We start from the raw sequence: 72,089 nt of genomic DNA, 5'->3' as shown, positions 1-72,089 counted from the left end.
AATATGTTGCACCAATGGATATATGATGCTTGGTCACCAGACTGTGAAATATACTTATGCCCCAAAGGATTCTTTATAGTCTGATTCAAACAATACAAGAAAGGGAAAATATCCTTAACAAGGGACCATGGTTCTCGGGCAATGCAGGACTTTTTATGACCCCTTGGTTTCCAGATTTCGACGCCAACACAATGGTGGTATCAAAGATGCCAGTTTGGGTCAGGTTGCACAACCTCCCGCTACATTTCTAGCACCACAATGTTTTAATCGCCATAGGAAATACATTGGGAAAATTCTTTAAAATCAACAAGGATAGACTTACAAGAGGAATATTTACTTTTGCTAGGATATGTATTGAGGTAGATCTCAGTGAAGGATTGCTCGCAAGCATAACATTGAACTTTAATAATACACAGTGGACACAACAACTAGACTACAAAAATATAGCCTTCTGATGCTGTGGGTGTTTACAAACAGGACACCTCCACAGTGCATGTCTGAAAGCCAAACAAACACCCAGATGGAACAAGAAGCAACAGAAACAGCCGAAAGGATGGCAATACACAACCCCCCTGGAGGAAGAAGAAGAACAAGCAAAAACACCAGAATACAAAGCAGAAATGGAGGAGAAAAAGAACAACACACCTAAGGAGGAGAAAGACCCCAGCAACCCATTGCAGCACCAAGAAACTCAACCAACAGGAATGGAAATAATCGGCATCAAGCGAACTCATGGATCAGAAGGATCTGAATCTGACAAAGGCTCTCCCAACCATACAAGTGAAAATCAGCTTTCCATTGTATCCACTCCCAACACCGGAGGTTGGCGAAAAGTGGAAGAAAAGAAAGGGAGAAAAGAGTAATATTAATTTTATTTTTTTTTTCTTTTTTTCTTTTTATCTCTCAAGGGTAGCGCTACTACTCCGTGTGCCTCATGCACACGAGTCCTGCTACTCTGTGTGCTTCATGCACACGAGTCCTTCGGGACAACTCTGGAATGCTTCATTGCATATACTACAATGTAACTCTCTATTTTAATTAATAGAAAGTTGCTGCTTTTTTATTTGGAAAAAAATAAATAAATAAATAAATAAAATCTAGTCTTTGTTTTTACTCAGTTTTCCGAGGGACATCACATCAGACTTCTGTGATCCATATCGTTATCAAAATGTATTTCATAATAATCATATAGTTTCCATATCGTTATCAAAATGTATTTCATAATAATCACATAGTTGTTTTTGAGTCAAATTTTTGAACCATCTATTGTGGTTCATCCTCGGGACAAGGGGGACAACGATGAAAAACGAGATATGTAATTAGGTATAAATGGCACAGATGCCCGAGGTGCGAGAAGTAAACGTTAGAAATTTAGTTTAGAAAATAAACAAATTCAGTTTCTTATAACTGAATTTATTTAATTTTTAAAAACATTTACTTCTCGCACCTCACGCATTTATACCTAATTACAAATGTGGTTTTTCATCCTTGTCCTGAGGATGAACCACAATAGATGGTTCGAAAAATTGACTCAAAAACAATGATGTGATTGATGTGATTATTCGTAAATACATTTTGATAATAATAAGATTAATATTTATATTAATATTAATAACATTAATATTAGTAATTATAATAAAGTTGAATTAATACGTTATATTAATATAAATGTTATTAATAACATTATTAGTAATATTTAATATATTGTGATATTAAATGTTGTGATATTAAAAATAGAATAACAGAACAATGTTATTATTATTAGCGAAATCATTAAAGCTTTTAATTTTAATAATTAGAAATTTTGACTTTATGGTGTAAATTGAAAGATGACCATGTATTTTAGTAATCTCCATTAAATCAATAGATAGAATAAATAGACTCAACTTTTTTGTACATCTAAATTAAATATTTAAACTTTGTATAAAATATTTTTTTAAGAAATCATGATTAAAAATTTATTATGTATTTTGTTCTTAACCCCTTATGAGTATTAGAGAAAAATAAAAACACCTATACGATTAGAAAAAAATATAATTAAAAATGAAAATATATTGAAACTTGTCCCTCTTAAAATAATTGGCGGTTTACAATTCAAATTTTGAGATACCCATTAACGTAAATTGTGCGTTACAATTCAAATCCTGAGATACCCATTAAAACGTATCCATCACAGTTAGCACCATGCCCATGAGGTGTGGCGATTGGGGTATGCGGCCATAATTGCAACGAGCCATAAATAATTGTAAAGTTTAACTTATAATGTATTATGATACAATTTTCATGTAATATAATATAATGTATATATATTTACACGGAACGTATTATTTTTCCATTATTATAGATCTATAGTAAAACGATTGTCTAGTGTAACCCTGCATAAATAATTTTTAGTCTTAACATTTTAATATAATACAATATGACAATGTTCTATAATTAAGGTTTCTCCAATTATATATCAATATAACAATTATATAAAGCTTCCATTAATAATTTGTACGTTTAAAATTTAATGTAAGTACAATATGAATTTTTTAATTTAATATAATATAACTATGATTGTTTTAATTTAATATAATATAATATGTTAAATAATAATAATAATAATAATAATATCTATTTTTAAGATCATAATCAAGTTAGACACCAAATTGTTGTATGAGATCCTCTTGTTTGTGGGACAATGGACCCACTTCCGACTTGATTGCTAAGTCTACGAAGGCATACATACTCTACCCCTCTCTGGTTTTGAACCAGAAACCTCTTAGGAGGAAACACATTCTCTTAACCATTAGGCCCACTCAAACTGTGTATATGTTAATATATAATAATATAAATTATGCTAAATCCTAATGGTTTGATATTCATTAAAATTTATATTTTATGACATGTTTTAATTTAATAATATTTTTTAGATTTTTGTTGTTTTAATATGTAATTTTATAAGATTTTTAGATGTTTTATTATTAAATTTTAATGTAATTTAACAATTTTTATTATTTTTAAATTTAAAAGTTTTTAGATTTGAATTTAATCTAATAGAATAAGTTTTATTATTATTAGATTTATTATTAAATTTAGACTTAGGTTCCTTATTAGGTTTAAATTTTTAGTTTATTATTATTATATTTAAGTTTATTATTTTATTGTTATTGTAAATTTAATAATAATTATTAGGTTTTAATTGAGTTTATAATATAATAATAATATTAAGTTTTATGGTTAGATTTTATAGTAAGAATATTAGGTTTTACTAGATTTATAATAATATCATATTTTGTTATTATTGCGTTTAATAATATTAATATTAAAATTTATCCCTTTTTGGTTTGATGAAAAAGTTATTTTTATAGTTGATTTAGTTGTGTATTAAAGTAATGTTTTATAATATTATTATTTATCTTAGCAATAATATAATAATATTAAATATTAATTTTTTTATATTGATAGTAATGGTAAGTTCTTTAGTAATTTTAAATTATAATAAAATGGTTAATAACATTATTATTGATTATTATTAATAATATATTAACCATTAATATCATTTATATTAATTTTAATACTTACAGAACATTAAAAACAAGTATATAAGGCTTAGTATAATTTTTAGAAGAAATAGACTTTTCACACTAATCTACCGAATCAATTTCAAGAAAAAATGTGATTTTTTATTTTTGTTTAAATGCATTTTTGAATGCATAAATGAATTCAACACCCTGGAAATCGGAGAGGCACTCAAATTTTACATATTAAATGTAACATCCCACCATAACATTTGAATTATTTTTATTTACTTGAAACCTTGGTAAAATACGGCTCATAAAAGCCTAATGAAATTTTGATAAATAATTAAAAAATGAAATGATATTATTTATGTTCCAGAATTCAAAAGGGAAAAAGCAAAACGAATTCCAACCTCCAGACAGTTAGCCATAGTTGAGACAATTATACCTCTCTTTCTTGAGATAAAAGGAAGTCTCTAAAGATAGAGAGGGGTTCAGTCTTGGTTCTGAGAAACAGACAATAAAAGTTTGTGAAGTTACAGAATGCTTTGAAGAGGGAATATCTTGAGCTGGACTTGGGCCAGTGGATAACCTCAATCACCAAGGAATCAGTGAAGCAATAAACTAGACTGTTGTAGTGAGGTTTATTGTTTGATTCGACGAAGGAACATAAAATGATCTCCTACTGTTGTGAAGAGGAAGCTCGGGCGGAGAAGAGGATGCCATTTCCCTTCTCGATGTTGGGTGGAGAAGGTTACCCTATTGAATTCGTGGAATTAGCGTAAAACAGATAAGTACATGATTAGAATCTGTAAATTGTGTGCATGGATGAATTGTTTACAAATTACCGTTAACGGTATAGAATATAGTTTCTCTCATTGTGCATTATGTTGAAATGGAAAATTGTAGTAGTTAATTCCAATTGGAGCAACCTGTGTAAAGGTATATAAATAAACCTGTAATGGAAAACTAGAAACCCAGTTTTGTACATGAAGGAATAAGCCTGTAATGAAAAACTGAAAAACCCAGTTTTGTTCTTGGAAGAATAAACCTAAAATGTAAAACTGAAGACCCAGTATTGTTTTTTCTAAAAAGGGGTCCTCGTGTGGTTGGCAGACCTTTGAATGCCATAAATGAGATTATCATTTTCTTCGGAAAAGGAGCATGTGAACCGTGAGAAGAGGGTTTGGGTTGTTATGTAGTCTAACTATTGAGACTTAGAGTTTATTAAAAAAATGAATTGTTTATTAAACCATTTAAATATCCTTAAAGAATGTGCATTATTATTAAAACTGGGTGTTTAGGAATGGTTTAGCCAGAAGGGATTTAACAATCTAACTACAGGCCACGGGGTTAGGACTAGTTTCCTTATGTAAAAGCAACCTTGTCTAGTCCCCGAGGAAGTCCTTTGGTGATTGAAACCTCTGGAAAAATAGAAGTGTAACAGTTGTTCTGTTGCAGTAAAACAAAAAATAGAGTAAGAATGTAAACGTTAAAACAGAGAAATACTCCTAAACTTTATTTCGGTGCAGCATGAGAAGATGTAAACTATTCTGAGATGTATCCTCATGCAATTAAATTATGCAAATATAGGAGGTAGTCATATTATCAATTCCATAAAACATACGAAGTCTACATCAGTACCAAATCTCGAAATTAACTGTCAATTACTGCAAACCCCAAACGACATTGTAGCGAATACAAAATTGCAGCTTTAAATTGCACATCATGCCTCCCTTATATAGGAAGGTGACCAGTCAAAGGAGGCGTTGCTCTGTGAACAACTGAATTATTTACAAGCATACCCAAATACAATTGAAAAAACCAAAAGTTCCACAACAGTTTCATTAGAACTTAACCGGTCAAGCTCAGTCAAAACTTATGAAACCTATGAGGATTCTGCACGCTAAAATCTCTTAAACATGACCAAATACGGGTTATTTTAGCAAAACAAGAACCCTTGTCTAGAAACCCTAACCGCCAACAGATACGACGCCAATTAAAAGAGGCACCTCGAGAGTCAAGGATATCAATGATAGGAGTTGCCAGACTCCTGTATCCTGGTAGACGCAGCCTGAGAAGAAAATTGGGTGCAGTAAGAAGTTTGGGACACTTGAGGACATGAACTATAATGAATAAGAAAAAACATAGCAACTTACCTGTCGTGTGAAGATGGGTTCTCTGAGATGACGCCGCGGAAGATGCTCCCTGCATCCGAGATGGCACAACGTGCAAATAATCGCAACAGTGTTATAAACCCTATTAATAACCAGGAAAATTGTATGCAAAACAAACGAGCAGATGAATAATCATCTTGCCTATGAAGATGAGCCTCTCTCGAAACACCTTCAAACACTGACAGACGTTGTATACAACACAATGTAGCAAGGGTTCGATGGAGGTGCAGAAATCACGAGTCATTAAGCTAAACGTTGAAGGTAAGGACCCTCTTTCAGGAGGAAACACAGTGCCTCCACATACTTGCAGAGCTTGATTCATAAGGGTCTCGGCAGGAAAATGAGACATCGAAAAGGCATTGGGTCTAAATTTTGTTACCCTAACAGAGTGGAGAAGCTCAAGAATAGTTTGATCAGCTGCCAGAAAAGCTACGGTGAGGATGCACCCATCTGTCTCTGAAGTTGCGTGATAGCTGTGAGGCATATCTCCTTGTCGAAGTTTCTAAGTTCCCATCTACCGCAGGTTAACGTGGTGGTGGATTAACCCAAACAATTAATGTGTTCATAATACTTACCCTATAGCATATACCAATTATGAATCCATAAATCAAGATGGAAATTTAATATAATCGTTGGGTTGAATAATTATGAAAAGTTTGAACCTTTATGTTTTATATCAACCATGTTTTACCTTCCCTTAAGCCATGATCATGTGGATAATTTTATTTTATTTTTTATTTTATTTTTTTGTCATTGGTAATGATATATGGTACATGTTACATGTGGTATGAGAGCCACATGTTCCATCTTTGTGGCCTTGGGAAATAAAATTGTCAATAACCAATTTTTTAAATGCATAGAGAGGAGCAAAGGAACAATATGAGAAGGGGACGAGAGACTAAGGTTAGAGCAGGAGAGAATCCTGAAAAGTCTATCGGATCGAAAGAATATGAGGGATCCAAATCCTAGTATAGACAATGGACACAGAGAGGAGACAAGGCAGCAGCACAGAGGTCCTCCGGAAATAGAGAAAACTATGATGAATGATAATGGGGCAGAATTTGCAAATACTTCCACAGGTAGAGGGACTAAGAAGCCAACAATTGAGTTACGGGAAGAATTTGAGAAAATAAAACATCCATATTTGACGGCGAAGCAGAAGAGGCAGCAGAATCTTGGCTGATTAATATGAACCAGTATTTGCAGATATACGAATATGATGATCATTTAATGGCTCGACTAGTTGTTTACCAATTGCGAGGTAAAGCCACCCTTTGGTGGGAAGAGATTAAAACAATTCAAAATGTGGATGAGTAGGGGGTAACTTGGGATACCTTCCAGAAGTATTTCAAGGATAAATACTTGAACAAAAGGTTCTGTGATGATAAATCGAAGAAGTTCCATGACTTGAGGTTAGGACAACAGTCCATGGACGAGTTTATAGCCAAATTTACATATTTGTTGCGTTATGTTCTGTACATGTGAGAGGAGAAAGCAAAAGTGGATAGAATTTGACAATCTAAAAACAATGGATGAAACTATGTGAAAGGCTCATATTTTCTACCAGCACATGCGGCGGAAAGGAGAAGGTGTTAAAATTTGGTTAGGCAAAAAGGGAGAGAAAGGATTTCTAAGTAATTTTAAGGGAAACATATCAAGAGGGATGAAGTCTGTACTGAGAAAACCAAGATGAGGAGCTCCTGGGAAATATCAGCAGTGAAACCAAAATATGCATGAAGCCAAAATTGTGGAAACCTTTAACAAGATGGAATCTAGACAACCACCAAAGGCTCCCCTGCAATGTTGGGGTTGTGGAGAACCCCACAATTACAAGAGCTTCCCTCATCACTCTAGAACTGGGTTAACAACAATTGTGCAAGAAGCTTCCATGGTTGGTGATGTGGCCTAGAATATACCCAAGATTAATGCGGCTCTGGAATACCACCAAGTGGAATACCAACCATCTATGATGGAATTTGAAGGTAAGATAGCTAAACAAACTATATCTACTTTGATTGATCCGAGAGAAAGTCTTAGTTATGTTAGTCCAAAAACAGTTGAATTATGTCACTTAACAAGTATGAAATTTAAAATTTCATGGCTGGTGCAATTAGCCACAGGGGCAAAGTGTAGAGTGACAGCTCGGGTAGAAAGTTGTCCTGTGGTGGTTGCAGGTCAACCTACTAGTGTAAATTTGAATATATTACCCTTAGGATCATATGATGTACTAATTGGAATGGACTGGTTGGAAAAACATTGGTCCCTTGTAAATTGTAAGGAAAAAACCATCAGTTTCCTTACAGAGGAAGGGGTTAGACAAGAAATATAGGGCATCAAAAAGGATATTAAACTAATGTCTATCTCTGCTAATCAGTTAAAATATGCATATAGAAGGGTTTCCAAATCTACGCGATACAGGTTGGTTATGCTAATTCAAAAGACAAGTTGAATATTCTGGAGGATATACGAGTTGTTCAGAAATTTATAGATGTGTTTCCTAATGAAATTTTGGGATTGCCTCCGAAAAGAAGCATTGATTTTACCAATGAACTTATTCCCGGAGATTCCTCGGTGTCAAAAGAACCGTATTGTATGAGTATTCTTGATTTGACTGAACTCGAAATACAACTACATGAACTACTAGACAAAGGTTATATCTGGCCAAGTGTATCCCCTTGGGGCGTGCCCGTACTATTTGTCAAAAAGAAGGATGGGACGCTGAGACTTTGTATTGGTTATAGGCAATTGAAAGGGTTAACCATTAAGAACAAGTATCCCTTACCAAGAACTCATGACTTGTTTGATCAGGTCCAAGGTGCCACCATATTTTCTAAGATCAACCTGTGATTGAGGTATCATCAAATTTGGATTAAGGACGAGGATTTATGTAAGATTGCATTTAGAACGTGCTATGGTCACTATGAGTTTATTATGTTTCCTTTCGGGCTGACAAATGCTTTGACAACCTTTATGATTTTATTGAATGGGATTTTCCATCCCTCTTTGCACAAGTTTTTTCTCATCTTCATTGATGACATATTGATTTACTCGAAAAATGCAGAGGAACATAAGGAGCATTTGAGAATTTTTCTCCACACCTTAAGAGATAATAAGATCTATGCCAAATTCAATAAATGTGATTTTTTTAAAGGACATATATAATATTTGGGGCATTTGATATCATTTGAAGGCATTGCAGTTGACCCCAAAAAGATTAGGACTATCCTAGACTAGCTCGTTCCTAAAAATGTAGTGGATATTCGGTCCTTTATGGGTTTGGTAGGATATTATCGCTGATTTATTGCAAGGTTCTCTAAGATTTCTTACCCCATGACATCTTTGCAAAAGAAAGGGAAGGGTTTTAAGTGGATAGAGGAATGTCAATTCAGTTTCAAGAAATTAAAGCATTTGTTGACATCCGCACCAATATTAAAAGTGGTTGATCCGGAAAAGGACTTCAATGTCTGTATGGATGCTTTCCAGCAAGGAGTGGGGGGTGTTTTGATGCAGGAAGGTAAATTAGTGGCTTACGAATCTTGGAAACTCAAAGAACATGAGAAGAGATATTCAGCTTACTATCTAAAGCTTACCGCAGTGGTGTATGCGTTAAAGGTATGGTGCCATTATTTGTTAGGAAAGAAATTCATGCTTATGATCAACCATAGCAGCCTAACTAATTTATTCATACAACCTAATTTAAATGCAAGACAATCTTGCTAAACAACCTTTTTGATTGAGTTTGACTTTAATATAAGACACCTTAAAGGAAAAGAAAACCGGGTGGTTGATGCGTTAAGCAGGAAGGTCCAAAATGTGTATGAAATTCGGTATCATCATTTGGAATTCAATGTGACTGAACAACTTAAGGATGTTGCCCTTAAAGATCCTGAATATAAATTCTTGTGGTAGAAAGCTAAACAAATGCAGGGTTCTAAGAAATCATCTAAGTATGGTAGAGATGATAGGAATACGTTGACTTATAGGGGAAGAGTGTATGTTCCCAATCAAGCAATTTTTAAGCAAATGTTATTAGATGAATTCCACTGCAGTCCTTATGTCACCCACCTAGGATATCAAAAACTATTTTCTGCGGTTAAGAATGGATATTTCTAGCGTGGTACGAGGAAGGATATCATGACTTATTTGGCTAAGTATTTAAAATGTCAGCAAGTTAAAGTTGGACATCAAAAGCTTGCGGGATTACTTCAAAGACTACCTATACCTGAGTGGAAAGAGGATATGGTCACTTTAGACTTTATAACGGGGCTTCCAAGAACTCGGAAACAACATGATTCCATCATGGTAGTGGTGGATAACTTGAGCAAGGTTACTCATTTTATTCCTTTAAAATCCACTAATAAAATAGTGGAAATTGAAGACATATTCATGAGGGAAATATTTAGACTTCATGATATGCCAAAGATGGTGATCTCAGATAGAGATATAAAATTTACATCAGCATTCTCGAAAGCTCTTTTTACTAGGCTAGGTAGTCAAATTCAATTTAGTACAGCTTATCACCCTCAGACTAATGGCCAAACTGAGTGGGTAAATCAAGTAGTGGAGGATATGTTACGTATGTATGAAATGCAATAGCCAACCAAATGGGAAGACAACATCCATTTGGTTGAATTCGCTTATAGTAACAGCTACTACGAATCACTAAAAATGATCCCCTATGATTTGTTGTATGGGAGGAGGTGCATGACTCCAGCCACCTGGCATAGTCCGGAACACAAGATGATTTTAAGACCTGAGATGCTAGCATAAATGGAGCAAGAGGTAACGAAAGTGCAACATAACTTGAAAGCCACTCAGGATAGACAAAAATCCGATGTGAATAAAAAGAGAATTTTTAAATAATTTTAGGTCAGAGACCATGTGTATGTTCGGATAAGACCCATGAAAAGCACCCTATAGTGGGGAAGTTGCATTAAATTAGCACCCCGTTATTGTGGTCCTTTCCAAGTTCTCGAAAGAATAGGGCGAGTAGCTTATCAAATTGCGCTTCATCATCACATAAATGTACATAATGTATTTCATGTGTCACTGTTATAGAATTATATTTATGATTCCAGGCACATTATTAGCTCGCAAGATGTGCAAGTTTTTGGTAGAACCACTACGTATTCTCGATCAGAGAGAAACAACACTGTAGAAGCGAGTTATCATCCAAGTTAAAGTGCAATGGAATCACTTTAGTCTTGAGGAATCCACTTGGGAAGACTAGAGTCTTATGAAACAAGCTCATCCTACTTTGTTCGAGGGGATACAATAAACATCGGGGACGGTGTTCTACCTAAGGGGGAAAGATGTAACATCCCAGGATAACATTTGAATTATTTTTACCTACTTGAAACCTTGGTAAAATACAGATGATAGAAGCCTAATGGGATTTTGATAAATAATTAAATATTGAAATGATATTATTTATGTTCCAAAATTCAAAAGGGAAAACCCAAAACGAATTCCAACCTCCAAACAGTTAGGGACAATTGAGACAGTTATACCTCTCTTTGGTGAGATAAAATGAAGTCTCTGAGGATAGAGAGGGGTTCAGTCTTGGCTATGAGAAACACATGCAATAAAAGTCTGTGAAATTATAAAATTATGTGAAGAGGGAATACCTTGTGCTGGACTTGGGCCAATGGATAACCTCAATGAGGAAGGAATCAGTGAAGCAATAAACTAGAGTGTTGTCGTGAGGTTTATTGTTTCAAGGAATAGAAAACGATGGCCTATTGTTCTCGAGAGGAAGTCGAGGGGGAGAAGAGGATGTAATTTCCCTTCTCAAGGTTGGGTGGAGAAGGTTAGTGTGTTGAACTCATGGAATTAGAGTAAAATAGATAAGTACATTATTAGAATCTATAAATTGTGTGCATGGATGAATTGTTTACAAATTAGTGTTAACACTATAGAATATAGTTTCTCCCATTGTGCACTCTATTGAAATGGAAAACTGTAGTAGTTAATTCCAATTGGGGCAACCTGTGTAAAGGTATATAAATAAACCTGTAATGGAAAACTAGAAACCCAGTGTTGTACTTGCAGGAATAAGCTTGTAATGAAAAACTGAAAAACCCAGTTTTGTTCTTGGAAGAATAAACCTGAAATGGAAAACTGAAGACCCAGTGTTGTCTTTTTTTTTTAAATGGGTCTGGTGTGGTTGGCGAACCTTCGAATGCTATAGATGAGATTATCATTTTCTTCAGAAAAGAAGAAGAATGTGAACCCTGAGAAGAGGGTTTGGGTTGTTATTTAGTCTAACTATTGAGACTTAGAGTTTATAAAAAAAAGTCAATTGTTTGTTAAACCATTTATATATCCTTAAAGAAGTCGAATCATTATTAAAATTGCGTGTTTCCGAATGGTTTAGCCAGAAAGGATTTAACAATATAACTACAAGCCACGGGGTTAGGACTAGGTCACCTTATGTAAAAACAATCCTGTCGAGTCCCCGAGGAAGTCCTTCTTTGGTGTTTGAAACCTCTGAAAAACCAGAAGTGCAACAGTTGTTATGTTGGAGTAAAATAAAAATTAGACTAAGAATGTTATGTTGGAGTAAAATAAAAATTAGACTAAGAATGGGAACATTATAACAGAGAAATACTCCTAAACTTTATTTCGGTGCAGAATGAGAAAGATGTAAACTATTCTAAGATGTATCATCATGCAATCAAATTATGCAAATACACGAGGTAGTCATAATATCAATTCCATAAAACACACGAAGTCTACAGTAGTACCAAATCTCAGAAATAATTGTCAATTACAAAAAACCCCAAACAACATTGTAACGAATACAAAATTGCAACTTTAAATTACACATAATTCCTCCCTTATACAGAAAAGTGACCAGTCAAAGGAGGCATAGGTCCGTGGATAGCTGAATTATTTACAAGCATACCCAAATACAATTGAAAAACCTGAGAGTTGCAGAACAGTTTCATTAAAACTTAACCGGTTAAGCTTAGTCAAAATTTATGAAACTTGTGAGGATTCTACAGGCTAAAATCTCTTAAACATTACCAAATACTTGTTATTTTAGCAAAATGAGAACCCTTGTCTAGAAACCCTAACAGCCAACGGATAGGAGACCAATTAAGAGAGGGCACCTAGAGAGTCAAGGATATCGATGACAGGAGTTGTTAGACTCCTGAATCGTGGTAGACGCAGCCTGAGAAGAAAAGTGGGTGCAGTAAGAATTCTAGGACAGTTGAAGACATGAACTATAATGAAGAAAAAAATAAAATACCAACTTACCTGTCGTGTGAAGTCAAGCTCTCCAAGATGGCCCTGCTGAGGATGCTCCCTGCCTCCAAGATGGCACAACCTGCAAAGAATCGCAACACTGTTATGAACCCTACTAATAACCATGAAAATTGTATGCAAAACAAACGAGCGGATAAAGAATGAGCTTACCTATGAAGAACAGCCTCTGTGGAACCACCTTCAAATCCTGACAAACGTCGTATACAACACAGTGCATCAAGGGTTCAATGGAGGTGCAGAAATCGCTAGTCATTAAGCTAAATGCTGAAGGTAAGGACCCTATTCCAAGCCTAAACGAAGTGATGCCATAGACTTGCACAGCTCGGTTCCTAAGGGTCTCGGCAGGGAAATGACAGATCCGCAAGTCGTTGTTTCCAAATTTTGTTACCCTAACGGAGTGGAGAAGCTCAAGAACTGTTCGATCAGTTGCAAGAAAAGCTACGGTGAGGATGCACCCATCTGTCTCCGAAGTTGTGTGAGAGCTGTGAGGCAAATCTCCTTCTCGAGGTTTTTGAGCTCCCATTTACATCGGGTTAAGGTGGTGGTGGATTAACCCAAACAAAAAATGTGTTTGTAATACTTACCCTATAGCATATACCAATTATGAATGCATAAATCAAGATGGAAATTTAATATAATCGTTTGGTTGAATAATTATGAAAAGTCTGAACCCTTATGTTTTATATGAACCATGTTTTACATTCGCTTAACCCATGATCGTGTGAATACATTTTTTTTTTTTTTTTTTGTCTTTGGTAATGATGCAGGGCACATGTTACATTAAACAATTTAAACTCGAGTTCTTAAAAAAATTTCTCTTGGCTTTCAATAATAATATTAATATTAATAAATAATATTTTCTACTACACTTGATAACATTCATAATAATATTACTATTAATTATAGTAATTTTACATTACTACATTACATTAACAATATTACATTAATTATGAAATCAACTATATATATATATAGTTTTCTAACTCTTTTCATGACATTTTTGTGGTTAATTTTAATCAAAATTCTAAAAAGATTTTTAAAGACTTGAGTTTAAATTGTAAAATTTGCATAATTCAGGTGTCCCTAGATTTTCTAGAGTGTTGAATCCATTTATGCATTCAAAAATGTATTTTAAACAACAAATAAACTTGAAATTGTATTGTCAGATTTTCGTGAATTCCATTGAAGAGGGCTATTTCATCAATAAGTTAAACTATATATATATATCCTGCTAATAACATCTTTAATAACATTTAAGGTGTTGTGCTATTAAAAATACTATATAATATGTAATATAATATAATATTAATATTACTCTTAACATAAATATTAATAGATATTAAAATTAACAATATTAATATAAATATCATTCATAATAATTATATAAATAATATTAAAATCATATAATGGTCATTTATAAATAATCATGGTCATTAATCAACATTAATAATAATGATAAACTTTAGAATTTTTTTATATTTTATTTATAATAAAATATTTAATATTATTATTATTGAATTTAGGTTTCTCTCATCTATTTTATGAAAAGTAAGAAAACTTTTGGTAAAAATCACATCATTAGAGTTTTGTGGACGTGTTTGTAGTTCATCCTCACGACAAGATGAAGAAATAGATCTAAGCATCAAGTTAAATAGATGAAGATAAAACATTTTGGCCGTTATAATATAATGGTTAGATTTGACTAAATAAATAATATTTCATATAAAGAAAAGGATTACATTTGACTAAATAAAAAATATTTTAATATCAAGAAATAATTATAATTGTTAATATTGAATTAAGGAAAATAATTAATCAATTTTTATTTTTATTTTATGAAATGAATATCTAAAAATAAAAATAAAAATGATATTTAGGTCAAACCTGAATAATCAAAATAATTAATATAATAATATAATAAAATAAAAATAATATTTGGGTCAAACCTAAGTAATCAAAAAAATTAATTCTAAAAACTTAAAAATAAATAAAAATAATAAATGGTGAAACTTAAATAAAAATATTTGCCTCCAACCTAAATAATCAAAACACTAAAAAAAATTATTTGGGTCAAACTTAAATAATCAAAACAATAAAATAAAAATAATATTTAGGCCAAACATAAATAATCGAAACAATTAATTCTAAAAACTTAAAAATAATAAATGGTCAAACTTTAATAATAAAAAATAAAATATAGTAATAATAATAACAATTAATTCATTAATTAATTAACTAAATAAATCAATAATGAAAAAATAATTAATCGTTTATTAGTAGTCAAAATAAAAATACAAATAAATAATAAAAATTAGAAGAAAAAAATATTATATATATATCTATATATATATATATATATATATATATATATATATATATATATATATATATATATATATATATATATATATATATATATATATATAAACTTAAGAAGAAATGATAGGGATCCAACAACTACTAATTTTCCAGCCATCATCTCTATTCAGATTTCTTGGCCTCCTTTCAATATCTATAGCTTCCCTAAACTTATGGTGATGGAAATGATCTATCTTAGAAATGACTTGGGTCTCTTCAATGCAGATGTGGTGTTTTGTATTTTCCGCATGTTCTGCTAATGTTTAGGAGCAGGTCCTCCCATTTTTGATGTCATCCGCATGTTCATGGATCCTTTGATTTATTAAGCGACCAATTTCACCAACATAGGATGTTCCACATGAACAAGGGATTACATAAACACCTTTCATATTCTTAGAGTCCACTGGGTTTTTTAGACATCTTAGGGAACTTTGAATAGTCTTAAGGGGCCTAAAGGTTGAGGGAACCTTGTGCTTTCTTAGGATCCTTGCAATCCTATTAGTGGTCCCTTGTATAAAAGGAAGGAGTACCCCAGAAAATTGATCATTGGGTTGTTTTTTAACCTTGGAACCCTTGTCAGCTTTAAGGAAAGCCCTAAGACATTGGATTTTATTATAACCATTATTTTTTAAAACCTTAAGGAGATGGATTTTCTCATCTTCACGATGAATTTCAGTAGAAACTCTAAACACACGAGTGGCTAAAGTGTTGAGAACACCTAATTTTTGAGAAGGGAAATGATGGGACTTAGCGTGAAGATATTGCTCTGCGTGAGTTTTCTTCTCAGGGACCTGGTGTGATAATGATCCATCGTCCTTATTTGAAATAAGGACGTCAAGAAAAGGTAGGATCCCATTTATTTCACATTCCATAGTAAACTTTATGGAGCTAGACTGATCATTAAGATGATGGAGAAACAAATCGAAATTATCTCGACCATGAGGCTAGATGATGTAGGTGTCATCCACAAATATCTTCCAAAGCTTTGGTTCGTATTGAGCTAAGGACAAATCTTTGGATTCAAATTCCTCCATGAATAGATTAGCTACAACAAGGGAAAGGGGCGAGCCCATGGCAACACCACATGTTTGTTCATAGAATTCCCCTTCAAAGTTGAATAAAGTAGGGGTAAGACAAATCTCAACCAATTTAGCAGTATCATGATCTGTGATATGGTTTATGACCTCAATGGCCTCATTGATGGGGATATTAGTGTAAAGGGAGACGACGTCGAAACTCACAAGAAAATCCAAGGCTCCAACCTTATACCATTTAAAATGTATTCCAAAAAGGATAAATTACTGGATTCCATTCAAAAATATAAAATAGTTAAATAGTTAAAAAATGTATTCCATAAAGGAAAAATTATCGGATTCCATTCAAAAATACAAAATAGTTAAATAGTTAAAAAATATATTCCATAAATGAAAAATTACCAGACTCCAGCTAAAAAATATATTCCGAGTGAAATTGTGGCCTCAATAGACAACATCATTAAAACAAACACCAAAAACAAAGTTAATATTATATATATACAAGTAGCTAAATACAAAATATAAATATAAACAATTAAATTTAAATATAAAAATATATATAGACAATTATTTTAATAAAAGTGTCATAAATTGATGGATTTCGATAAGAGTAAAAATTAGAAATAGTATATTATTTTTTTATTAAATCTCATCCTAATAAATATTGTGGAACATACATAAAAGTAAAGTAATATTAAAAAATTGTCTACGTGGTTGTTTTTTATTAATTTCTTGATTTTTCTTTAGGAGACCACTTTTAGGCTGAAATTTCCTCTAATGTGAAGGCCTAGGTCTTGAAGTCTTCCATGAAAAGGTTCGCAAATGACCAAGGTGAGAGGGGAGCCTATGGCAACTCCACGTGTCTACTTGTAAAAATCACTTTGGAAGTAGAAAAATGTGGATTTCAAGAATAATCCAGCCAATTTGGTTGTGTTGGAATCAATAATGTGATTAATGATCTCAAAAGTCTCATTAATGGGAATCTTGGTGTAAATAGAAACCACATCAAAGCTAATTAAGATATCAAAATGATGTATCTTGATATCTTTAATTTCACTAACAAACAACTAGAAATATTTAATGAAGGAGTTGGTGAGGCCCACTAATGGCTTCAACTTCTAAGCTAAGAACTTAGAAAAAATATAAGTGGGTCCACCAATGGTATTAATGATGGGTCTCAAAGAGGCACCATCCTTATGAATCTTAGGAAGGGAATATATTCTAGGAGTGATAGGATTACTTTCCGCCTGCTTTTTACTAAATTGGCTAGGGGAATTATCATACTTGATAATGTTAGTGACTTCTCTCGATATGTTTTTAAGAGGGTTCTTATTGAGCTTCTTGTAACTTCCACTATTATTAAGCTAGTCCAACATTTTATTTACGTAATCCTCTTTGTTTAAAACCACAACAAATCCACCTTTATATGCTTTAAAAATAACAATGCGAGGGTTATTCTTGAGATCCTTTAGAAGAGAAATTGTTGCTTAGTAATGTTACTCTTAGGAGGCTTGGCTTTCCTAAGAAAAACAACACAGTCTTGTCTAATAATTTCCTTGGTGATATTACGTATATCCTTAAGACCATATTCAATACAACACATGATATCTTCCACATGAATCCTTTTAGGGGAAATGACGAAATTTAAACCCTTTTGTAAAATATTGCAAACATGATAATCTAATATAAAGTTAGAAAGATTAATAAATTTATTATTAGATAAAGAAGAGGGGTTAGTCATAATACTAGAGGAAGAATAATTGTTAGTATAAAAACAATAATTATTAATATTTAATGGAGGGTTAGTGTTATTAACAATGGAAAGAATGTGGGAATTTTTAGTAAAAAACAAAGAGTTAGCTATGTCTGAGTAATGGAGGATTTCGCATCACGAAAAGGGGAAATATTCTTATTAGTAATAATAGAAGAAATATTATAAGCGGGAAGATTATTATTGATAAAGAAAGAATTATAATTACAAAGAGGAGAGGTATTAGGAAGAGGGGAGGTATCAATTAGTAATAAGACAAGTGTTATAATTAATATTATGAGATGTGAGATTAGTATTAATAAAAGGGAGAGAAGGGAGAGATTCGTAGGAAGGGAAGGAGGGGGAATTATGGATGGAGCGCATGAATGAACCTTACATAATTATCGAGGGATGAAAGATTTCAAACAATGGGGAGATAGGTTGGAAACCGAAGTGTTGAGGTTGTAGAGCAGATTAATGGAAACAACATCAGTGACATTGGAAACCAATCAAGAAACGAATCAAGGAGATGAATGGGAATACAGTCTTATGTTAAGGTGGGCAACTAAATGGAAACTAGATGATGAAGGAGAGGATGAATTTGAGGATTCGAAAGAGTAGATGATTCAGTCAACAAGTTGAATAATAGACAAAGAAGAGTAAGATGCCAGAGAGAAATAGATATAGAAGGCGACGAAATGGAGATTAGAGGATTCAAAGTAGATGTCAAGGGCGAAGAGTTATGGTTAATAAGTAAAGTAATATCACTAGAGATAGAAGAGAGAGTATTTACGAGTGAATCTGAAATATTGTGCAGATTCGAATCCCCATGCTGGAATGAGTTTGAAGAGGATGATGAAAATGAGTTAATGAGAGTGGACAAGGAAAAAATTTGGCCATTGTTGATCATACTTATCGAAGAAAAGTTTGTTTGGAGCCAACTGTGATTTGTGAGTGTGAGAAGCCCCCATTAGCTTTGAGAACCTATTCACCTGTTTTTTCTTGAAAATATCAAATAATCGAATAGCCTTAAGAATCAAGCAGGAATCAATCCTATACCATAGAGATGAATTGATGTTGCTAGAAAGCTTAATGTGTAAAGAAAATATTTATGAGAGAGGAAGCACATTGATTTTCTTATTTTGCAGATATCAACACAAATTAAAGAAAGATTGGCTTTGAAAAAAATGTGATCACTTCCAAAATTATTGAGAGGATGGTTAATATGAGAAAATTTAGGAATGATGGATGAATCTCGACACCTTTTCATAAAAGTCAAATCAGATTTCCTCTTTGTAACTTGCAAATGTACCTTGTTCAAAATGATGAACATCTTCTAATGTATCCCTTCCATATAGGGCTATAGTTTCATATCAGAGGCTTTTGTGAGAAGAGTAATTATGTTCAAGAATTTCTAGATTACTCACATGAGACATTTTGATTCTCGACGTTTCGAGCCAGCAAGTGTGTTTGATCATCAATGCATAGATATGAAATTTGATCATGCATTGAGAAAAAATCAGTGAGAGATGCATAGCTAGAAAAGAGGAGAGGCATTGGTTTAGATGAATGGTATGTGGTCAAGATTAAAACTTTAAAAGAATGAATGAAAGTAATGACCAACGAAAAAATGTACAAAAATATATAAATGTAAAAAATAAATATAATTATTAAATAATATAAAATAAACCAAAAGTCAAATTTAATTAAAAAATTTTAATAAAAAAGAAAATATATATATATGTCAATATCTACTGGTCAATGTAATAACAAAATTATTATATTTATGTATTAATATATTAATAATACACACTAATATATTATTATAATTAATCAAGAAATAATAAATAAAAACTACTAATACCAGCACTAATATTACTTATGAAAATTTTAACAATCAAGAAAACCCATTAATGAAAATAATGGAAAATGGAAAAAATAAAAAATAATAAAAAAAAAATTTAATAAAAAATATTAAGAAAGGAAATTATATATATATATGTATACACCCTCAAATATAATAGTAATTTTTTTTATATATATCTATATGTAATAATGGATAACAATACGTGCTAGGTTATGTAGTAATAAAAAATAGTAAATAATATATTAATGTATTATTAATAATACATATAAATATAATACTATAATTAATAAAAACAAAAACTATTAATACTAGTAATAATATAATTTAATATAGGGGATAAGTACATAAAGTTATTAGTATATGCAATAAATATTAATAAATTATGGCTAATTATATGTTAATAATTATAACATATTTAAAACCAAAAGAAAGAAAAGGATAATTATAAAGAAAAATAGAAAGGAAAAGGGGAATGGAGTCAAAAGGGAACCAAACCAAAAGAAAGGGAAAGAATCGAATTTCTATTAATCTTCCAACCATCATCCCTATTAATATTGCCAGAGTTTTTTGAAACTCAATGTTTTCTCTGAAATGCTTGTGATGATAGATGTCAATCTTAGCTAGGGTCCTAAAGTCTTCAATGAAAATATGGTGTTTTATTTTCTGAGCATGCTCAACAAGAGCATAGGAATGAGACCGACAATGTTTAATGTCGACAATGTGTTCTTGAATCCTTTGCTTAATAGACTCACCTATTTCATCAAGATATGGAGCATCACATGAACATGGAATTAAATAGACACCTTTCATATTAGAAACATCAGTAGGATCCTTGATATACTTTATCATACCTCAACTAGTATTCAACGACTTGAAGCATAGTGAAACTAGATTTCTTCTTAAAATGTGAGCAATCATATCAGTGGTTCCTTGAATATAGGGAAGTTGAAATATAGGGATAAAATTCATAAGGTCCCTCCTTGGACAAGGGCCTTAATTAGCTTTATGGAAATTATTGATGCCAAGGCATCCCTTATAACCATTTTTTACAAAAACATTCAACAAATGGGTTTATCATCATTAAGGTGACTCTCATTAGATATCCTTAATGCTCTAGTCACCAAGGTATTTAACACACCTAATTTTTGCGCATGATGATGATGGGACTCGGCATGGAGTTACTTCTCTGTGTCAGTCTTCTTACGGAACACCTGGCGTCAAATTGAACCATCATGAGGATTGAAAGAAGAATTTGTGAAGTTTTGAAAGGTAGGGATCATCATTTAGTATTCAATGAACGATTTTGTTATGATGATGGATGCCACAAATATTTAATGTTGTTATATATTTAGCAAATAATGTCTTCTCAACATGCACATTGGAATGAGGGATACTCTTGCTCCTTCTAGATCTTGACAGATTTTCTCTGTTTTAACTCACACAAGGATATCGAGCTTTAAAAACACTAATTATTATAGGTTTTAGATCACCTATGTGATAACCCTTTTTGCTTATCCATCTTGTAAATATTGCCATGAATTGTAATTTGTGTAAATAATATATGGAAATGTAACAATTTTCTTTGTTTGAATCACATCCTTATTTTTGTTGGCTTACCCTCAACCATTACAATTCAAATGTGGTTAACAATTTGAATGAATTCAAGTGGTTTATTATTTTCAATGAACCATTAATCACACCAAGAGACATTTCTTTAGTCATTGTTGCATATCAATTTTTTACATGATATTACTTTCACTGCTTATTTGATCTTAGTTATATTATTTCATTCTCAAATTTTTCTTCTATTGAATCATATTTCTTAATGCATATAATATGAAGTGAGTAATATGAGAAGTGAGACAAAGAATTACCTATATTTGCATGAATTTGTTGAATTGGATAATCTTCTTGCTCTCTCAATCTTTGTCATCTTTTCCTCATCCTATCTCTAGGTTTTTATCACACTTCCTCTATGCTTGGCACTTTCTCTCCTCTTTGAGATCGAATTCTCCAATTTTCCAAGAATATTATAATTTTTTGTGTAATTTCCACGTTGTGTTATTTTTCCATGAATGAACGTTCTTTGTTATTTTACTATGAATGAACATTCCGCTCTATTTTTTTTGGTTGAAATAGGAGCTTGATCGAGCTCATAGGTTTGTATACTCCTAATCAATGACATCAACATATTTTGATGTTTGGTTAGTGGTTATTTATGGTTGGAAGGGCTTGAACGAGCTATAACTTGATCGAGCCTTTGCTTAACCATGTCAAGTGCTTGAACGAGGGTTTCTTAAACCCTCGATCAAGCTATTAAAATTTTACTTTAAGTGCTCACTCAATCTTTTTAAATGTTTGATCTAGTCCTTGATGGCCTAAAACACAAAGTTTTAGCTCCCCTTGTGGATATTTCTCTACAACACCATTTTGTAGCGTGGCGGACTTAAGGCAATATTTTTCCTTAAGTGGCAGAGTTGATCGTGTTGGATTCGTGAAGGAATCCTCTATCTAATGACATATGAATTTGACATTTTTGAATTCATATGATATTTTTCATCTAATTTCTTTCAAATGTTATGCTTTAAATATTTTTGGACAATTTCAAAGGGGCTGAATGAAAAATCGAGAACATAAAATATACCACTAGTAGAAAATGATGAAATTAGTGACTATGTGACTAAAAACGTTAATCATCACAATTATTTCAGGTGAATTACTACTAAATTGGAGCAATTTTAAGTGACCGAACTAAAAATTACTAACTTAAATGAATAATTTAGTCTAGGGATAAAATATATTACTAGATAATAAATGACTAAACTAAAACGACTAACTTAAATGACTAATTTAGTTTATGATTAAAATATATGACTAGATAATAATGACAAAAGTAATAATGATTAACGTAAATGACTATTATAGTCAAAGAATTAAAATACGACCAAATAAAAAGTACAACAAATATATGAATTAGTCATTTATGTTAGTAATTTTTAATTGTGTCACTCTAGAAATGGAAAATTCCAATTTTGATACCGAAAAGTTACATTTCACTACAAGGGTCTTTGAATCCATCTGCAATGCATATATATATGATTAAAAAATATCCCATCCCTAGTTATTATTTAATGGTATATGAACCTTTGTTAATGATTTAAATGTTTCTAATAGTGGATATATAGCTCATAAAGTAAGTGATGAAATGAAACTCATTTCAAGAAAATCAAATTGTTAATTTTTTAATGGTGTATTAACCTTTATTAATGATTTGATTTTGTTAATATTTTAATGGTATATGAACCTTTGTTAATGATTAATTAATTGTTCTCCCATGGGGGTGATCATTTTGGAGGCCATTTGGCAATGAAATATTATTGGATCGAGGAGCGAGAGGGGCCTCCACGTGCCACACGAACATAATGAAGAGTCACCAGAACCCATACCCCACTCCTTGCAAGTAGTGTTTAATACTACACAGGGAATGCATGCAGGAGATCATTCACATGCGTTGGGTGATGAGGAGAGAGTGCTGAGAGAGGACGATGTCATGTGGTAATTTGTTTGCATCCTGGCTTGAGCTGTGGCGTGGGGCAGCCAAATAGGAAGAGACCATGAAATTCGGTTAAGAGGGGAATTGGCACCTACATCCACTAGTACATAATGGATAATTAGTTAATAAAAAAATGACTAAAATTTGCATATAAATGACCAATTTTTCAGTCGGTGACCAATAGTAGCTAAATTACAGTATCTTATAACGCGACCAACTTTTAGTCATTTTTAGCACAGTCATTAATTGGTTGTCTCAATTTTATCATGTAGTAGTATATTTAGTCATTAATTTAGTCATTAGTTTCGTCATTAATTGCTACAATTAATGACCAAATATACAACAAAATATATTACTATATGGTTACCCGAGAAAACCAATTAATGACGAAAGAAATATCACCAAAATGTTGGTCGTGTTATAAGATACCGTAATTTAACTACTAATAGTCATATATATGGAAATTTTAGTCATCGTTTGAAACCAATTAATGACTAAAAAAATATGACTAAATTTCGTTCATGTTATAAGATACTGTAAATTAACTACTAATAGCCATATATATGCAAAATTTAGTCGTCATTTGTAATCACAAATTTATAATTTGCAGTAGTCGTTTATCTTTTTTTGGTAGTTTCGTATTCATTATACAAACAAATAATTTTGTAGTTTCTATTCATTTCATTTAATTTCATTAATAATCATTATAAATGACTAATTTAGTCATATATTCATTTTATTTGTGTTCATCATTAATCGATATAAACTACTAACTAATAGTTTTAGATTGATTTTATGTGTTCATTATTAATCAACATAAACTAATTAGTATGATTTTGTGACTAAATGAAAAAAAAATGTCAAACAATGTGCATATTCATCTAATATGAAAATGCAAAATTACATATGTTAATTACAATACTAAATAATATCAAGTGAAAATATAAATAATTTCAATCATATAAATTTTATTATATAAATTGTCTAGTATTACAATATGAATTTTCAACTTAATATTGGTTGGACTACAATTTAGAAATGAAATATTATTTTATCACTTCAAAACATTATCACTATATTTCCAATGCATCAGAAGTGAATTCACCAACTTTGAAGACTTGACCATGAGTCTCTATGTGTGTGTCTTATGCAAGAGATTGGCTCTAAGGGTATCACTAAACTGATTTTATTCTCTCTCTCTTTTTGCATTTGTCGCTCCAGTGCAATTGTTGCCCTCTTTCTTCAATTCCTGCTTCTTACCATCAATACTAAGTTCCGCTCCTGAAAAGAAAAGAAGATACAATGCAAAGTATAAGACATGAAAGACAATGAATACTTGAATATAAACTAAAATAGACTATAAAATATTTATACGACATATATCTCAACATTAGCAATGTCAATGCAATTTCCCCCATAAAGCAAGAAACTCGAACAAGTTTTCTTTAGTTGGGCAATGGTGGCCACTATGTGGCCAAATGACCTATATAAACAAAACAAATAAAATGTCACCATAGAAAAGAACACCTTAGTAACTTAGTATTCAACCTTCAGAGAAAGCTTAGGCACAATCATGCCATCCAAGTTACATGCTAAAAAGCTCAGGATGTAGATAACTTGTTAAAACAAATAATCTTAGGTGTGATGTTTAATCCTTGTCATTTTATTCGCAACAACATTTCATTCTCTAACGCGTGAACTTGGTCAAGTATATAGACAACTTGTGCTCAAATAACAACATGAAAGTAAATGTTTTTAATAGTCATGAAAATATTTTAACACAAAACAACTGAGAGGATTTCAATTAATATCATGTAATACTTAACTCATCTTCAAGCTTTGCATGTTTTTTAAATGGACATAATACCAAGTATTTTCAATTTCATAGTTAAAAGACAAACCAAAATCAAAATAAATGTTCAAAATACAATCAAACAATAAAGAGAGGATATTATGGAATGAATATTACAATTACAAAAAAATTGTTTACCTATCCACCAGTGTCTTGTCTAGCATTCCTAAAACATTTTCTTGCCCAAAATAACCATGAGGTGAAAGAATCACAACATTAAAAACCATAGGAATCCCTACTAGAAAAATTTCTTAAGTCGATGGCTCAGGTACCTGAAGGATCTTGAACAACAAATGAATAATATCCAAAACATGCTCTGCATTGTCTCCCCATCCTTTTTCCAATCCCATTTACTATAACCTACCCACACCAGAGTCAAGTAACAATCAAACGAAGGCATTGACATTTTTTATTATCTTTTATATCTATAAATTTTGAATATGATTTGTTTCAGGAACATATTAATTCATATTTAAAGTCTTCATGTCATGAGAATGTATTAATCAAGTAGGACATCAAAAAAATCAACCTTAATGAGGTCCTCAAAAAATTCCTACAATATCAATATTTTTTTGTTGTGATATCTTGGGTAGAAAAAATAACATATCTGCAAAAGAAAAATCCATATATTACTTGTGTTCAAACTCTGTATATGGTGTATTTTTAGGCAGCTTTTTAAAATGTTCCTTTGTCTTTACCAAATCAGACTGTAGCTTGGTTAAACTTTGTATCCTTTCATTCAACATCAATTTCTGCAAGATAAATGTCATACTTTATTCTTTCCCATTTCTCAACATGCTACAAATGATAAATTGAAAGTCACATAAAACCAAGAGAAAACATTTTTTTCTAGCCAAAACAAACAAACGAATAGTGCCTCTAATAAAACTCCACACCTTAGAAATTACACTACCACGTGTTTAGGCTAAAGCTAAGATTCTTTGAACCATATTTAGTTCATACTTGATGGGATATTCATGTGTTTACCATGACGTCAATTTTGTGTTAAAATCACTATTTAAATCTAGGTTATTATCAGTGAAATTCAAGTACAATTCTAAAAAAAATAACGTCATTTCAAGTTAGTGGAGAGAAACCATCACATGTCCTTGTTAAAAGAAATAAGAAACAATAGAGAAAGGATCATATGGATGCTTCCCTCATGCCAATACTAGTCCAAGGATGCTAGAATAAGATCAACTGAGAAATAGAAGCAAAGGGAAGAAATCAGGATGGATAGATGACACACACCCAAATGTCACATCAACTTCTGAAAAAAGAGGGAAAAGAAGGTCGCAAGATCAGAGGGATCACTAATAGAAAGGGCCTAGAAAGCATGCCCAAAAAAATAAAATTAATGTATCAGGTAATCACAAGACTAATTAGTTGGTCACATTAAACTTCAGCTAACCACACAAATTAAATTTCAGTGACAAATCCCACACCGAGCCACATTCTAATAGCATCCTTACCATGTCATTATGATAAACTAAATTTATGTATTATAATATTAGTAAGTTGTGTAAAGCCAAATAATCCACAACTATTATGTCAAACACAATATCTGCTATAGTGCCCAAAATCCCCTATATCAAATTCACTCCAACACTAGAGAAAGACGCAATTATCATCATCACCCTCTCTAGTAATGTAACAATAGCCTAAATGTCCATTAGAGTTAAGTTTATAGATGTATTGTGGTTAATTATTGTAAAGTGGTCCAGTCATTAATAAATGCCTACTATGATGGTTAATAGATAAAAATCATTATGTTCATTACGTAAGGTCCACTAATGGTGGATTAGTGCAACAATAGCTAGAGTGGTTGTAACTAGGGATGGAGTACTACTCATGTAATCAAGGATTGTTTATCTATCATGATTTGGCACTTGTATTGGAGGTCATCCCCTTTGAAGTGGCTAGGAGAGCTTGCCCTCACTTGATTAGTGTGGATAATAGAAATCCTTTAATGTCCAATTGTGTGTTACATCTATTGTTATTATTATGTTGTGTCGATCTTAACAAGTAGTATCAAAGCAACAATTTGGGTCATGTGAAATCATTTTTTTTGTTTTTTGAAAATTATCTTGCGCTAGCATTTCTCCTTTCTTGGAAGCCATATTGCAACCACACCAAATTCCATCAGAAGTGCAGTTGTGTCACCATTTCTGAAATGGGTTATAATTGCAATTTTGAGCCATATTGAGGAAGTTACAACCATTTTAAGTTGCATCCTCAAAACCATAGCCAAAAAAATGAGATCAATTGATTATTATATTGTGGCATGAATTTAGTGTTTCTTTTTTTTTAAGAGCCTGATTTCAATCACACCAGTGTCATCCAAAGCAAATTTTTGATGTCATTTTCAGATTGGGGTCATAATAGAAATTTTAAGTAATATTGAGGAAGATATACCCTTAAAAATTCAAATTTCCAGCTAAACAAGTTATGGCTGTCAGAACTAGAAACTTTTCTCGTGGCTTGATTTTCTCTCTACTTGTTAACAAAATTGAGGTTACGTAAATGCCACTTGAAGGAAAGCATTAGTGCCATTTCTAATTTGGGTTAATCGTAGTTATTCTAAGAAATATTAAAAGAGTTGCAACCATTTTATGTTGTTATATTCAACCACAAAAGCCTAGTGGAAAAAGGAGATCCATTGAATATCAATATATTATTCCCTCTTATTGATGAATTTTTGGATTTATGGGAAACCTACATGGAAGGATCGCTTGAAGAAATCTTATACATCCTATGAAGAGTGTAATCAAAATTGTTTAATATAACTTGAAGAAATCGTGAAGGAGAACCATGATCACTCAAGCATTGAAGTCATTCAAAGTGAAAAACTACTTGTCATTCACCCCATTATAGAAAGTACATAAATCATGTATTTTAAATTTTAGTGATTTTGTGACAACAAATTTGAACTTTTGAAGTTAAATTCAATAAAGGAATGCCATGAGAAAACACAACAATAAAGGAACGTTGTCATTTGAAGATTTTGAAAAATAGAATTGGAGAACATCCTTGTTGACATGAGCCTTAAAACCACTTGACATGGTCAAAACCCTCTTCACTGGCATTATGGTTACAATGGAAGAAATAAATGACCTTTATTGAGGAGCGCTCAAGCTAGAAGGAGGCTAAATGCACTTTGAAAAATAAATTTGTGTGTTTTACTTAGTGACTAAGTAATAGGACACCTCCAAACAGGCCTCATGTCCTGTATCGTAGTGCTGGAAACTAATACGTGAGGATACATGTCTGCCACGTTTGGCACATGTGATCTGGATTTAAACAGGAATGCAACAAATTACCAATATAACCATAAATGCAAATATGCAGTACAAATAACACTTCATTTCATTAATATCAAATACTGAAATATGCTTACAAACAAAATGGAAATAAGACTAGCTCGGGCGATGGTAGCTTATCTCTAAGAAGAGATGTGGTGGCTACATGCCTCTGAACTGTGTTACAATGAGGCTCGAAGGCCTATTTATTATTGAGAAACAATGGAAAGCCCTAAACATCCAAAAACCTAACCCTAGGAGATGAAGCGCCAAACTATGGGCCCCGTTTGGGTAAATTGGTACATCAACTTCCCAGGGTCGTAACTTTGGCATACGATCTTCGTTTGACATGCTCAATACACCGTTATAAATATCTATCCAAGGACTACAACTTCCGAGTGGCCAACATAATTTAAGACCCATGATGACCCCCGTTTTACCAAAAAATGTCGTGTAGGGCCTAAAAATGGCTCCAAAAGTTCTAGACCCAAAAAAATTGCCAAAAATAGTAAATTGTGCTGCAATTAAGGAAATTGAATAAATGAAAGAGACATTTGTGGGGGTCCAAGTGGGATAGGTGGGTGGCCACGAACATCCACCTGGATCATTCCTCCCCCCTTATGAAGAAATGGTCCCCATTGCATTGAGTGCCTCCATGAGATGGGGAAACTTCTATTGAACTTGGTCCCTGGTGAGCTGTTATGCAATCTGTGATGTGTCTAGTAATGGTGGGAAGCATGGTCAAGGACAGTCCACATTGAACACTCAGTGCAAGCCAAGGAATTTGGGAATGTTTTGCTCCAAAGCATTGTTTCCCACAGCCTTGTTAATGGTGTAAGGACCATATCAGAGTGGTCTGAGCTTCCGATGATCTCTTGTAAGGCGTTCCTTTTGCAGATGCAACCAGACTTTGTCACCCACTTGAAAATTGTGTGGCACCCGATGTTGATCATTTCGTTGCTCATACTTGACATTTTCTAGAATGGAGCGATGATATATTGGCCCGTTTGGTAGAGGTGCTCCGGGAGTCAGATCGAATGAATGCTTGACCTGATAGTGCAACGGTACCCCTGTGGGTGAGGAGAAAATGTTCCTGCCTTCTTTCATGGTCGTATCCACCTGCTTCTGCTACGTGGAGGAACCCTTCCCAGGGGCCATGGATGTGGCTACGATCTTCCCCTTACTTTGAGAGCGAACCAGAAATAAAATGAATTTCCTAGTTTGGGAGATGATCTTGTTGCATTTATTAGGAGATATCAAAGAAGTGGTGGTAGGTGGGGCTACCTCCAGTATCCTGTATAATTTATTACCCAAAGAAATAATAACAGGGTGAGGCCTTGACTCATACACATCATGTCTCTTCCACAAGTATGGTTGGCCTAATAATATATCACAAACATCAAGAGAAGCAACATCACACAATACCTCATCTGTGAAGGGCTTGATAATGTAGGGAAGGCGACACTATTGGTGGACTCGGAGATATCGTCCTTGGTGAAGCCACCTGATGCTGTACAGTTGTGGGTGTGGTGTGGTCGCTAGGCCCAACCACTTCACGACTTCTATTGAAATGAGGTTCTTTTGGCTCCCACTGTCGAGAATGAATTGTAGTGACAAACCCTTCACCCACATTTGTGAGTGGAAAAGACGCCCCACCTCCTCTGGATCTTCTAGCTCATCCTTTTGGATCTTGGTGGTGGCAACAGTGGCGCTGGGCTCCACATCAATGATCTGCTTCCCTTTTTCATTCCTCTTGTCGGGTCATGACTCAGGTTCAGAACATGCATCTGATTCTGAAGCCTTCAACTTGGCCACTAGTGACTGCTTGGCCTGACACTCACTTGTGTTATGAGTGGAGCTCTTGTGGAACTCACACCACTTTCCTATGTCCTTCTCTAACTTCGTGGTGTTGTTATTTTCTTACAGCTTCGACAGGTTGTCTTGGATCACACCGTCTTGGCTTTGTCCTTGGTTCCTGCGGTTTGAGGAAGCCTTTCCCTTGCTCCAGATTCACGGATCCAAAGTCTCGTTTCTTCTGTTTAAATTTCTACTTGATCTTAACAATGTATTGGTACGCCGTGTCGAGCGAGGAGATGTCCAGTAACTCCATCTTTTCCTGGATGTACCTGTGTAGGCAACCGTGCTATTTGAGTACCAAATTCCACTCAGAATCCTTGATACCCAACTTTGTGCGAAGGGCGTGAAAGATATTGTAAAATCTGACATGTCTTGGTCCCTTCCCTACCGCAATGTGGTCCACTTTATGTATTTATCCTCGTAGCTCCCGATAGGGTAGTACTACTGCTTGATGGCATCCCGGGACAAATTGCAAGTGGGTGCAGCTAAAAATAGTGAGGCCATACTTTCATCCTTCTCCTAGCAATAGGTTTTCCACTTGTCCTCCACATGGGGGGCAGCTTTGAGAAGAGCGAAAGTAATATTTCCTGGCTGGAAAAATCATGAACAGAAAAATACCCTTCTAGCAGATTTAACCATTTATCTATGACATCTGCATCTATCTGACCCTCGAATATGGGGATTTCAAAGTTAACTTGTACCTTAAAGGGTGTGATGTTTCCAGAGTAGCTGATGGAAGTAGATGTGTCGCCCATAGCTAGCCGTTGAAGGATCTGGGCAAAGTTGTCCATCATCACGTTCCTTTGTCGCTCGAGGGCTTCTTCGAGCAAGATTTTGATAGGATCTCCTGCCACCTCATCTTTCTTTTCTTTCGCCTTGGGAGGTCGTTGGGGTTTGCGAGGCTAATCTTACAAGGGTTCAACTAAATCGAGCGCTAACTCATTATATCCCGACCTCGTTGGGGATGTGCAAAGAAAAACAGAGAAAGAGCAGACCGCTCTGATACCACTGATCCAGATTTATGCAGGAACACAACAAATTACCGATATAACCATAAATACAAATATGTAGTAGAAATAACACTTCATTTCATTAATATCAAATACTGAAATATTCTTACAAATAGAATGGAAATAAGACTAGCTTGGGCAAAGGTAGCTTATCTCTAAGAAGAGATGTGGTGGCTACATGCCTCTGAACTATGTTACAGTGAGGCTCGAAGGCCTATTTATTTTTGAGAAACAATGGAAAACCCTAAACATCCAAAAACCTAACCCAAGGAGATGAAGCGCCAAACTATGGGCCCCGTTTGGGTAAATTTGTACATTAACTTCTCGAGGTCGTAACTTTGGCATACGATCTTTGTTTGATGCGCTCAATACCTTGTTAGAAATATCTATCCGAGGACTACAACTTTAGAGTGGACAACGTGGGTCGAGGACCTAGGTTGGCCCCCATTTTCCCAAAAAACGTCGTTTGGGCCTCAAAACGGCTCCGACAGTTTCAGACCCAAAAAAACTGCCAAAAATAGTAAATTGTGCTACAATTAAGGAAACTGAAAAACTGAAAGAGACATTTGTGGGGGTCCAAGTGGGATAGGTGGGTGGCCACCAACATCCACCTGGATTAGCATGTCCTATTCATAGATACCTACCAAACACATATCCGACAGATGCCCTAAACAACAAGGAACATACTGAAAAAGATTAGATAGAAAGTCATGGGAAAGAAGGAAATGACTTCATATCCTTTGGTGAGATTCCTGAGATTCCCAAGCAAAAAAATTACAAAGGTAGCAAGCTCCATAGAAAAATCCTCAAATATTATCAGCCTCAAGACTACCTTGGAGTCTCCCCAGCACCCTAGAATGAGCAACAATTGCCCTAATTTCTCAGCTACAGACAGAGAAGTTGGGTGGGTGCAATCTAACATATCATAACGCAAATAGAAGACTAGAAAATTGGAGGAAACTAATACAATGTTATCTAGAATAATGGGTACCTGAAGGAGAAGGTGAGGGAAGTAGAAATCGTGCAGAACACCAACCTCCATTCACAAGGTGAGTAGCAAAAAAATAGGATAGTTGCAACAAAGGAGAAATTGAGCTATTGAGGAGTTGAACCAATCCCTGATAGACCAGATTAGTGAGATCAAAGAGGGCCATGATAACCCCCACATAATAGAGAGAGCAGAGTAAGTAGCATATGGAAAATCCACCAACCAAGAAATCATGATTGCTAATCATCAGACAAAGAAATAAGCCAATCATTTCTAACATTTAAGTTGTTTTCTATCTTAGCAAATGTTGGGATTTTGTATAAGGCTCTGCCTTCAGTTTGTCTATATCTTCATCTACATGAATGATAGTTTTCTAGAAATGGGTTATCATTTTCATCTTGTAGTTCATATTAAGAACTACAGTAAGAACCACATTAAGTTGCAGGCATGAGGAATGTCTATTACAAATAGAGATAGCAGACAGATTCATTTGGGAATTCAAGAAGGGGGTTTTCTGTATAGAATTACCCTAGCATAATGAGAGTAGAACTCATAAATTGATGTTTTTGGCATTGTAGAAAAAATGTAATGAAAGGGATTAGGTGAATCTTGTAACCATTGTGAATCAATTGAAATATTTGTTTACATGAAATGGGCACAAGAGCATGAAGTGAAGACTTAAAGAGGAGAAGGGCATGATTTCATAGCTAGGAATTATGAGATAAAATGCTAGCATACAGAAAGAGAAACCTCTATATTAGAGGCTGAGAGGAAAAGCTTCAAACAATGCCTAGTGTTCCAATTAGACATATGAGTCTTGGAAATGTGAGATGGACTTAGAGAGGATAGTCGATTTGTGACCTTTGCAATAAATTTTTAAGTATCGAACTTGAATGTCATGAAGTATAATGTCCCTGTGAGTTGTGTTAGAGAAGTTGTGGTTTGATCATTGAAGAGTTTTTTCTTCTGATGCTTGTTGATCATAGAAATGGATATGCAAAAATGATCATCCAATAGATGTGTGTTGGAGGGAAAATACCCTTGTATATAATTTAATTCCAGGAATGAGATTGATGTTGAAAAAGCATTGAATGGGTTGAGATCCATTGAAAAATATGTATAGAAATGCATTGGAATTTTTCAATTCCAGTACTAAATTGATTTTCTGAAAAGTGTGGCATTTTGTGCTCTCGCTGGACATTTCAGTTGATCGTTTTGATAACTCTAATTGTTGTTGGAATTCTAAAATAAAAATTGTGTGCAAAGACTTAGAGCCTTATTTTTTTTGAATTATGCAAAGGTTTCATTGAGTTCAGAAGGAGAGGGCATAATTCCTTTTTGGAAATGGGTATGATATGGGAATTACCTTTGGATATAAATATTTATGAGGTAATATGAATTAATAGTTTATTTCCTCAGTTCAAACTGGAATACGTTCGTTTGTATGAAGACATGGACTTCACGATGTGCCCATAAGGTGGTCTTCTAGATAAAGACACCACAGAAAATGAACAAAACTATGGCAAAATGGTTGCATTGGGAATGCATGAAAGAGCATATCTATGTGAGATGTGAAAACACCCATTTTGAGTGTATTGGAGGTAACAAAGTGAAAAGTGGAATGTCAAGAAAGGTAAATATGTATAAATGATTGAATGTTAGTATTCTGAAAATATTTCCAGCATTTTGGGTTGCATCATGATGGCATCACTTCCTCTTGTATTTGAGTTGAAAGCTCTCACGTTAGTGCCAAAACAAGTACTATGGCCCATCTGAATTTTGTTACAATGGCATTGAAGATGAATAAATGCAGGTAAAAGATAACTTAATGTTTTCCCAGAACCTGTTTTGGCAATGGCTACTATGTCCTGATTTGGCATAGCAATAGGCCATGATTGTGCCTGTATTGGAGTGGGGGAGGAGAATCTTGCATTTTGTAGCTCAAAAATCCAAGAAATAATATCAGAAAGTTTGTATCACAAATTATCTTGCATACTCTAAATGCAATCCCATCAATCAATCTATCCAAAAACATCACAAAATTGATCATATCAATAACAATGAAGAAGGATTTCCAATGTGCATGGTTTCTTGTTGAAGAGACCTGTGACAAAAGCATTGGGATTCTTCACAAGATATATGGCTAACCCAAAAACATTGGCAGTCATGAACAACTCTTTTGACTTGAAATCCACCATCAGACAGTGATCCCCAGCAAACAAGCCCCAACTACATGAAGGCTGAGCAAGAGAGCAGGGAGGCTTAGTGTTTCTATTGTATAACAGTACAACCTACAACATATGCTCCTCTGTAGAGAAAATATCATACCTGTAACAAGTACAACGGATAAAAAATAAGTGATTTTGGCACTAATCACATCATGGATTGTAAAATGTCATCCCAGTTAACAAGTAACTAGGATGTTTCTCACATAAAAACAGAGATGCTAATAATAATTGTAGAAACCAACATAAATAATAATGTAACTCAGGTATAGGAGAGAAGAGACACAATTAACCTACAAATTTCTCAGATGCAATCGAAAGCATGAGAAAGTAGAAAATCTTACCTCTCGAAGAATCTTTGATGGAAATCCAGTTTGGTTAAATGTCATAAAAGGAGTAGAAATATTATCGCCCTGAGCACAACCTACCCATTTATAAAAATTCAAATGATAAATGTTTGCAAGAAAAATCCATATAGCAATGTCACAATACCATACATAGTGACAAACCCTCCTGTAACAATCTAGTCTACATTCCCACTATTAGTATAACCACAACAATTTTAGAAAATCTAGAAGAGAATTTGAAAACTAAATGTGAAAACAAATTCAAGTAGTGAGAAATGCTTTGAGAAAATATCCAAATCATCACCCAAACCATTGGAAATTCTTACAAGAACAAAATCATGTATTCTATTTGATAAAATTAGTCAAATCTACCTCCCCAAACAAATGTACAAAAGTAGACATCTTGAAACATGAATGACTTTTAGAGCTGTGAAAGCATCTTATAAATTAAAAGGATACCTAGGCTGAAACCTCATGCTGCCTTCGATAGGCCTCAACTGTTGTGTAATTAGGAAGTTCAACATTTCCTTGCATCCTTGGAGTCGGTTTGACATTTCATTTAAATCCCTAAATCTTCAAAATATTAGAATTTCACTTTTCTTTTATTTTTCAAGTGAAATTACAAGATAGAATTAATGACCACTTTTCCAAGGTGGGCACCAGTGAAGTGTCTTGAACCATTTCCCACATGTTCACACTGAAACCTATGCAAGATGTTCTTGCTCAGGCTGCATTTCTCAACACTGAAGACAAGCATCATTTACACACATCCACAATATACCTCTCCTCTACTGTAATTAATTTTCTTCACAATAACCACTTCATTGATAGCAGATAGTTCCAAATTCCTATTGCTAAATATTCAATAATTGACTCAATTTATAATGTGTGAATTTGACCTTTCACTTATTCTATGCTTGTGTCAATCAACATTATATACAGAAAAAAAAGAAACTGAAATGACAAATTATTACAGGATAAATATACAAAGTACAGAGATTCATCTCTCTTAGCAGCAATTCCAGGCCTCTTGAGGAACAATCAATTCTTGTGTCAATCAACATTATATACAGAAAACAAAGAAACTGAAATGACAAATTATTACAGGATAAATATACAAAGTACAGAGCTTCAACTCTCTTAGCAGCAATTCCAGGCCTCTTGAGGAACAATCAAATTAACAAGGGAAGGAATTATGTTTCCAAATATCACCTCTCTCATTTCGAAGCTCCTATTTGAATTTTTCCTATCTCTAGTTCTGAATTGGAACATCTTCTTATTGAGAGCTCAATAATCTAGATCACAATGAACATTCTACTATGAATGACAATATCAATTTTTGGCATGTTCTCCAATTTGTTGAAAGATATGAGTTGAGAGACCTTTCACATATAGAAAATTTATTGAAGGCATTTTGTATATTGTTGGGACTCAACTAACCAGATGTTTTGAATCCAAGCACCTCACCATCTCTTGCAAGTCTGTAGCTCCAATTATGTGCATAAACTAATAAAAAGATACAAAGTGATGTAGCACTCAACCACAGACCACATGAGATCATTTTAGAATATTGGTTGTGTGAACTATTTTTGTAAGTTTAATGAGGCTCATCTCCACATGTTTAAATTTCAGGTGCCAACGGACATTGAATGGGATTGGATTTTGTTCAAACCTTTGTTTGGAATAATTGTACAAGCCTTCCTATCCCACTTCATATTGAGATGACCTTCACATGGTTATGTTTAGCATTTATCATGGTAAATTTTGCAAGAGATGATCTTACCTGTTTCAATATAATATTATACTTGGAAATAAGTTGAAAATTCCTAATAGTGTTTTCATCGTTAGAATGAAATGTAGAGTCCTTTTAACAAAAATGAATGGTACTCTTCTCTACAAAAATCGTATTTTAGTATGCATTATCCAGTGTCATTACATCTTAGTTCAAGATGACTTACAACTCCAACATATTTGGATTCATTTACATTCTATGATGGCTCGTTATCAAAATTCAAACTTGATTAGTTGCATCTTTTATGTATAGTTTGTATCTGTAATTTAGAATGGAATGCACATTAGCATTAAGATTTGTAAGTTCTCCAAGATTGGATTTCACTCAATAGTGGATAGGTTAGAGAGGAAATTAATGGTTGAAACTAGTTAGAAGTCTGGACAGGGTCTCCATTGTCGGGATTGTACACCAATCTCTTGAGGAAATAGTATTTCATAAAAGTATCTAGTGATGGAATAAAAGTATAGACCCATCTCCTTGGAGATTGTGAACTGCCGTGGAATTTAGCTCAGTTGGGTTCGGCTAAAAAAATGTTATTGGGCACAGAAATAAAGCTCTATGAGGCATTATCCAGTAAAAAGAGAAAATATAATCTAAGACTAGTTCACATTATTGGTTGGGATATCTTTCTCTTTGATGGGAAGTTGTCATGGGAAAGTCTGGGTGGAGGAAAAAAAGAGGCACAGGGGCAGTTCCTACTACTGAGAAATCTAGAGTTGTCACTGGAGGTAAAGTGGATCTTGATCCATCGCTCTTCCTCAAAAGGGCACACAAGCTCAAAGAGGAAGGTAATAATAGATTCCAAAACATAGATTATGTGGACGCTTTGGAATAGTATGAAAAGGCTCTCAATCTTATCGTAGGAATCACCCGGACCATGCCAACTTCCAAAACAACTGAGAAGCATGCCTGATGCATATGAATCCTATTCAGTATGAAAGTGTTGTTAATGAATGTACACTTGCTCTTGAAGTGCACCCTCATTTCAGCAGGGCTCTTTTTAGAAGGGCACAGGCATATGAGGCTATGGGCAGGCTAGAATTAGCCATGCAAGATGTGCAGGCCCTTCTGCAGGTTGATGTGAATCACCAGGATGGCTTGGAACTTGTCAAAAGGTTACGTGTTTCTCTTGGGAACAAGAAACATGCTCAACAAGACCTGAAAAATAGGCCCACGGTGCCTGCCTATTCAAGGACCTGCATTCGTGGGGGCATCAATAATTCGAGGAACTCCTGTTGGTAGTATGGGGCCTTGTTTACCTGTTATACCTATGCCAAAGAAGAAAAATAAATAGGAGAGGCTTCCTAGTGATAACTTAAGTAATCAATCTAATGGGCCCCCTTTTTAGGAACCTCCTTTGCCAATTTATTCCAAAGGGTCTTCTTCACCACAAAATACCTTGGTCTTGGAATCTTCCAGGGCATCTTCTAGAGTAATATCCATGGAATCTAATGGTTCTCAAGGTCACGAGGTTAAACATGCCCCTCAACCTATGAAGAAATCACAGGCATAAATTCAATGGAGGCCATTGAAACTTATTTTTGACCATGATATAAGGCTTAGTCAAATGCCAGACAAATGCAAATTTAAGGAGTTGAGAGAAATAGTGAGGAAATAGTTCTCCTCGTCCATGGCAGTTTTAACAAAATACAAGGATTTGTTTGGGGATCTTGTGACTATTACAACTACATAAGAGCTTAGATTTGCAGAAGCTGTTGTAGCTCATATTGCTGAGCAGAAAAGGACAGGGACTCAAACACAAACTCCTCTGCAAACGGGGGCTTGAACGACAAAGAAGGCATTTCTAATCAATTTTTTTCAAATGATCCTTTGAGGTTGTATGTGGTCGAGGTGAATCCTGAGCAGGAGCCATTGATTGAAGAAGAGGAGGAACCTCTAGTAGATGGAGTTCAAGAAGAGGATGTTAAAGCAGAGGAGAATTCTTTTGGTTCATCAGGAGAAAGCAACAGTAGCATAGTAGAAGACTCAAGAAAAGAACCTAATAAGTAGGTATCCTTGGAGGAAACTTGTAAAGACAAAAATGGGGATGAGCTTGAAGGAAAAGAAGTTAAAATTGATGATTGACTATTTGAATTTGCTCAGTTGTTTCGCACACATGTAGGCATTGATCCAGATGCTCACTTGGATCTGCATGAGCTAGGAATGGAGTTATGCTCTGAGGCATTGGCGGAAAATGTGACCAGTGAAGAAGCCCAATGCCTCTTTGAGATGGAAGCATGCAAGTTCCAGGAGGTGGTAGCTTTGTCATTCTTCAATTGGGGCAATGTCCATATGTGTGTAGCTAGGAAGTAGATTCCTTTGGATGAAAATCCTTTAAAGGAACTGGTTATGGCACAACTTCAGACTGCATATGACTAGGTCCAGGATCAATACTCCCAAGATGGACAAAAGTATGAGGAAGCTTTGAGGATAAAACCTGACTTCTATGAGGGATTTCTTGCACTGGGTCAGCAATATTTTGAAAGTGAAAAACTTCGATGGTCTCTTGCTTTGGCTAGCAAGGTTGATCTTGGTACATGGGATTCTTCAGAAACTATCCAGTTTTTCAATAGTGCAAAGGAGAAGATGTGGACTGCAACTGAAATGTGGGAGAAGCTAGAAGAGTAGTGCCAAAATGAGTTAAAAGATCCATTTGCAACCAAGAAGGATGAGATCCTAAAAGTAAAAAAGAAATTGGCTGGGGTTGATGGAGATTCTATTGAGGAGATAGCAGCATCTGCTACCGAAGCAGCAGAACAAGCTACTGTAATGAGATCTCAAATCCATCTATTTTGGGGAAACATGCTTTTTGAATGCTCACAAGTGGAGTTCAGATTGGAAGATCCAACATGGAAGGATCACCTGGATGTTGTTGTTGAGAGGTTTAAGCTTGCTGGAGCTTCTTCTACTGATATTGAAATTGTTCTGAAGAATCATTCATCTAATGCAACTAATCAAGAAGGCAATGATGTCAAAACATAAATTCAAAATGGAGATGTTGCCAGAGAAGACATCGAAGACAAAGTTAAGGATGGAAATAGAGAGGAGACTATTCAATAAATTTCATAAGATTCTACGAAACATCTCCTTTGACCTTCCATTTTGACAAGTATATAAGAAATGCAAAAGACAAATTCTTCAGTATTTATATAGGTGAAAATGGAAAATCATTCTGAATGAAACATATTATCTAGTTTTGCAATAGTGTTGATCATAATCATAAAATCATGCAAGCGTAGGACAGAGTATCAAAGGCTAGAAGGCAGTCTAATAGGACATCATGAGTTGGAATAATTTTTCCAAGGAATATTCTGACACTTGGAAAATGTCCTATCAACATGGTTTTTTCACAATGCATGGGGTCAGGGGTTAAATTTGACGGGCCCCTTGCCCAACAGTGAATTTTTTTTATGATGGTTTTATATTTAAACTTCCCTTCACATAACTTGTAATATTTAATTTTACCCTGCGTAGCATTATTGAGAACCTCAGGACACCCATATTTTAAAATTTTCTTAGCTCTTTTAAAAATTTCTTAATACAACCCCACATAAAAACAAAGGTATGAAAAAGTCACTGGAAAATTCAAACCTCCTAACAGACCTGGAAAGCTAGACAAAAAGGGAAGTATAACTGTAATGAAGAGAGAAATGAAGCCATAAAAGACACAAAATCCAGCACGAACCCAACGAGGGCATGGCTTATTGGTCTGGCTGGTGTAACCTGCTTCAAAGTTATTCTAAGTTAAATAAAAAACTCATAAATATTATAACAACCTACATTTTTTGGTCTAACTTAAATGGAAAACTCATAAATATTAGAACAACCTAACCACTAATAAAAGTGAAGAAGACTGTGTTACAGCTAAAATAAAATAAGGGAGGCATTGGGATACAATTCTTTAGGACACTCTTACAGTAAAAAAAAAAAAAATTCACATGACAGAGAGGCCTATGACAGTAATATGCCCAACAAAACTAGAGAAGTAACATTGTCAAGCAGAGGATCTGCACATAGAATGGAGTCAGATCATAGGAATCTTATGTGTCTAGTTTGATAAAGCAGGTGTATTCATCAACTATTGACCACAATATCAATGCAAGAAGCCTCAACCTAAATTGCACCTAGGTTAAGTGAACCAAATTCCTCAATTACCAAGGAAACAACTTCAAACATGGTTTTCTTGAACATGGTTGTATTTTTGTTGTTCATGTCACAAGAAGTGAAAACTACATACAAGTTAAATATGGTTATAAAAAGGATCCATTAAGTAACAAATGTATAATTCCAAAATGATACTAGTTAAAGTAAGTTCATGATACTTCATAATGGTGAAAGACTGTGTTGTTTATGAACAATGATATGAACGAGAATATTATGAGACCAACCAATTAACAAAAAATTATTAGTGATGCAAGTTTCTAAGGAACTGAAGGAAAATATATTGTTGGCAACTTGGCATAACAAACTATGAAGAAATAATTAAAATCATGACATTTACTGCCATAAAATGGATCATAAGATATATAAAGTCGACGAATTTATGATTTTACTCAAATACAAGTTTTAGAAGGCAAGTGATCGATACTTACAAAATATCCATAAGCCTAATAACCTCCAATTGCAATGGGGAACACGCACATGGCCACAAGTAAATAAGAAACCTTTGCTCCTCTCCACATTGGTATAGAGGCAGGATGCTTGAGACTAGATGGCATAGTAGCTTGCATTCTTAGATACAACTTCCTATTCAATCTCATAGGAAAGAAAGATCATTGATAAGGTAAACTATCAACATGTAACCTTCTCTAGACAATATACACAAAGATAAGCAATCATAAGGAAACACAAGTCTATGCTACTACAAAAGCACAATACCTGTATTTCTAGAGAAAGATTGTGACCCTTGAAGTCAAAGCAATAATTCTGTTGTTGTAGTATCCATCTTGGACTTTAGGTTTTCATAAGATATGCCCAAGTGTCTAGGTTTTCTTGTGGACAAAACCCAGACCATAGTGTATTAGGTAATTTTCGTTATAACACCTATAAGGTAGAGTCTTGCAATGGAGTTAAGATTAGGCAGCTAGGACAAAATAATGCAAAGGGATACGAAAACCAAATATCATTTGACTGTAGCAAGTGGACACAAAAAACAAATATCATTCCAATGTAGTAAGTGGATTGGATCCACAAGTTGGGCCACAAGCTATTTGAAAAAACAAATTCATTGTCTCTCCACCAATCAGTATCAGTGAAGTTTCCATCTTGACTGATAGATAAATAATTGGAAATAGAGTCAACCATACACCAAGCCTCTCCCCTACAATGTTTAAAGACAAATTGGCATCCATACATTCCTTGCATATAGGATTATTATATCCAACATTAATATATACTTGAATCTATTAGGTCTACAACAAATATATTTAAACTCATATGTTTATACCTAAAACTGAAGATTGTATGGACTTTGCATTAGAGATAGCAATCCACATTTTGATATCCAACTGAAACATACATGTAGCTTAAGCTTAGTAATAAAGCAAACTAGATATCAAGATTTTAATTGCAGAAGGTATCTGTTATTGTTACCAAATGCAACTTGTACAAGCTCCACATATTTGTTGTAGCATTTCCTGGGAACATCTTCATGAAGCATGATAAGAACCCACAAAGTGTAGAGTTGCCATAGGTATGCTATGGTCAGGCATATTATTCCCCAACTCCTATTTATATTCATGGAAAAGGAAGTACAAATAAAAATAAATAAAAAAAATCTATAGAAGGAATAAACCCACAACAACACACTTCTATATTCATAGCTCTGAGAGGCACATTCTAAAACCAAGGTAGAGGTAGTAATATCAGTGATTTTGAATCCCAACAGGTTAAAGGACTATTTAACCCCATCAAGTGGGTGCAAAAACATAAAAATTGTTACCTTTAAGAATTCAAAACATAAAAATTATCACTTTTAGGAATTTAATATTTATTTGAACATATCTGGAATTTGGGAAAGAAAGTACAAATCACAACAATGTTGTAGAAGGAATAAACCCACACCAACACACTTCTATATTCATAGCTCTTAAAGGAACATTCTAAATCCAAAGCAGAGGTAGTAATATCAATGATTTTGAATCCCAATAGCTTAAATGACTATTTAACTCCATCAAGTGGGTGAAAAAACATAAAAATTGTTATTTTTAAAAATACAATATTTATTTGAACATATCTAGAATTGTGGAGTTTAGATAGATATATTTAAATGTAAAACAAATATAAATTAGTTCTAAGTCATAGTACAATTATAAATTAATGTCATAGTACAGATATCAAAGAAAAAACAAAATGCAAATGAAAACAGTGGTTGCAGAAGAAACAAACTCACAACAACCCACATTTATCCGTTACATTCCTTTAAACTAGCACATTATACATAGGCACATTCTATAACCTACATAGATATAGCAATATCAATATGATTTAATCACACCAAGTGGGTGCAAAAACTTTGAGATTTCTAACATGAGGAATTTGATCATTTTTTAAGTATAACAGATTAGGGTCAATATGAATCTAAAATCACTTCAAATTATTTTACAAAATACATCCATGTGATATGACATTAGATCATATTTTGATGGACCTAAAAATCAATTTTGTAAAAAAAAACATTGGAACATGAAATCAAAAAAAAAAGAGAAATCAAGAACATCCCGAGAAGGTAAAATCCATTGGTAGAATCAAGGCCTGAAACCCAATCCCTGCATTGAGAGTATGAAACGCTACAGAGTAAGCATTCCCATTCCTAGAGTCTATGATGGGGAGCCACACATCTTGAGGATTGAGCTTGGTGAGGTTCCCAACCTCCTCTAGATAGGTCTTCATATTGGTCAAAACCCTTCTCTTGGGAGTCCCAATGTGGCTTAGAAACCTAGGAGAGATAAGGGAAGGAGTCCATGGTGTCCTTTGAGTATTGGGAGCCTTAAGTTGAGGGGACTTTAGCACAAAAGGAGACACCAAGGACGAAGGAGGGCAAGTGCTGGTAGGTGTTTGAGAAGATTTGGGGGATATCTACCTAGGGGTAACAACATGAGAAGGAGAATTGGTAGAAATATGGTGGTGGGGAGAATGAGCACCAAGGGTGAAAGGGGGCATGGCACCCATGGGCGTGGGTGGTATTAAGAACAGTTCTCGTTCTCCCCATGATTCATCCATAGTCCCAGAAGGCACTTGCAACCTGAAGCTCCTCACGGAATCCTCAGATGAATTTTCTTCTTCCTTAAATTTTATGTTCTCTTTTCCCATTCTCATAACAATAAAACCACCCCCAAGTAATCATCATATCCAACACAAACAACTAATTGAGTATACAAACATATGCTACCCACATTCCTCACCTCACCTCACCTCACCATACATATTTTTTCATGAGATTCTAATCTTCCTACTTCGCATGAGCAACTCCACTGTCATCGAGTACTACAACACAATACATTGCCATCAATAATAATGCGCTCAAAACAATGAAAAAGCTATACAAATGATGAAAAAAATGCATGAACCCATGAGCCCCAAAATATTATCCCATCTACCATATCTTATACTAGGAATTTGGAACCCCATGGTTGTTGTAAGTATTTTGTTATGGTATATCTTATAGATATTTGTGTGCAGTTAAACCGTAATGATAGTATGAGCTCCTGCTACGCCTTCCAAGTGCGACAAATGTGCTAGTCTAGAGGCCCAGATTATTACTAATTCTATATGGTTGTATTTTATTTCTATGGAGATCATGTGAGCCTGGACACTTGTGGTCTCCATGGAGAGAAAGCAATGGTGTCCTTGTTCTTGGAGGCGAGGCCATATCATGACTTCATGTTTTTAAATTAATTTGTCAGGATTTCTGAAATGGCGGGTACCAAACACAAAAGGGAGTGACCAACCTTGAATACATTTATTGATTTTGGAAGTAAAATAATGGTGGTCACTACTCGTGAACAAATATATATATATATATATATATATATATATATATATATATATATATATATATATATATATATATATATATATATATATATAGAGAGAGAGAGAGAGAGAGAGAGAGAGAGAGAGAGATAATTTCAAACTTCTGATTTTCCTATATGCCCGTCATTATGGCACTTTTCAAAATTATTTGGAAGTTACTAATGACGGGTTTATTTTAAAACGGACTTTATTTGACAGCTAAAAAAATTAAAAATGTGTAAATGGGCATCAAATTTAACCCCTACATGGGGTTCTCCAGTTTTCTTATGTTTTAAGCCTTATCCATGTTCTAGTTATACTCATACAAATAGACATGATAAGCAACCAATTTCACTTGCTTTTCACATGATTCAGTTGGTTTTGCATGATCAATACTTGTCTTATGATATCTTTGTTTATGCAAGCATGAGTGTATGTGTTTGTGCTTGTGGGGTGTGTAAGAGAAAGAGGGAGGAAGGGATACCCTTTGCAATCTATGACCAAATCTGAGAAAAAAAAAGTTAGAGAGGAAATTTAAAACATATATTTGGAGAATATGTACATATATACATAAATTGAGTTTACATAATGAGGCAATCCCAGGTCATGGCTAAACTAAACCAAGTGTTATGACTAGGGCCAAAATTCGGGCCTACTAGGGTTAGAGTTCAGAAACTAGCCCAATTTGGTGTTTGTTTAACATTGAGGTTGGTGTGAACAAGATAGGTTATTAGGTTAGTCTACAGGAAGATTTGTTTGATTTTGGGAATTTTGATGTTGCATGCTAAAGCATCCGTTAAGCTTGGTGATTACCATAACATAGGATGTGTTTTTTTGTGTGGTGAGTGGTGTGTGGTATGCAACATACCATTTGACAATTGCCAGAAAAAATTGACCCAAATAGCCATCCTCATTTTTGGATACTTGTTTTGCCTTAAGGTGGATACTTTCGTCATGTGGTTTTCCTCTGAGGTCATCTCCAATTCAGAACAAGTAACCATCCACGTGTTAAAACCTCCTTCAACACAATTGTTGCAAACGCTTGTTCGACACTCATTTACTCGAAAACAAAAAAGAAAAACAAATAGCTATCATTATCGTGTGATTAGGTGGACCAACATCCATTCTGAGGCATTCCATGGGATGACACAAGGTGCATGAAGTGGAAAAAAGAAGAAAAGGAAAGTAGCAAGAACCTTTAATGGCAAGATCCGTTGCTGCAAAATTTAGGTAGAGTAGCAGGAGAAATAGTAGTACAGAGAAAACACACTTCCACTTCCAAAGAGAAGATATGGACTCCATTGAATATTTTTTCTTCCAAAGCTGGAAAGGTCGTGACCACCTGCTCTCCTCCATCCAAATTGGGTCTCTCTGCCTGCCTGCATGTATTATACTCAAAATGTTGTAATCCCATTTGTTGGCATTAAATTAACACTAATTACTTTGCACTAGTAAGCAACAGATGCATTTTCCAGGTGACAGGAAAACTAGTAATTCAAGCCAAGTATATAAAGAGTATTACAACCATAGCTACTTTTTCAATAGAAATTTCTCCCAACAAACTTCGTTTTTCTCAAATTGATAAAAACTCAAAAATAAGAATGGAAAATATTTGTGCAAGACACTAAGGGTTGGAGTGCATTGCCTCAGAGACTCCTCAAACTCCTCTCCAGCCTCAATAGCAGTACTAGTAGTAGCATGAGCAACAACACTATGCCTAGCAAAACTAGAAGCACAAGTTCATCAAGTTGCACGACTATTGCTTCCCTCACGAGTTACCATGTCCCATGTTTGGCCTTGTTGGTTCACTTCCTTCAACTCTTTGTTCAACTACCAGATCTGCATTGGGATCAACACCCCCAACTCCACTAGACAACTCCAAACTAGCTCCAAGATGACAAAGAACCTCCAAAATTGTTGTTGTTGCTCCAAAACTCAATGTTGGTGCAAAACTATCAAAGCTCTCATATGCACACAAAAACTAGAAATCAAATGTGTGAGGCAAATAGGAGCTTAGGCATTCTTTTATAAGCTTAGGGGGGCATATTAAGAAGGGAACCTACCATGGTTTTCTAAAAAGAACCTCCAAAAACCACCTAGGAATCCCATCAACATGCCCAACCATGTGGCTTTCTAGCCGGGCGATTTTTTACAAAAATCGATCGGTCAAGTACCAAATCAGTCAAACTGGTCGATTTCATACCCTATCAGTCCTGACCAACTAATTAATCGGATTTGTTAGGCTAGTTTGATATCTCAGGGAGATAACCGACCAATTTGAAAAATTTTCGGTTCAACTAGAACAATTTTTAAAACTAGACATCAAACAAATCAAACAAAGAAAATAATCCATAATGTGATGGTGAAGACTTCATCCTCCACTCTTATTGAGAGGAGAAAATCTATTTTTCTCTCATAGAGATAAATTTTTAGCATAGACATGAAATTATGACATGTCAAAGGATTTTTACCCTAAATAACAAAAAGTAAGTCTTGATAATAACCAATGTTATCCAAATTGGTGATTTAGAAAAAACATAATTTCTTAGTTTTTGCAAATTTTTCCATTTCCCCCCCCATTTTTTCCTGACTTATTTTTCAAATCCTTGTTGAGTTATTGTTGTACACTATTTTTGAAACATCGAAAATAAGTTAATAACCTACTCAACGTCTATGTCTTCCATAATGGGAAGAAAGGCATAAAGTGTGAACAAATCATATATGTACAAGGTTAGCAACTTACCACAATCCTGACTAATGGTCAAAATGACTCAACAAACAATCACTCTTTACATATCCAAAGCTTGTGAGAATTTAATCTCAATTTTAACACGATGACAATACTTAGAGTCACATGAGATAGAATCAATGAAGAAAAGGGTGGTGTAGCCATACTCGAGCATTCCAAAAATAATGTTTTCATATCAGTAAGATATTGTCCTAAATTAGTGTGAGTTTTGTTCAATTTCAATAGCAGGGGGGCTTGTAACATTGAAAAGGGAAATTTTTCAAAATGTCTTAACAAATATAATATCATTTGGGTTTGTGAAGAAAGGTTGGATATCCAATATTACCCATGTGTTGGTCCATTCACCGAAAATATTTCCTAAGGGCCACTAATATCCAATATAAAGGGCCTAAGTCATTTCATATAAAAGCTTATTTTAGTTTGTAGGTGAACTTATGACAACCACAACACCAAAGCAAGCTAGAATGTTTGTCAAATAAATTATTTTGGAACAATATTTCCCATTATCACTATGCAACAAACATGCCCTTTCCCAATATGAGAATATCACAATGCAATGTAATCGGATTACATCACTCAAAAAATATCCCTTTAGCTGAGAAGTCATGGTTGAGGATTATTTTTTGTTCCAAAGTCAACTAAGACTTGAACAAAGCATCAACCACGTAAGACAACCCAATTTCACAGGTAATATGGACGTGGAGGAGAAAAATGTGTCCCTAGGGGATTTGAACCTTGTTGAGGATTGTGAAACACCCCTTATTTACCATCTATCCAAGACCCCATAGTGACATAGTCTAAAATATTCACCATGAGGTAAATATAAATCCAATCTTGTTATTGGTCCCACAATTTATCATTACATTTGTAATAACTTAGCCTCGTTTTAGTAAATGGTAAATGGAGATAGTTGAGAACAAACTTGATTATCCCAAGAAGTGGCTACCAAATAGTTAGATTCTGGACAGAAAGAGAGGCTTGAGATACTATCATTTAGGGGTTGTACGATTTGAAAAACAAATAATTTGTGAAGATAATTATCTTATTGTGTTACTTGATTCATCAAGATGATGTAACACTATTCTACAATAGAATACCAGTAAAATAGTATAATATGACCATGCATAAAATACCCATATATTACAGCAAAAAGTAATACAATGTCTAGACTTTAGGATATCAAATACATCTTCTCGTGCTTACCTATAACAAATCTACATGAACATAATGAAATTGGTTTCTATATAAAATATGAATGCCAAGAAACTCAATGGGATTGAGGTTGATGGCCCTTGCCAGGCATCCTAAAATATCCATGGTACACATGGAGGTAGGGGTTGGACTTGTGGCTCCCAAAGATGAATATTTAGTGCTCATTTTACACACCAAACCAAACCAAACCCATGTTCTCCTTAAGGCCTAGGAAGCAGTGATTTTAAACCATTGGCCAAGGTTCCATTCCTAAGGGATTTAGCAAGAATCTATAGGGGATCTTGGAGGTAGATGTTAGACTTCTAGCACATGGAGATGAATACCAAGTGCAGTGTTACAAACCCAATCCCACTCTTTAATTCTAACTTCTCCTTGAAGCTTTGGAAGCAAAGAGCTCAACACCATTGCCCAATGTTTCATTCCCAAATGATTTACCATAAAATAATGAAGCCACATGGAGGTAGGAGTTAAACTTAGGGCACATATTTCATATTACATACCCTAGCCCACCCCAATGTTCCCCTTAAGGCCTGTGGAGTGGGAACTTGACAACAACTAACTAGATTCCATTCCCAAGGGCTTTACCCAACACCTTATGGTAACGTTAGAGCACCTTGAGGTAAGGATCAAAATCATGGCAACTTGATATCATGGCCATGTGTGTATATTAAAAATTCAAACCCACCTTCATGTTGTGGTTTTTCATGAAATGATAATTCAAGTGCACTTCATTCTACCTGAGTTCAATTGTTTTAAAAAACATGTTAATGCAGGCAATTATTGTGCTATGGTTTCATATGTATCGGGCAGAGACAATGTTTTGTGTAGGTCATAAACAAAGTCCCCTCCCTTGATAAAGTTCCATTTTTATAATTCTATATCAACCAAATGGGGGCATAAAGACAACTTTTTTCCAAACACCTACCAAGAGATAACTCAGAAATTATATATTACTTCAAATGTGAGTAGATTATCTCTCAAAAAATATATTTGAAGGACTTACAATCAAATTGTGATCTTGATTAGAGTCTTGTGCTGTAAATTATTTATTGGCATGGGCCACCTTAAGAAAGCAAAGCCAACCTAAGTCAATTGCACTGCAACATGGTGCAAAATTTGAAAGTAAAAGGGATAGATAGTAATAGGCTCAAAACCATGGAATTGTACATTAGACGTTTTTCTCGAGGATGTGACATACTTCATATTTAAATGAAGAAAATATCGGAAAAATAAATGCATACCTGGAAGGATTTGTTGGGATTGTGAGTACTTTTGGTAGTACTAATGGTGTCTGTTAGCGCTTGAAATTTCACCTCAGGCTGAGAAAGGTAAACCTCAAGGCAACATCAAACCACTTAGCCTCGTAGCTAGCCCTACGGGGTAGGAGAGGGCTCTCTCCGGTCTATCTCGGTAAAGATTTTCAATGGGTGAGATGACCAATAGGGTAACACTGATTTTAGGCTAGTAAACTGATCAAAGGGTTGATTTGGGATTTTTAGGGTTTTTGGTGGGCAAATTGAGGGGATGGCAATTTTGGGTGCGGGGATTGGACACAGTTTCTGCAGGGGGTTCTTTGGGGCGAGGTAGGGTACAGTATTGATGCCTTAGATTGAGGTGAATGGATGGGAAAGACAGGTGAGGAGCTAAGGAGAGCAAACAATAACTTTGAATTCTCCTTAAACAGTAGAAAACATTGAAATTAAACAAACTTAAAAGCAGAGCATGACTGTCATGAATTCTACTTTAACACTTCATTTGTTTAATGTGCAGAAGGAAAAGAAAGGAAATGATTCACATAACACACTTAAAAGTACATAGAGAAACACACCATCAATACATGTAACCACAAGAATCCCAAAAACGACTGCAAAACCCTGGTCTTCCTTAGCCAAAAATTGCAGAGATACAGTGAATAATACAATGATAGCTTTTCCCTCAAGAGTCCAACCTTCCAACCTCTGTAAATGACTAAGAAAATACATAATATAGGCAAGCTAACACCTTTCCTTGCCTCTAGGGGTCGAGCTCATCCTTCTAGGAGCTGTTTCAACCAATTCTAAACTGAGCACTAAAATCTAGGCAATCAGAACAACTTGCCTCTATAAGCTAGGAAACCAATTCATTCATTAAATTTTCACCTATCTCATGAATGAATCTTCTAGAAGAGATACATAAGTGTAAAAGTGTCATAAAATTACATTAATTACATCAAAGAGGATAATAATCCACCCCAAAAAGTCAAACAGGGTCAAACTGCGTTTCTCTGAGCTGTACACTGAAATTTGGAGAAATTTGCCTGACGGGTCGCGCGCCTCTGCCTGACGGGTCGCGCGCCTTTGGTACCACTTTTGGGGCACGTCCAGGTGTCCAAATTGCACAAGAGTAGGCTTGTTGGAAAGGTCTGTGAGTCTAGTTTCCAACCCAACTAGAATTTCTGAATTTGGTGGTCATTTGCCCCTCCAAAAGTGCAATCTCCCAAGACTGCTTTCTGTGTCTCAAAAATGTGGCAGAAAGTCATTTTTTGCTTGTTTTTTGACTTTCTGGAGGCCCAAAACTTCATAAAATCTCTTGTCCATGGATGAGCATATGTAAATTCTCATGAAAAATCTGGAAATGCTGAGTTTTTGCAAAATGGAGTTGCCAAGGTGAAGGGTCGTGCGGGGGGTGAGACCTGTTAATGGAGAAAACCTGTAAATTGCCTGAAAAAACCAAAATTTACCCAAAATGCTCAAAATTTCTTGGAATTTGTGTTGGGATTCCCCAATAAATTACCATGCTCAATCAAAGAGGCTTTGGCTAAAATTTGGAGTGGATCAGGCCTTTTCCGTCGTTTTAGTGCCTTGGCCAACCTCCTTGGATCCGGCGATTGTAATTTTGACATTTATCTAAAACCATAACACCTGTGAAAAAAGTGAAGGAGGTTTTTCTTCTTTGGTATGTTATGGACAAAAACCTCTCTCAGTTTTCCAAAATTCATCTTTTATTTCTCTGGAACATCATTTGAGTGCGACTTGTCCCAATGTGTGAAACAAGGAATTTTGTTGAAATGGAGCGAAATGAAGGGGATAGGGGGCTTCTAAATTCTTGAGGAAATTTAGGGGAGCAGGGAGGGATGTTAGGAAGCAGGGGAAAGTGGAATCACAGAGATTGAGTGAGGGGAAGGGGTCCAAAAGGGCAAAACACAGGCCCAACCTAGAAAATTGCCAAGTTGTAGCTAGAAACTAGGGTTTGTGCAAAAATGAGGATTTTGGGGGATCTCAGTGATGGGAAGCATTTGATAAGGTACATGAAGGATAGGGGAAGGTGTATGAACATCTGGATACAATTTTTGCCAATGATTTGACCGTCCATGAGAAATCGCCTTCAAAACCCTAGGAGAGGGAAATGACTTTACCTAGGCGCAACTAAAGCATGAACAAGGTGTAAAATGACTCATTAGACACTGAGATGATAATGAAAACCCTATGAATGATGATAGACTCAGCTGAATAGTGACATAGATGGGCATTTGGGCAACTTTGAAAAGAGTGGGAGCAAACCCTAGACCTAATGCCTAGTGACCAAATTTTGCTTGAAAACTCTTTGAAATGACAAAATTTGACTTGGAAACTCTGAGACCACTTTGTAAGAGCATATTTGATCACTGGAGCAAGGCTGGAAAGATTGACACTAACATTGGCTCCAATGGGGATGGTAGCTCCTTGGAGGTGCCAAGAACCGTGGACCTCTGGGAGAGCAGACCAGTGCTTTCAACCATTGGGCAATGGAGTCATTATTTGACAAACAATACAAGACTTTGACTCATTTATTGACTTAAACTTGATTCAAACCGACTCAATTATGAAACCTACATGACTGAAAACTGACTCACAAATGACTCATGACTGACTTAACTAAAACAAGATCTTACAAAGCTTATTGAATGGCAGCAGTCCATCAAGATTTGAAATCATGATGACAACCACCTGTGTTTCTTACAAAACAATATACCATCAAACTATATCAAAATGCCAATGCAACCAATCAAGCAGATGCCTTCTTGATTGATTCTCTTGATTAGATCTTCTGGTCAACAGTACAAACCTATCACTGGGCATCCAAAAACATAGTTGACCATGGTTGCAACAAAACACTGTAATAATCACTTTCACTGCGGGCTGCAACAAACTTGCTAGAGGATCGTGAAAAACATGAAGATTTGCCACTGCCACCTCCTGCTGAAAGAACAAGGTGTCCTTTGTTTCAAATTTTGATCTTCCTTCATCATGTGATTCAGTAACAGTATGCTCATGGGCTTCAAAAAATTCTGAACAAGTAGATGAGCAGATCTCCTCTTGAAATAACATTTCAAAACATGAGACATATGAGGAAGAATCTGAAATGGAATCCTGAATGTTTTGATCTTCTGTAGTTTGAATATATGGTAAGTCATCCTCATATGATATGATAGCCAGATTATCATTACATTCATCAATCATGAGAAAAGAAATTTCAGATGTTTCGTGAAACCCAACACTAACATTTCTATCAGCTATCATAGATTCATCCAGAGAAACCTTTTCACTTACTTGAACGAAGATCTTGTCTTGTTTTTCACAGAGGCAAGGAACTACCTCCTCATGAAGATCTAGTGCTGGTGAGATGAGAGCATTTAGGTCTGCTACTCCATTTTCTTCATTTGAGGCAGCCGCGACAATACAACTCTCTTTTATGAGATCCGGAACAACATGTTTTGCCTCGTCACAATTTATCTCTCGATCTGATTTATCATCATCACTTTCTGAGATTGGAACATTACTTTCCTTCGTTACCTGCATGTTGTCTTCTTCTATGGGCAGATCTGAAACAACATTTGCTCTTTCCTCATTTTCAACCATATGGAAATCTTCAGCCTGCTGATCTTGACAAATATCCTCTAAGATTTCTGTGTGCTGCTAAAATGGATTCTCATACAGAGCCTCCATGATCTCAACATCCATAAAATTATCATCTTCATAATACTTCTCAAGGCTTTCAATAAAACCATAAGCATGCTTGCAACAGTCTTGAACTAAATTTAATGATGGATAAGAGTCCATATATCTTTCAATGAACATAGCATGAAAATCCTTTAAACAGTAAATACAAGCAGGTGGCAAACTTTCATACCATGATTGGGCTTTACCTTCTAGAGTGGCCAAGAATATCTTCATCAAGCAATCTTCAGGAAAATCCACCTTCAATTTGCGAATATGCATATGAAATCTAACTAGATGTAAAGCAGCATCCTTCTTACCATCATCATTAAATATAGGCAGATTCCTTGACCAATCTACCTTTGGAATTTTATTTGGAAAACCGGGGATGTGATCTCGGCTCAAGGGAGCGTATCTTCATGCGATCCGATCCATCTTGAAAATCTCAAAGCTACTGATCTTCCTGCAGTGAAGTCACCATGAAGCATTGATCTCAGTGAAGGAGTCGCCAGTGAATGATTTCAGCCTTGTCAGTGTCTAATCGTTGTCCACTATCAACAATCAGATCTGAACTTGATACATGTACTGGGGTGAAATGCAAATGAAGTGTTGTATTCACAAGCTCACGGAGATTGACTGAAGCAGCGTTTATCTACTTCCGCTTATGCAAAGCAAAAGCGTTTCGAAGGCTACCTGACATAACTTCAGGCTCCGTCTAAGACTTATGAAACAAACACATCAACCCACAAACAAGTTTTTTCTCCCCAGTATGGTCGCCAATATGTTAGCGCTTGAAATTTCACCTCAGGCTGAGAAAGGTAAACCTCAAGGTAACATCAAACCACTTAGCCTCATAGCTAGCCCTACGGGGCAGGAGAGGGCTCTCTCCGGTCTATCTCGGTAAAGATTTTCAATGGGTGAGATGACCAATAGGGTAACACTGATTTTAGGCTAGTAAACTGATCAAAGGGTTGATTTGGGATTTTTAGGGTTTTTGGTGGGCAAATTGAGGGGATGGCAATTTTGGGTGGGGGGATTGGACATAGTTTCTGCAGGGGGTTCTTTGGGGCGAGGTAGGGTACAGTATTGATGCCTTAGATTGAGGTGAATGGATGGGAAAGACAGGTGAGGAGCTAAGGAGAGAAAACAATAACTTTGAATTCTCCTTAAACAGTAGAAAACATTGAAATTAAACAAACTTAAAAGCAGAGCATGACTGCCATGAATTCTACTTTAACACTTCATTTGTTTAATGTGCAGAAGGAAAAGAAAGGAAATGATTCACATAACACACTTACAAGTAAATAGATAAACACACCATCAATACATGTAACCACAAGAATCCCAAAAACGACTGCAAAACCCTGGTCTTCCTTAGCCAAAAATTGCAGAGATACAGTGAATAATACAATGATAGCTTTTCCCTCAAGAGTCCAACCTTCCAACCTCTGAAAATGACTAAGAAAATACATAATATAGGCAAGTTAACACCTTTCCTTGCCTCTAGGGGTCGAGCTCCTCCTTCTAGGAGCTGTTTCAACCAATTCTAAACTGAGCACTAAAATCTAGGCAGTCAAAACAACTTGCCTCTATAAGCTAGGAAACCAATTCATTCATTAAATTTTCACCTATCTCATGAATGAATCTTCTAGAAGAGATACATAAGTGTAAAAGTGTCATAAAAGTACATTAATTACATCAAAGAGGACAATAATCCACCCCAAAAAGTCAAACAGGGTCAAACTGCGTTTTTTTGAGCTGTACACTGAAATTTGGAGAAATTTGCCTCACGGGTCACGCGCCTCTGCCTGACGGGTCGCGCGCCTTTGGGACCACTTTTGGGGCACGTCCAGGTGTCCAAATTGAGCAAGAGTAGGCTTGTTGGAAAGATATGTGAGTCTACTTTCCAACCCAACTAGAATTTCTGAATTTGGTGGTCATTTGACCCTCCAAAAGTGCAATCTCCCAAGACTGCTTTCTGTGTCTCAAAAATGTGGCAGAAAGTCATTTTTTGCTTGTTTTTTGACTTTCTGGAGGCCCAAAACTTCATAAAATCTCTTTTACATGGATGAGCATATGTAAATTCTCATGAAAAATCTGGAAACGCTGAGTTTTTGCAAAATGGAGTTGCCAAGATGAAGGGTCGCGCGGGGGGTGAGACCCGTTAATGGAGAAAACCTGTAAATTGCCTGAAAAAACCAAAATTTACCCAAAATGCCCAAAATTTCTTGGAATTTGTGCTGGGAGTCCCCAATAAAGTACCATGCTCAGTCAAACAGGCTTTGGCTAAACTTTGGAGTGGATCGGGCCTTTTCCGTCGTTTTAGTGCCTTGGCCAACCTCCTTGGATCCGGCGATTGTAATTTTGACATTTCTCTAAAACCATGACACCTGTGCAAAAAGTGAAGGAGGTTTTTCGTCTTTGGAATGTTATGGACAAAAAACTCTCTCAGTTTTCAAAAATTCATGTTTTATTGCTCTGGAAGATCATTTGAGTGCGACTTGTCCCGATGTGTGAAACAAGGAATTTTGTCGAAATGGAGCGAAATGAAGGGGATAGGGGGCTTCTAAATTCTTGAGGAAATTTAGGGGAGTAGGGAGGGATGTTAGGAAGTAGGGGAAAGTGGAATCTCAGAGATTGAGTGAGGGGAAGGGGTCCAAAAGGGCAAAACACAGGCCCAACCTAGAAAATTGCCAGGTTGTAGCTAGAAACTAGGGTTTGTGCAAAAATGAGGATTTTGGGGGATCTCAGTGATGGGAAGCATTTGATAAGGTACATGAAGGATAGGGGAAGGTTTATGAACATCTGGATACAAGTTTTTCCAATGATTTGGCCGTCCACGAGAAATCTCCTTCAAAACCCTAGGAGAGGGAAATGACCTTACCTAGGCGCAACTAAAGCATGAACAAGGTGTAAAATGACTCATTAGACACTGAGATGATAATGAAAACCCTATGAATGATGATAGACTCGGCTGAATAGTGACATAGATGGGCATTTGGGCAACTTTGAAAAGAGTGGGAGCAAACCCTAGACCTAATCCCTAGTGACCAAATTTTGCTTGAAAACTCTTTGAAATGACAAAATTTGACTTGGATACTCTGAGACCACTTTGTAAGAGCATATTTGATCATTGGAGGAAGGCTGGAAAGACTGACACTAACAGTGTCGAAGGTAGCAACCATTAAAGAAACTCTTTGATAATTGACTTTTAGAATATGATGAAGTGAGATAGAATGGCTAAAGTTACACTTACAATGATATAGAATCCCTCAATTCTACCTCATTTAAAAGGCCGCAGAAATTATCACTGTACAAAATTTGTCAAAACATTTTTAGCATAAATTTTTTAATCGCCACAACCCTCAAATATCTAGAAACCATATGTTGTGTGATTTTTCATGTACAATTTTCCGTAGGCTTTGTTGTGGGGAAAAATGCCTATGCAGGACGATCCTATCCACCTAAGGTGTGATAGTGCCTTAGCAACAAACAGAGACAGCTATTCTAGTATTCTTCCTTTCTGAATTAAGAATGAAGAGAGAGATGGATGGACTAACCGGTGTCTTCCGTTTGTCCCTCGATCTGGCTTCTCTTCTCTTGGAGAGTTCCCAGCTACTTGCCTTCTCGCTCGCCCAGCTTCAAGAGGTTTCTGCAAGATCACAAGAAGAGAACACTACACAAGACATGGATTCATATTCATAACTAGTTCAGGATTAGAAATAAACTAAACATACTAATGCAATCTTTGAACATGGTTGGCCAGAAGTATCCTGCTCGTAAGATTTTTTGTACTGTAGCATATCCAGATTGATGCCCCCCACACGCGCCTGAATGACACTCATTCAAGGCTTTTTCGGCCTCTTCATGGGTGAGGCACCTCCTTAGAACTGTATCGATACCACGACGGTAAAGCGTATCACCGACGATCATGTAGTCTTTCGCTTGGTGTCGTATACGTTTCTGTTCTGAGTGAGAGGTGTCAGGCCTGAATTTTTGGGTTTGGAGATAAATTATTATATCTCCATAATTGAAAAGGAACCAATAAATTATTGGAGTCACCAATTTGTTGTGGGGAAAAATGCCTATGCAGGACGATCCTATCCGCCTAAGGTGTGACAGTGCCTTAGCAACAAACAGAGACAGGTATTCTAGTATTCTTCCTTTATGAATTAAGAATGAAGAGAGATGGATGGACTAACCGGTGTCTTCCGTTTGTCCCTCGATCCGGTTTCTCTTCTCTTGGAGAGTTCCCAGCTACTTGCCTTCTCGCTCGCCCAGCTTCAAGAGGTTTCTGCAAGATCACAAGAAGAGAACACTACACAAGACATAGATTCATATTCATAACTAGTTCAGGATTAGAAATAAACTAAACATACTAATGCAATCATACATCAAAGATACATCAGTATATAGGAGAAACCAAGATAGCTTTATTGATGAATAACAAGGTTCAGGTTGCAATACAACAGCCTCTTGTCTCAACGACTCAATCACAACCTCAGGTTAGTGCCTCCTTATCTGGAGCGACTCAGGATCAAACAAGTACTGTGACTCCTCATCTTGGTCAATCATCCAGTATTGGTCAACAGCAAATGGTCCAACAACCAGGGCTGGTTCAATCTCAACAACCGCAATTCCAGCAATCATATCAAGGACTTGAGCAACAAGTCTTTGTAAGTAATGGGCAACTTCATTTCCAAAGCGGTTATCAACAACCATACTATAATGGTTATGCCTATCAACCTTGTCAAAGTTGCCAGCATCAAATACATTATGCTGGTATGCAAAGACCCACTGCTCAGGCGATTCCATCTTATCCTGGGTATGCTTTGCCTAACCTGAATCAACAGTTGCCCTTTGTAGCAACTCTAGAATTACCAGATCTAAACTGGCTGACGAATGATCCAATTGCTTATGCCCCTTGGTGGCCAACGATTCCGCATAAACTTCCGTCAGATATTCCTAAATTTAATGGAAATTCGGGTGAAGATCCGTCGAATCATGTGATGACATTTCATCTGTGGTGTTCATCAAACACCCTGAATGATGATTCGATAAGACTTCGCCTTTTTCAAGGGACGTTAACGGGTCCAGCGGCAAAATGGTATATTGAATTGCCTAGAGCTTCGTTCGACAATTTCAGTACCTTAGCCACGACTTTCTTAACCCATTTTCAATTACCGACAAGGTATGAAACGGGAACGGAACTCCTAACCAATTTCAAACAAACAACGGCCACTCACATATCTGATCATATACATGAGTGGCGACGTCGTCGTAGGATGGTAAAAACGTACGTTCCCGATCAGCTATTAGCTGAATGGTTTATCAAGTCGTTACTTCCTGCCATAATGGAAGATGTGGCAAAAGGGGGAGTCGTAACGGAAGAGCAAGTTATCGCTCGTGCGCAATATCTAGACTTCGTCTATACTCAGTCTAGCACGCTCTACGACAAAATACCTGACGCCCCTAGACCGGAATTCTCAATTCCTCCTCCTCCTAAATCAAACAATGACTCTCACGCCGGCGATGGCGTGGTTTGCACGACAAACGCGAAATCGACAAAGGCTACGCCCAAGAAAGCTCGTAAGATTTCAAATCAAAATGCAAAAGATGAACTTCTTGCCTCAAAAGTAAATGCCGTGTCGACAGACAAGGGCAAACAACTGAAGCAACCGGGAGGCAAGAAGAAAAAGAAAGGGAGAAAAAGGAAACCCCCTGCGGGGTGTCATATATGCGATGAGGATCATTGGACGAGAGATTGTCCACATATAGCTGAAGTTAAGAAACTCTTTAAGAGTTCAAAACCCTCAGCAGTATTGACTGATCCGTTTCCGAACCCGGGAACCAAACTGGTTGCTAATCAAAATACTTCCCGATCCCAAGTGCTTATGTTGTCTGTCTCAAAGCAGCAAAATGATGCTTTGACAAGGAATAAAGATTACGGGAATCCACAGCCATCAAATAACAAGGCTAATGAACAACCTAGTAGTTCGACGACAACTTTGACCGAAGTTGTGCCACCCATCATTCCTGAACCAATGATAAAGTTGCCAAAGGGAGTAGTACACAAATCGACATTTAATCCTCGTGCCAAAGTAGCACAAAATTATAATATAATAGAGGACCTGTCCCAATCGTCGTCCGCTATGTCGACACTTGGGGTACCACAGAATTGCCCCTCCCAAAAGCAAGCTTTATTATCAGCAATAGTTGGGATTGGCCCAATGGATTCCAATCTTGTGGCCTTTGATCATAAAGGATATGACCCTCAATTACCAGCTCAACTAGCTTTCCTTATTCAAGTGAAAGCCCTCAACAAAACTGTTCATCGAACAATTATTGATGAGGGGGCATCCACATGTATTATGTCGATGAGTTGCTGGAAAAATTTAGGCTCACCACCCTTGTCGCGATCTTCAACAACGATAAAAGCATTTGATGGACGATCATACACTCCATACGGGATTTTAAGTAACTTGCAAGTTGAACTAGGGGGCAAAACAGTAGGAATTGATGTTGAAGTAATTGATGGAAACCTCGATTACAACATCCTACTGGGAAGGCCCTGGATATATGCCATGGCCGAAGTTGTGTCGACCTACTTCAGGAAGATTGCATTTCCCTTTCAAGGAGAAATTACAGTCGTCGACCAACAAACTTTCCTCCCCGACAGTTCACAAGTTACGGCAAGCATTCCAATTATCCATGGAAGCAATCATTCGCTTCAAAATATTGGAGTAGGCATCCTAAAAGACCCTGCCTTAATGGGTACTTTTGCCCTACCGCTTCCGAGTAATCTGGCGGAAATGGCCACAGTGGAAACCTACAATATGAAATCTTCTATATCTAATGGATTTGGAAGATTCCTAAACATTTTGTCAGCGTGGATCATCGCCCTAATAGAAATACTGTAAATACAGTGGGCTCCGAGGACGGTTCTAATCTCGTGTCAACCTCGTTAAAAAATGAAACAAGGAGTCATGAGGATAGTTCTTTTACTGTGTCAACCTCATTAAAAAATGAAACAATCCCCTTTCCAAATCTCAAAGGTAAACCTTCATTCCAACCACCAAGTTGAATGCAATGAAGCTTGGGGAGCATGCACCTTGATTTGCATTATTATGCTGGGGGCATGAAAACTTATCTCGAGCAATTTTAGCACACAGTTCATGCTCATTAAAAAATAAACGCAAGATCCGAGTAGTTTTAGCACATAGTTCATGCTCGTTAAAAAATAAACATAAGATCGAGCAAGTGTTTTCCCGCGTTTAAGCTCGTTAAAAAATGAACTATTCCGGTAAATAACCACTGTGAATGTAACATTATCAGCCATTAAAGCCTTGGTCGTGTTTGCACCGTCACCTCCACTTTTCCATTGGCCGATCGTTCACCTCCATATGTTTGTTTACCCATTTTGAGGAATAGCTGCGAAGAGCGATTTCACTAGCCATCCTTGTGACACTGCCGTGATTGGAAAATTCCAACCTGTACCTGTAATCAGCTGCTAACCTGTTTCATCACTCGTTCCTCAAAAAATGAGTCTTCTTTAAGCTCTTTTCATCTGACTCCTAAAATATGAAAAGATTGCCGAGTCCTTGGCCTTCCAGCTCGTTAAAGGGACAGGAAGTGCTATCCCTCCTCTAGATTTTAATCTTTTTGGACCTGAGGGATTATTGCACAAAAATATCGAGCGCTTGTTTTATTCGGCTCGTTAAAACTATCGAAAACTCATCCCTTCTGTATTGTTTTATACTTTTTTCGGAACTAAGGGATTAGATGACGAAAAAGGACTTTTGGAGTTAACTTTATGTACCTTTTCAGACTCTCTAAAAATGAAAAGGACCGAGTTATCTTTGTCGTTAGACTCGTTAAAATCATTAAATAGCGACAAACTTGTCTTTAGACGAGAACGAGTTTCAATATCGCTAGGCTCATTAAAACATAGCGATGGGCTTACCCGAAGGGCAGGTTATAGAACAAGCATATGTTATCCTCCTCAAGCTTGACAAAAATAAAGAGGTACTGGTCAGCAATGACTGGGGAAAAATTGGGAGAAACTCAAGAAAACTTTGATGGTAGCAAGTCGCTCTTGAACATGACACTTTTCCTCCGTACCACAATCGGGTTGGGTTGTTTCATTCACCGGTCACATCACCATGGTTTCGCCATACCATCCATATTTGGGGTAATGCTACCGATCCATCACATCAGTGTTGCCATATGTTCAAGAGAAGTCGTTCAGAAAAGTCAACCGTGTCGCATCCACTGCCATACATTATCCTTCATCCTTTCATGACCGCCACCCTGAATCATATGTCACAGATCGTTTTCACCTCCATTAAAATCATTAGCTCCGTTCTGTGTCACTGATGTGGGATTCATTAAGGCCCTCCTTTGACAGATCGCTTCTTGTCGACATCAGCTCATTATCCAAGAAGTTGATCTAGGAACAACCCCTTCAGTACTTTGAAGCTTGCATGCCTCAATGGCAAGTTTCTCACTTCCGGCGACAGGTATACATCAATGACCTTCGACCGAAAGATTTTGCGTGGTGTTCGACGCCAAGTCCTTTATTCACACCACGTGAATTGTACTGCAGTACCTTGAGGGTCATTATCATTATCGGTGATTCCTCTCGCGCTTGTTAACGGTTTACATCATTGACCGGTAATCAAGCGATGTCTTTCCATGTTCGACTTCAGAACATTTCTCACATGGATCGACTTGTACTTAGAGTGAAGATCGAATGAGTTTGAAGAACCCGGATCTAGTTTCATCCATCAGGGCTGCGATATATATTCAGGAAAGATAAAGACATTGACATGTACATCATTGCAGCAGATAATCATCCTACTCAAAGGATGATAATTTCATCAAAATTATCAGTTTACCATCAGACGATTGTCTGTTCTATGTACAGAAAAATGAATTTATAAAGCTGAGCATGGGAATGCCCGCCTCAGCTAGATCATGAAAGCAGTATGAAAAATAATGTATTGTATTGTATCTTATTACAGGTCTCCTCCCAGCATTGGATGAACTTCAGATCCCCCTGATAAAGCATTTCACCCGATAAACAACCTCATACTTTAGGGGGCAAATAGACATTTTTGTGCCTTACAGCATTGAGCATGAAATGTCCATAATCTAAGGGATCCAAAGTCCCTAAACATGTTGTTCCTACCCCTAGAGGAACAAGGCTAACAAACCACAGCAATTCACAGAAGTTCTCCACCAGAAACTGCTCAAAAACAAGTCAATTCAGGATCATTTCAGTGGCTCCACTAGCTGTTTGCGCTGAATGTCAAAGCCAACACTGGCTACCTGCGCTGAGCGAGATTGGACATGTGGCAAGTTCATTTCTCAAGGTGTCAAAACCCAGGAAGCTTCCAAAATGACACTTGCCTCAGGGAATTCGACTGGTGATGAGTAAGAGGTTCCAAATCTCCAAGTGGAAGCAAGAACCTCCAAGTGGAATCAAGAACTGACAGAGGGAGAGGACACTAGTCAGATCTCAAGCTGACTCATCCTCTCTCCAAACATCTATATATGGATCTCTCCTCCATGAGATCTGGGGGCTGGAATTTTGTTATTGCAAAGAATTGTTGTTGGTTTGAGATTGGAATCATTGGGTGCTTAATGCTTTGAAGGGGAAAAATGTCTATGCAGGACGATCCTATCCACCTAAGGTGTGACAGTGCCTTAGCAACAAACAGAGACAGCTATTCTAGTATTCCTCCTTTATGAATTAAGAATGAAGAGAGAGATGGATGGACTAACCGGTGTCTTCTGTTTGTCCCTCGATCCGGCTTCTCTTCTTTTGGAGAGTTCCCAGCTACTTGCCTTCTCGCTCACCCAGCTTCAAGAGGTTTCTGCAAGATCACAAGAAGAGAACACTACACAAGACATGGATTCATATTCATAACTAGTTCAGGATTAGAAATAAACTAAACATACTAATGCAATCATACATCAAAAATACATCAGTATATAGGAGAAACCAAGATAGCTTTATTGATGAATAACAAGGTTCAGGAAGAGATACAACCCAGAGGGCTCCAATCCAGCATCTCCTTCCCAGCAAATGGAATTCCTATCTTCACCCCCTTCAAAGCATTAATAACCCAATGATTCCAATCTCAAACCAACAGCAATTCTTTGCAATAACAAAATTCTAGCCTCTAGATCTCATGGAGGAGAGATCCATATATAGATGTTTGGAGAGAGGATGAGTCAGCTTGAGATCTGACTAGTGTCCTCTCCCTCTGTCTGTTCTTGATTCCACTTGGAGGTTCTTGCTTCCACTTGGAGATTTGGAACCTCTTACTCATCACCAGTCGAATTCCCTGAGGCAAGTGTCATTTTGGAAGCTTCCTGGGTTTTGACACCTTGAGAAATGAACTTGCCACATGTCCAATCTCGCTCAGCGCAGGTAGCCAGTGTTTCCTTTGACATTCAGCGCAGGTAGCCAGTGTTGGCTTTGACATTCAGCGCAAACAGCTAGTGGAGCCACTGAAATGATCCTGAATTGACTTGTTTTTGAGTAGTTTCTGGTGGAGAACTTCTGTGAATTGCTGTGGTTTGTTAGCCTTGTTCCTCTAGGGGTAGGAACAACATGTTTAGGGAATTTGGATCCCTTAGATTATGGACATTTCATGCTCAATGCTGTAAGGCACAAAAATGTCTATAACAGTGGCCCCCTAAAGTATGAGGCTGTTTATCGGGTGAAATTCTTTATCAGGGGGATCCGAAGTTCATCCAATGCTATGAGGAGACCTGTAATAAGATACAATACAATACATTATTTTTCATACTACTTTCATGATCTAGCTGAGGCGGGCATTCCCATGCTCAGCTTTATAAATTCATTTTTCTGTACATAGAACAGACAATCGTCTGATGGTAGACTGATAATTTTGATGAAATTATCATCCTTTGAGTAGGATGATTATCTGCTGCAATGATGTACATGTCAATGTCTTTATCTTTCCTGAATATATATCGCAGCCCGGATGGATGAAACTAGATCCGGGGTCTTCAAACTCGTTCGATCTTCACTCTAAGTACAAGTCGATCCATGTGAGAAATGTTCTGAAGTCGAACATGGAAAGACATCGCTTGATTACCGGTCAATGATGTAAACCGTTAACAAGCGCGAGAGGAATCACCGATAATGATAATGACCCTCAAGGTACTGTAGTACAATTCACGTGGTGTGAATAAAGGACTTGGCGTCGAACACCACGCAAAATCTTTCGGTCGAAGGTCATTGATGTATACCTGTCGCCGGAAGTGAGAAACTTGCCATTGAGGCATGCAAGCTTCAAAGTACTGAAGGGGTTGTTCCTAGATCAACTTCTTGGATAATGAGCTCATGTCGACAAGAAGCGATCCGTCAAAGGAGGGCCTTAATGAATCCCACATCAGTGACATGGAATGGAGCTAATGATTTTGATGGAGGTGAAAACGATCTGTGACATATGATTCAGGGTGGCGGTCATGAAAGGATGAAGGATAATGTATGGCAGTGGATGGGACACGGTTGACTTTTCTGAACGACTTCTCTTGAACATATGGCGAGACTGATGCGATGGATCGGTAGCATTACCCCAAATATGGATGGTATGGCGAGACCATGGATGTGATCGGTGAATGAAACAACCCAACCCGATTGTGGTACGGAAGAAAAGTGTCATGTTCAAGAGCGACTTGCTACCATCAAAGTTTTCTTGAGTTTCTCCCAATTTTTCCCTAGTCATTGCTAACCAGTACCTCTTTATTTTTGTCAAGCTTGAGGAGGATAACATATGCTTGTTCTATAACCTGCCCTTCGGGCAAGCCTATCGCTATGTTTTAACGAGCCTAGCGATAGTGAAACTCGTTCTCGTCTAAAGACAAGTTTGTCGCTATTTAATGATTTTAACGAGTCTAACGACAAGGATAACTCGGTCCTTTTCATTTTTAGAGAGTCTGAAAAGGTACATAAAGTTAACTCCAAAAGTCCTTTTTCGTCATCTAATCCCTTAGGTCCGAAAAAGTATAAAACAATACAGAAGGGATGAGTTTTCGATAGTTTTAACGAGCCGAATAAAACAAGCGCTCGATCTTTTTGTGCAATAATCCCTCAGGTCCAAAAAGATTAAAATCTAGAGGAGGGATAGCACTTCCTGTCCCTTTAACGAGCTGGAAGGCCAAGGACTCGGAAATCTTTTCATATTTTACGAGTCAGTTGAAAAGAGCTTAAAGAAGACTCGTCTTTTGAGGAACGAGTGATAAAGAGGGTTAGCAGCTGATTCCAGGTACAGGTTGGAAATTTCCAATCACAGCAGTGTCACAAGGATGGCTAGTGAAATCACTCTTCGCAGCTGTTCCTCAAAATGGGTAAACAATCATATGGAGGTGAACGATCGGCCAAAGGAAAAGTGGAGGTGACAGGCAAGCACGACCAAGGCTTTAATGGCTGATATGGTTACATTCACTGTGGTTATTTACCGGGTAGTGGTTCATTTTTTATTTTAAAATGAGCTTAAACGCTGGTGGAAACACTTGCTCATTGCTTATGTTTATTTTTTAACGAGCATGAAGTCCGCGTTAAAACTGCTCGGATCTTGCGTTTATTTTTTAACGAGCATGAACTGTATGCTAAAACTGCTCGAATATACCAGTCATATGATAAAAGTGTCTCATTGAGATTCTATTTTTTATGGAGCTTCATCTCACGAAGCTTTGCCCCGCATCCTTTCTTTATGCAAGTTCGGAAACGACTAATCCTATGAGTTTAAAGGGTTAGAGGTCCTAAAAATTTAAAAAATAAATAGCCTCCCCTTGCTTGCACTCCAAAAGGTTTGCATGCCCCCAGGTATAAAACAGAGTTTCAAGGTTACCTCTACTTCACTTCCGCCAAAACATTTGTTTTAACGAGAGAGGCTTACCTCTTTCAGGTTACCCAAAGATTGTCTCGTTAATCTTTCAAACAAAACACTTCCCCGGCAATGTCTACCGAAATAGACAAAGGTGAGTGACGTAGCCCGCCAACTCACATAACTTTGACAAAAGAATCTTATTCTAGAACAACCCCTCTTCCTAGACGGACGGGGTATGGACTAGTCATATTCTCCCACGGAAACCTACCCTATACCCAAAGTTTTCCTGCCGAAGCAGACCAGGACGCATGCCCCCTGGGTTCCAGTCATATCCTCCCAGTGAATAGACCATTTAGGGATGGTACATGACTATTTGCGATGCGTGATCCGGGAAATGAAAGTTGGTCCACGAGCTTGACCATTCTTCCTTCGTGCGGAAAACACATTACTCTAAAGAGTGAGGAGACGAGGGCCCCCATGCAATATATATAGTCTCGTCCAAGGAGTAGGTTATAATCCAAGGGTCCTTGAATGACCATCACGTTCATTTGAACGGTCTTCCCTTTCAATGTGATGGGCACATTGGGGAGGATCCCTAAAGGTCGACTGGTTCCTTTATCAAAGCCTGATAGATTTCTCATTTCAGGCAAAAGCACTGGCGAACCAAGCGCTTTCCAAGCAATAGAGGAAAGGATACTCACAGATGCCCCCTCATCAATGATAGTGCCAGCCATTACCATTCTGTATATTTGAACGATAATTCTGAATGGTATGCTTGCTGGCAACTGGGGTCTGCCTAGTTGGTTCCAGTCGAACGAGACAACTAGGTTGCTTGGTGGTGGGACCGAATAGACGGTCGGGTATGACTCTAACGAAGTTCCTTCCTGCGATAAAGGAATGGGCAAATTGCCCCCTTGTTCGTCAGAGTCTGTGTTGATGAAGAGAACTTGGACGGTGTCGTCTTTATTCTCCTCTGTGATGGTATCATTCGAAGATAGAGCCTCTGAAGGCAAAACCGGGTCAACTGTCGCCTCAACCTTTTGACTTTCGTCAGGCATGGATCCAGACGGTTCATCTTCAATGATAGGTGCTTCGGCTGACCACCTGGGCGGGCCAGCCGGGTTCTCAACTAGTGAAGTACTTGGCAGGAGTTTTTGATATCCAGGAGGAAGTTGCGCTCGTAAAATCGGGCGATCTTCCAGAACTCTTTTAGCCTCATCTAAGAAGGGACAACGGTGGATGGCGTGGTCACCTTCACACAGTTTGCAGGGAAATCTAGCTTTCCCTCTCTGTCCTGGGACTTCACTTTCACTAGTCGACGGTGAGCTGTCAACATGGCTATCAGAGGTCGACGCTACCGAATTGTGCAAACGGGGAGACCAGTCCCTTAGTATCCGAGGGATGCAGGGACAATCTCTGTGTAAGTGGTCTCCCTTGCATATGACACATGGCGATTTAGGCCTGGTCAGTGCTGTGTGTGGATTTTTGTCAGACTACACTTGTTTGCCCCCAGTCGCTTTTGGCTCCTTCTTCTTCTTCTCTTTCTTCTTCTTTTCCTTCTTCTTCTTAAGACCTCGGTTTTTTGTTTTACCAGTTCCATCAAGCGAAGAGGAAGGAAGAGAGGAAGAATTATATGAAGTAGAAGGCTGGTGGGTAACTCTGGTCTGGTCTAACTGTTGACTCGATTATTCAGGAATAGTGGTGTTCTGAACGACATTGGTTGAAAAGAGCCAGACCGGGAGGCCAATTGTCAGTCCTGGAAGCGACAATGTGGCCATATGGGGCGCACCAACATCTCCCCAAGAGGAGAAGGGACTAGGATTTCCACCAAGGGGAATTCCTTGGTTGGTGGGCTCCATCTTTTCAACCTAAAGATCAACGCAGGAATAAAGGGTGATTTTTCCGTTTAAAATAAATTTTTAACGACGCTTAGACACAACTTGCTTTTTCACTTTTAAAGAGTCGAGAAAAAGCTAAAGATGACTCTAGTCTCCTTCGATGTTTTAACGAGCCCGAAGTGACAAATGCTCGGATGGACTTTTTCCGTTATAGAGTCTGAAAAAGGCCAAAAGGAACTACTCTGGAGTTCTAGGCAGAGGGTGTGCCAAACTTTTCGCAAAACCACAGAATACTTTTTAGGGTACGGGCGGTCGATCTTCCTGAATGCTGTGTTCAGTGCATTGCGATCAGTAGGGCGGCCGACACGGCTTCCTAAGGATAAAGGTTTTATGCCTATAGGGGTCTCCCAATATATACGCGACGATATGTGGGAGCACAATCTGTACTGGCGCTATCGTCCCTCAGGAGGAATCACCCACCATCCACGAGATCGACAGTCACCAGGCTTTACGATGCCGGAACACGTCTCTAGCCTAGACCTCTATGTTTTGCGTTATGTTGCAAAGCGTTGTTAAGTTCATTCAATTTATTTTAGGTTGATATTTTTAGAATTTTTCCTTTCAAGGTTCACCACGAGATGTATGATACAATTCCTAAATGCAGTCTAAAGATGATAAGCAAGCTTTATATCTTTTCAACTTTGAAAATCCTAGCTACTAAGGGAAAAGAAAGACACCATGTTTTCTCAAAGAGCAATCAACACACTCTAATGCACTTTTCCTAAATCAAACATGCAAACTATCAAGATGCAAATGCACAATGCAGGTGTTTGTTTTCCGCTTTCTTAGTATTGATGCCTACAAAAGAAAGCTTTTTGTACAACTTTGAATTTGCTTTTAAATGACAAATACAAACAAGTTTGCTTTTTCGAAATCAGAGAGGGTAGAAGAGATTACAACACTTAACGATTTTCGAAATGAATACTTGTTTCGACACTTAAAAGTGACAAACTCAAACCAATAAGCAAAAGCAAATGTATAATCAACTGTAAACAGCCAACGAACTCTCTTCTAATATCACAATCAACAGATCTGAATCAAGGGCTACAGGATGATTATTTCACTCATGCAAAGGAAAACTGCGAATGACGCCACAAACACATAAAAACACTCATAGTCTTTTTGTACAAAAGGAGGTGGAATTTAAGCAGAGAAAAGGAGTTATCAGACTGGTACCTATGCTGGTTACAAGTTGCAAAAATCAGAGATCAAAACAAGGCAAAACAGAGCAGAGAACCCCAGCTGCACAAGGCCAAACTGGTTCAGCGCAACCTCAACACAGGGGTTTTGACAATCAGCGCAGGTAGCCTTCACGGGACCTACGTTGAAATGCAGAACCTCTTCACAGCTGTCGCGCTGAAGGAGAAACTCTCGTTTCTCACTGGGTTCTGGGCCACAGATTGCTATTTAATCTACTGTTTCAGGCCAAATAAAAGCAACAAGCAAGGTGCAATCAAAGGGATGCTTTGAGGGAGTACTAAGATCTATCACAAAGGATCATCAAATCATTTTTGAGTCCATTTTTCAGATCATAGACAAATCCAGTGATTGGATCAAAGCAGCAACTGTCTACTCTGCATCTGAGAATAGCAGATGCAGTTCGATTGTTGCTGTTGAGTCTATGAAACAAACAATGATAGAAACACAAATAAAATGACTAAACAAATCTCCCCAGTGGAGTCGCCAATTTTTTGTGGGGAAAAATGCCTATGCAGGACAATCCTATCCACCTAAGGTGTGGCAGTGCCTTAGCAACAAACAGAGACAGCAATTCTTTGCAATAACAAAATTTCAGCCTCTAGATCTCATGGAGGAGAGATCCATATATAGATGTTTGGAGAGAGGATGAGTCAGCTTGAGATCTGACTAGTGTCCTCTCCCTCTGTCAGTTCTTGATTCCACTTGGAGGTTCTTGCTTCCACTTGGAGATTTGGAACCTCTTACTCATCACCAATCGAATTCCCTGAGGCAAGTGTCATTTTGGAAGCTTCCTGGGTTTTGACACCTTGAGAAATGAACTTGCCACATGTCCAATCTCGCTCAGCGTAGGTAGCCAGTGTTGCCTTTGACATTCAGCGCAGGTAGCCAGTGTTGGCTTTGACATTCAGCGCAAACAGCTAGTGGAGCCACTGAAATGATCCTGAATTGACTTGTTTTTTAGCAGTTTCTGGTGGAGAACTTCTGTGAAATGCTGTGGTTTGTTAGCCTTGTTCCTCTAGGGGTAGGAACAACATGTTTAGGGACTTTGGATCCCTTAGATTATGGACATTTCATGCTCAATGCTGTAAGGCACAAAAATGTCTATAACAGGCTTGTGCCTTAGCTTTGCCTCCAAATGATAACCCTCCAAAGTTCAAATGTTTAACATACACCCATCTTGCTTCTCAAGTTTTTAACATTTGTTATTAACATCTGTTTTGCAATGGTTAGGGCTCCAGATTGTTGTGTCCATTCCCTTGGGGCCAAGTGAGGTGCGGAGGCTTCTTGCAATAGCCCTAGTAGCTGCAATGTTGGCCTTTTGAGCATTTAATCCCCTTATTCGGGTTTTACACTCCTGCTCATAAAAACAGTGGATTTTCAACCATGGCTACATAAAAACAGTGGATTTTGAACCAGAGACCGGAGGTGCGTGTACTCTTCTCTATGTGGAACACTGAATGTGGGGCCAAAATGCGTTGAAGTTAAAAATGGAACATAACACCATCAATGGACTGGAGATCGGATGTTTCCATTCAATATCAGGTATACTACTACAGTAAAACTAAATCCCTCCTTGCCCCTCGCCCCTTTCTTCATTCGTTTGTGACCTTTCCAACCAAAATGGAGGAACATTTGGTTGTTCCCTGAAATCTTGTTTTTGCTCCAGCACTATGAAAAGGTTGTTCCTTGAAATCTTGTTTTTTCTCCCACGCTATGAAAATAAAATAGATACGGAATTCTGGTTGGAGGGATTTTGTAAACAAAATTAAAATTTAATTTTTTCAAAATGTTTAAATTTTCGTGGTAAAAAAAAATATACAATATTTTAAATTTTAGTGGTGAAAAACAATATTCAATGTATATTTTATTTTCACCTACATCGTATTATAGTTGTATTTGAGAAACTAATGGGATCTTATAAGTTTTTAGGGGTGGTAAAAAACAATATACAGTATTTTAAATATTCATGGTGAAAAACAATATTCAATATTTTATTTTCACTTACATCATATTATAGTTGTATTTGAGAAACTAATGGGTTGTATTTGAGAAACTAATGGGATTTTATAAGTTTTTAGTAGTCTTTAAAAACATTTATGGTTGGCATTTATCATAATAATAAAAATTTAATTTTAAGGTTATGGTTTCTATGCAATAATTTTGTTGTTAAATTTTATGAAGGTAGAGTTTTAGATGTGGGAAGGAAACAAGTGTGTTGAATTGAAAACATTTAAGTGTTCTTGTATATTATGTGGGTGCAAACAAAATATAGTATATAGTAAGTAGATTTAATAGTTAAAATAAAGTGT

At 36.3% G+C, this 72,089-nt stretch overlaps 1 protein-coding gene and 2 pseudogenes across 1 annotated transcript; 1 reads left to right on the top strand and 2 right to left on the bottom strand.

Moving 5' to 3' along the window:
* Positions 1-11,826: 11,826 nt before the first annotated feature.
* Positions 11,827-13,475, bottom strand: LOC149228938 (uncharacterized). Its single transcript, XM_089375750.1, has 2 exons — positions 13,103-13,475; positions 11,827-13,013 (listed from the first exon to the last, which is right to left on the bottom strand). The coding sequence occupies exons 1-2, from the start codon at positions 13,473-13,475 to the stop codon at positions 12,940-12,942; spliced, it is 447 nt and encodes a 148-aa protein (XP_089231876.1). The 3' UTR covers positions 11,827-12,939.
* A 24,058-nt stretch (positions 13,476-37,533) lies between these two features.
* LOC149228937 (protein CLMP1 pseudogene) lies at positions 37,534-39,866 on the top strand (annotated as a pseudogene).
* A 1,571-nt stretch (positions 39,867-41,437) lies between these two features.
* LOC149228936 (lysine histidine transporter-like 8) lies at positions 41,438-44,195 on the bottom strand (annotated as a pseudogene).
* Between the last annotated feature and the right edge of the window lie 27,894 nt (positions 44,196-72,089).

Source organism: Pinus tabuliformis, chromosome J (assembly GCF_031772625.1).
Source record: "Pinus tabuliformis cultivar Carrire ecotype Pingquan chromosome J, CPIR1, whole genome shotgun sequence".
Classification (NCBI taxonomy): Eukaryota; Viridiplantae; Streptophyta; class Pinopsida; order Pinales; family Pinaceae; genus Pinus; species Pinus tabuliformis.
Note: the sequence above shows the minus strand (reverse complement) of the source record. Positions and strands in the feature narration are given on the sequence as shown.

Coding starts and splice junctions, on each gene's coding strand:
- LOC149228938 (XM_089375750.1), bottom strand. CDS start 13,475: ATGGGAGCTCAAAAACCTCGAGAAGGAGATTTGCCTCACAGCTCTCAC. Junction 13,014..13,102: donor ACAGAGGCTGTTCTTCATAG/GTAAGCTCATTC, acceptor GATTCTTTGCAG/GTTGTGCCATCTTGGAGGCA.